This window comes from Micropterus salmoides, unplaced genomic scaffold (assembly GCF_014851395.1).
Source record: "Micropterus salmoides isolate LMB-PRFRI ecotype aquatic unplaced genomic scaffold, ASM1485139v1 Ms_hic_scaffold_10, whole genome shotgun sequence".
NCBI classification, from domain to species: Eukaryota; Metazoa; Chordata; class Actinopteri; order Centrarchiformes; family Centrarchidae; genus Micropterus; species Micropterus salmoides.
Window position 1 is genome coordinate 8,021,585 of NW_024040041.1, and position 58,568 is coordinate 8,080,152.

Consider the following 58,568-nt stretch of genomic DNA (forward strand, 5'->3'; position numbering starts at 1 on the left):
TTTTTACAGGTGACATTGGGAAATTCTAAAAGATTTCATGTTTGCCATAAATATGAATGAATATATATATGCGTTTGAATATTTGCTGTTTCATTGAGTAAAGGATTATGGAATAATCGGTCACGACCAAACAAGCATATCCACATGAATGTTGAATTACCATTACAATTAATTATATACTGCATCTATGAGTTTTTAAAGTATCTAGATAGTTTAATAAAATTTCATCAAAATTATTATTTTTTCACTTGCAGCTAAGAACTAATACAAGCCAGAATAAATTGTTTATAAAAAGTTGTTTACATATAATATTTAAATTCCTTAGGTGGAAACGGGCCTGTAGGTTTAAATTGTTTATGTTTTACTGTGACATGATGACTGAGTAAAGTTGTGAGAGGTTCAAGGCCCTATAGACCAATATCCACCCTGCCAGTGTGTTCAAGTGTTCTTGGGCCAGACACAAAATCTGCATCAGCTCCATTGGCTGATGCTCACCTCCTTATGGAGCGGAGGAGCATGGATACATAAAGTGCAGTACTATTAATATACACCTATGAATGTATCATCTTCATTCCAATATGAGACAAACGCATACAGTTTCAAGAAGGTTAAAATATTGCCAATTGTTTATGTTACACACAAATGAATACTCCTTTGTCTGTGGAGGGAAAGTTAACACAACATTAAGTGATATGAGTAGCAGTATAGAATAACTCAGACAGGTCTGTGTGAGTGATATGTCTGATATTTGGCAGCCTAACCGCAGACATTGTATCAAACAGCTGGAGCCATCGCCGCTACTTGTTTTTTTTTTTTTTTTTAAAGCAGTCAGTGGTCAGACTAGACCGTGTTGACACACGAGGGAGACCCTGGGTGATGCAGTGCATCCTGAGAGTGAGTGACTGGTACTTATATGGTCATAAAAATCCTTAGTATGCACATACCTTTCTCATTAAACACAGCTTTATCTGCACCCTCTCCCTCCTTTCTCTCAACCCTTTCAAGTTCAGTTTTTTCTGAGCATGCTGCCGTGCTCAGTGGCTGTCACCCCTCCAGTTATGCGCGCCTTTAGGATAACATGATTGGTCCAAAGTATGCGGCTTATCAAAGCACGGATACCATTGGCCAGAGGGGCGGTACATACGGACTGGACCCGCCTCGTCCTGGACCGCACCCCGGCTGGCTACGTAACGTTACTGAGTGAAAATACTCGAACCAGTAAGCAGCCAGTGGAGGAGGGAGGGCAGAAGAAAAAAAAAAAAAAATACAGAAAGAGTGAGTGCACTAGAGAAAGAGAGGGAGGAAGCGAGAACTGTAGTTGAGCCTGAACTCTGCGGAGCTGCTGTCGACAGGAAAAGAAGTTTGACTCTCGGCGACGCTGACTGACCACCCGGTTGTTGTTAGCCACCCTCTGAAAGGCGTCCTGCACCCGAAAAGCAGGTAATATTTCGAAGCTTTTACCAATCTTGTCTTTTTGCCATGCTCTCTCTCTCTGTACCCTTTTAATAACTCATTCAATCTTGCCCGTCACTCCAGCAAGTGCATTGAACCAGGAAGCACGGTTGCTAAGTTCACCGCTGCAACTTCAGCAGCCTCGCAGGGTGGAGCGGGGGCTACGTAACACATTTTAAACCGAGTTTTCGTTTACTTTGCAGCACACGTTCCGAAAACTTGAATACATCTTACACGTGTGCTATGTGCGAGACGGAGGTGGTCTAGTAACGGTATTGTGGCAGTTGGCGATAAGCTAAAAAGCCCTAACGGTAGAGACAGGAAGTGATTCGCTTGAATGAGTTGCAGAAAAGGCCGGTGAAGAAAAGTTTGAGAGGGATGGAAAGGAAGGAAAAGTGAGTTCAGACTGGAACGGCTCTGTTTGGGACACCGAGAAGCGTGTGATTAACGTGTGGTTGGGTTGAACTTGTCGGTTTGTAGCGGTCATGAACAGACGCCGTGTGTGGCCACTAATATGTCGGGCTGGCGGCATGACGTCACTGGTTCACCGGTGGACCGGAAAAAAACGGCGCTGTGCTCTCCGACCAGCTCGACCTCGCGGAACCATGTCATCCGCATGTCTGTGCACTCCCTGCCTTCCTGTCTTTATTCTCCTGCTGATATCATACCGGGGTCCTTGAGGGGCCAACGAGGAATAGAGTTGACTGTGATTTAGTTCACATTACATAGTTTTTGTAGATGGGCCTCATTGTTGGAGCGTTATGGATATTTCAGAATTTCAATATTTATCTGTAATTGTAATATGGGATTTTATAAAAATGATGCATCATTCATTTATTTATTTACATAACTTGTATTTAACCATGAAGTCTCTTGAGGCACATTTTCTGTTTTTAAAAGAGACGTGGCCAAAATTACAACGCAGAGTAAATTAGAGTCACATACAAAGTTACATATAGCACAATATAGGACCTGAGAGAAATTGGAAATTCTTCATAAAACAAATTTTGGATGTGGCATTTGATTGCCTCATATGAAGGCATTGTTTCCAAATAAAGTTTGGCTCGTATGTAGCTCCAAGCCCAGAGTGCATAGTATGAAAGTACGGTTTTGATGAGCTCAGAACAGAATCTGGGGACCCATCGAAGATCTGATAACTGAAACAGGAGAAAGCCTTGCACAGAAATAAATGGGCATTAGTTGCATCAGTTGGCTTGATTTTATGCCCGAAGGATTCCTGAAATACACAGGAATGCCAGCTGAAAATGACCAGGTTTGTCTTCTAATTACAGTGCAGGACCACTGTGATGAAGAACAGCTAGGCAGCATAAGTTTTCCGTGGCTATTTTATGGGATATATATCAAGCAAGTTCAGACAGTTTTAGTTATATAGCCCAAAGTCTCAAATCACAAATTTGCCTCAGAGTTCCTCACAAGCTGTAAAACGGGACACCTTTTGAATCTTACACTCTTGATTCAGACCAATGGAGGGGAAAAGGGAAGAAACATCAAGAAGAGATCCTTCTTTCAGGATGGACAGATGTAAATTAAAACTAAAGTTGACAGAGTAGACTAAAGCAGCAATTTTTCAATTACCATATGGAGAAGGAGATTGATAATAGGTAAGTGGAAACATAAAAAGGAAATGTTGAGTTTAGTTAAGAGTTTCAGACCAAAGGTTTTTGAAGTGAAGAATATGGATCAGAAAGACTTGCACCAACTTCTAGGTAGAATAATATTGCCTTTTGATTATTGTAATATTATTCCCATGTTTCACTAGCCCCTATAAAAGTCAGTTCAGTTTGCAGCCAGTGCATGAACGATTCATTCATTTAGCTACATGTTAAAGCAACACACTTTCATTCCACAGGCCAATCTCACATGGAGGTTTTTACAGGCTCAGGCTTTCATCAGATCTATAAAGTGTCACATTCTCGTCACGCCTACCTACGCTGTGTCATTGTGCATCGATTTAATAATGTGCTCAATCAGTACAATTTGTTGTGATTGCTCTGTTCAATGGCACGCCATTGTGTTTAACGGTCTGGGAAGCAACCTGACTCAAATGCTTGCACACCCTACTGGTTTTGAGTATGGTAAGTTGTGAGGCTGAGTATTTGCAAAAAAAAGTTATGCATGAAGTCTACCTCAAGTCAGACCAGGCATCGAAGCCCTCCCATGTCTGTCGTTCCTTCACCTAAACCTGCTTCTTATTGTATGAAGTGTTAGTGGTCTCAGAGGGTGAGAGCAGCACCCCTTGTAGTAATCAGAACCACACACTTGTTTTCTGCTGATGTTTTCTGCCAAGAAGCTATTAAACCACAGTGTGAGCTTAGCTCATTAATAATTTGCTCAAGCATATAAATGATTGTGCAAATGATGGTTCATGCGGAAGTAATTGCAACAACTGAAAAACAGTTTTATGTGTGTGTCTAGTCAAATGTCGCTTGATTTACTGAAGTCATGTCGCGTGGTGATATTTCTCCGGATGATACACCTACACTCTTTCATAGAGCAGTCATAGTTTCATGTTGCTTGAGAATGACAGCACCTTACCTTAAAGGGTCACATTGGGTGACATCTAATATGTCATATCCTGTTGTTGCATTTGAGTCATGAATTAAGTTCTGGCAATGCATTGTGCAATAGCTTCTCTGGGGGCCAGTTCTTCTCACTTATTGCCAGTTTCGTTGCTGTTATTGAGCCCCCTGCAGAGATCGTTACATTCCATCATTCGTGTGTCAGCAATGTCCAATCTTGCAGCTCGGGGAGAGACGCGTACTGCGGGCTGGATAAACTTAACACACAGGAATCTTGACATGTGTACAGGGAGCTGATGTGCGAGGCTGTTCAAGCTTCTCAAAACAATACCGTCTGAGTGAATGTGCTCGTGGATGTTTAGATTTATTCGAAGGATGGTTGTCCTGGCTGAGCAGTTTAATTGCATCAGCCTTGCTATTTTGTCTCCTTTTTTATTTATTTATTTTTTGCAAATGAGAATGCAGCATTGGGAGGGCAGTGTGACACAGTTTGGCACACTGCAATCTTCTGGTATGAAGTCTGATGGTTCCTTTTAACAAAGTGTATTTCTAATCTTTTATCGTGTGCGCGTGACCTAAGTGCATTCATAGGTTAAACTCAGATTGTCAGGCTGAGAGAAGCATGATAAAACAGGCTGAAAAGTTTTAAACACTACTGTATTTTGAGCTAGAGCTGAAACAATTAGTCAAACAGTTAAAATAAAGAAGTAACTGGCTATTCTTATAATGGATTAATTATTGAACAAAATTGCTAAACATTCACAGACTCCAGGTTCTGGAGAAATTGGGGATATTTTTTATATTTGTGACATTTTATTAACTTTACAAGGATTATTTTAATAAAGACATTTAGAAGACTAATCAACAACGAAAAATGTCAGTAGATGCATCCTTAGCCTTGATTACAGTTGATGAAGAGGCCAATTGTTTTTTAATGACATTACATGTGTTTTCTAGTAATACTTTAGCCTAGTAAGGGATGTTGTTGTTTGGTAGTTGTCAGTAAAGTGTTGTGCATATCCTAGTTTCCTACACAGTCAGCCGAGATTAATTAATGTAGGCAGAACATTACAGTCAAATTCTCTATTAAACATGGCAGAGCTTGTCATGCCATTTCTCAGCATGTAGTTATAGTGTTGCTCAGTCAGCACTGGGTAAAATTCACCTTGGTTTTCAAAAATAGACATACTGTCTTTTATTTCAGTAAGATTGCGATGCAAACAGTATCAAACACAACAGACTTCAGCTTGCACACACACTATATGTGCTGTCTGGACATTGTGTCATATGTCTCCAATGGTAGCTCAGCTTTTTCAGATTTTTTTTCTTGAATGTCTCGTCTATTTTTGTTCTACCCAAACATATTTCTTATGGGTGACATGAACAGCATAATTAAGTTGCCTCGGTCAGAATAGTTGAACAGACTGGGCTCAGCAGTAGTGCTCTACTGTGGGTTTTCTGTTTCCTTTAACTTTATTTGTTAGATTTCCTCGTTGTCTTTCTCTCTGTTCCCAGTCCATTTTCTCCTTCATTTTCCCTCCCCCAACTCTTTTCCTGTGCTTGTGTTTTTTTTTGCCACCGCCCCATCCTCTCCTCATCCTCCCCCACACAGTATGCACCTGTAAGGTTTCAATTGAACCAAACAATACCAGGAAATGGTTGTGCTCTGACTTGGACTAGACTAGATTTCTGAGCTTGACAGACGAACCATGTGTTTTACGATGATTACAGGTGGCCCAGATAATACTGCTTTCTGTTTTGTGGCATAAATGATGAGGTAATGCTCAATCAATGGAGTGCCAGTTTAATGATTTTGGTAATCGAGAGCCCCTGGTTTTCCAATTCCCTAAACAACTTCCTTGTATAAAAGCATTTTTGAAGGGTTATTCTAGGTGACAGTCATTTTTGTGATTATTCAAAACATACACAATGCATTGTGAAGTAAAGCTCTGCAAATATTCAGACGCTGGGAGAAACTTCTTGATAACCCTAAAACAGAAAAGAGATCAGTGGTGATTGTGGTAAAGCACAGTTATATTACTGAACATGTCAGGAAATAGACTTTGTCCCTGGTTGGGTGTGTGCGTGTGAGCTGCACACCTGGTGTGGGACTGCATAAAGAAGTGGTTAGTACTCTGGAGATTGCGCAACTCATTCACCACAGACACTTCCAACTTCCTTTCTCACTGTTAACTTTGAAACATGCTGCTTAATTGACCTCTTCTATGTCCCATTGGACAATTTATTCTCATGGTGGATTGTAATGTCCAGGTTTGGCAAACTAGCATGTGGCTCTCAGGCCTATGAATGCATTCTTCCATGAGATAATTTTTTCAACGAGAGAGAGTTGTATTGTCTGTCTCAAAGGGAGTGCCCTAGGTAGAGATAACAAGTGATGCAGCTAAAGAGCCACGCGATGACCCAACAGGGTGAAGTAAGTACTGCAGAGTTGTCTGGTGATAGGATGAACGGTATGAGAACATAGGAGCATAAGTGAAGTAGTAAAAACTGGTTTTCTTGACTGGGTATGTCTGAAATAAAATACATAGTGTGCCAACGCAGCAATCCGCAGGGGGGAAAAAAAGTGTGATGACAAACTGAAATGTGTATCTTTACTCCCCTCTGCATTCTTTCACCCTCTGCTAACAGGCTTACGTAACCATCTATCTGTTTATCTGCAGGTCAATACTGTCGGAGTGTTTTAGTGAAAGGGCAAACTGGTGCAGTATCTGCTTTTGTCAAATAACCAGTCAGTTGTCCACTCGATAGTGTAATCAGATAGCTGTTTGATAAATGAGGAATCTGTTCTATGACCCTGAAAATAATGTGCTAATCAGAACACCCTATTTCCAAGTAATTGTCCTCCCCTGTTGTTTAACAGTGGGTCTCCCTTCTTAGGCCCATGGGACAAATGGTTAATATAGGTAAAACAGACATTATACAGAATGTTTAGGACAGTGACAACCAGGGGTATCTTACACCAGTGGGTATGTGGAAAGACGGTGAAATAGCTCAGGTAATTTGATAAAACAGAAATTATGGTGTGAGACAATATGTTCACATATTGAATCAGCTGTAACGCCTGAATACTGTTGTGACCTAGTTGAAGTAAAGTCTACACCCCTGACTCAATGGGATACATTAACATGCATGGTTTCCTGTCTTGCACATTGCAAATATTCTGAAGTCATACTGTAAACATTTGCACATTCCTGGTCAATGTTTTGCACAAAGCTGTACAGCTTTCATTTAATTAAGTCATATTGTGAATGTTTATTTTTCACATTTAATTGAACATTTTGTATTTCATATTTATGCTTCTTGACATGCAGATCTGGCTTTATCTATCTTTTCTACTTGCTATGTTATGCACTGATTAGAGTGATCAAAATTACGGTTATTAATATTATCTCAGTTAATTAAATGTACTGAAAAGTTCTGATATGCACACTGAAATCTTTTCACCTAGTTTGGTATTGAAAACCATAAATAGAATTTCCAGAACTACGAACATTGTTTGCATAAATATTAAATTAACAGCCAATACCTTAGTATATGCAATGACCCTATAGTGATAGTATAATTGCCATGAGCCCTACAATTGGCATAAATACAGAGGACTGCAGCGTTTCTCCTGTTAAAACCCTTTTACAACAAATTAATTTAAATATATTGGTTGGGTGACTAAACTATGCGATGTGTGATCATGTGCAATGGATGAATAGTCTGCAGGCACATGACTGAAATTGTCAGTGTTATCTACTCTTGTAAAAACACTACATGTTCAGTCTACAAGCTATAAGCAAGTTAGACTGACAATCACATTTTCTCCCAGTCTGAAGTCCACACATCATACAAGATTTTGTATGCAAATATTGCCCGCTTTCACAGCGTTTTCTTTGTTTTCCCCCAAAACTCCTATAAAAACCAAAATCATCCCCACACATAAAAATTTTAATGGTAATACTACCCTGGAATTTTACCTTGGCTTATCATTAAGCCGGTAACCTTTCAATCCCCAGAACCAACATAGCGAGGCAAATGTTTAGTATGTGACGGTAAACTTCATTCAAATTTTAGCAGGTTTAAACAGTGAGCTAAAAGTAATGGGTCAATGGTTAAAATAGATGTGAGATACATTTTTGATAGTTAGCTAAAAGTAATGGATAGTTGAAATGGCTAAAAAGCTAAATGTCCAACTTCTGCCACACCAAGAGGTCATAACTTGACAAAACAAACCGTAACTTGAATGTTTAACAGTATGAAAGTGGACATCTTTTAATCACATCAAAGTGAAATAATAGCCTGTTTTTAAAATTAGCTAAAATGAACACATTTTTAACATGCCTGCTGGTGTCAATTAAGGGGGTACATCAGGGCTGTGGCGGTACATCAGAAATTCACCTACACCAGTGGTTCCCAGCCTTTTTTGCTGCAAGGCCCCTGCTAGATTTGGTAAGACCTAGTAAGGGCCTCTTGTTGTAAATGGTAGATGGCATTGGCCAGCTTACAGTTGAAAGTGAAATTTGATCTTAGTTGGGGCAGGAATGTGAAAAGTAATGTGGAAAGTGATGTAGATCTGTCATGCAGTGCGGTTATTTTCCAGCAAGGGCTTAATTTACATTTCGGCCCACAGAGCCACTCAGCATGTGCTCAGGAAAACACCACCTTCCCTCCTCCTTGAAAGACTCGCACACAACAAGCTCCACAAATGGCAAAATAGTTTTCTCAGTTTGTCATTTCCTCTTTCCTCCCCTCTCTTCTCCTTGCCCCACCCTTCCCACTTTCAGAGGAGGAGGGCAGTGGAGAGGGCGCCGACGTGTGAGCCTTGAATGAATGAATTTTGACTGACTCACTACCTTTCCAGTCGCTGCCTGGCACCCGCTGTCACCTCCGTGAGAGCGAACCCAGTCACTAGATCACTGGACTGTGAGGAGGATGAGAGTGGGAAAGTCCAGACACAGGAGGGACTGACACTAGAACCAGAGAGTTGGGTATTTTTTGCAAAATGAGAATATAAACAGTTGAAGCCAAACAGATGAGGCTGACGACAGTACAAAAAGTTATCAACAGCACAAGGAGGACAGCTGAGGACGCGCAGATTTGGCTTGGCTTAAGCTAGCTGGGATGTTGAGGGGATGCAGTTGTTGGGAGTACAGTGTCATTGACTTTGCTGTCGTTGTGTTGATATTCCTGCCAACAGAGCAGTCAACACAGCACAGCTTGTTCATAGGTTCCCTTTAGCCGGGGCAGGAGGGTTTGACTGTAGATGGTCATGCTGTGGTAGTGTTTTTGACGTCTCCTGTGTTTTTGGGTTTTTTTTGTTTTTTTTAACGGTAACTCTGAAAGAGTCATTGAGGTGGAAAGGAATGAGAGGGAGTCTGACTGATGGATGGATTGCCTCAGTTTTAAAGACCAGGGTTGACCTGCTTTCTAAACGGGACAACCGGGGCTAAAAAGGACGCTCTGTATCTCTTTCCTTTTTCCCTTCCTCTTCTCGTTTTTCCTCCACCTCTTTCTTGAAGACTTGGCTACTTCCTCTTTGTAACCACATTCTGGTCTCTGTGATGAGGCCGGTTTCTAAAACTGGCTTCCATTCCCCTCCTTGTGTTGTTTATTTTATGGTCGCGCTTCCTCTTTCAAGTAGGCTGTTGCTATGGCAGGACACTGCTAACTCTGTTTTGGGGCATTTTTTAGAATATAATAATTTTTAATGACATCTCAGCAGGTTTCATACAGTTCAAGGATTATTTTTTTTTTTTTTACCAAGGGTTGGTTTCAGGATGACTATCTTGTACATACTGGTAATAATTGGTAATCCTTTTTATAAGGATCTATACCAACTAATCTCATTGTAAAGGGGCCTCAACTGAATAGATGGCGAATGCTGTCACAGCCAAGCAGTGTCGCAGAGTGACGAAGAATCGGGGAAACCTTGATTCTCACAGGATTATGCAGGATTTGGCAGGACGGTAGTAGTAACCTGAGCCATGAAACTCAAGTTGAGGGGATTGTTAATGCACACTGTTTTATCTTAAAGTCAACGTCCATGTCTTACAATAACTGTCTAAAATTGTCTGACTTTTTTTTTTAAATTCTTCCTTCTTTCCACTTTCAATATAGAACAGCGCTTGTCAAACTAGAATAGCTGTTGGGAGTAATTTTAGTCCTCATGGCACTCTCTGGAGACATAGTTTGAAGTGTGTCATTGAGTTATCTGTGGCAAGCATATGAGCCGGACTGAGGCAGACATCAACAGACTTGACTATAAATAATGTCCAAATTAAAGCTGAAATGCTTAGCTGATCATTAGAAAATCAATGAGCAACTATTTCGATTAAAATGTAAGTCAATTTTCATGTAAAAATACCAAACATTCCCTGATTTCAGCTTCTAAATTGAGATTTTGCTGATTTTCTTAGTTTTATGGGCTTTTTTTTTTTTCTTGTTCTGACTTTTTGTAGACTCTGATTAATCTAGAAAATGATTGGCAGATCAATTTATAATGAAAATCATTGTTAGTTGCAGCCCTAGTCCAAATGTGTCTGCAGCTCACAGTAATGGATAAATGACTAAAATAGATGTGAGAGATACATTTTTGAAAGAGTTAGCTAAAAGTAATGGATAGTTGAAATAGCTAAAAAGCTTAACGTCAAACTTCTGGCACACCAAGTGGTCATAACTTTACTAAACAAACCGTGATGTCCACTTATTAATTAATTAATTAATTAATTAATTAATTAATTAATTAATTAATTAATTAATGTTAATCACATAAGTGAAATATTTACCTGTTTAAAATGAGCTCAAATCAACACATTTGTAATATGCCTCCTGGTGTCCATTAAGGGGGTACATCTGAAATTCACCTACACCAGTGGTTCCCTGCCTATTTTGCAGCGATCTAGTAAGGTATGATCAGACTGTTTCTGTATTGAAACGTTAAATATCTGTAGTCTCTTGTGAATGGTCTTTCACAATACTGATTTTAATGACTTTGTAGGTCTTTTGTTTTTAAGAGCTAACTGCCATTTGACTGCAGCAACGCACAGCGTTTCTGTGTTCATTAGAAGTGCTTGAGATGTTTTTTAAATGGTGGCCAACACATATCCCTGGATCTTGGTTATAATGGCACGCTAAAGCAACACCAGAGCTTTGGGCGGGTTCAGCCTGTTCAATTTCACTTCTTGTTTCTGCCAAACAACAAAACTACAGGGATTATAATGAGTCATGGCTCAAATTCAACTCTGCACGGGGCAAACTCAGCCAAATATATTGGAGTGAGTTATAGTCTAGTGAATTTTAAAGGAGCATGGGAACATACTACGACGCATGCACAAAGGGACTGAGCGTGGTCTGGTCTATAACTATGTATGTGCTGTCAGTGTGAGGTGATACTGATCTCTCCTGAGTGATAAAACCCCTAAAGGCACACATGACCTGCTGATGTGATGGGAATAAGTGGAGGGCAAAACACAGGAAGGAAAGCCAGAGAATATGTCTGAGAGAGATGTAAGGGGGGAGTATAGAGGACAGAAATTTGTGGAATGCCTTTGCTCGCTGTCTCTCCCTGAGTGACTATGGGAGGAATGTGACCCTGAAAACACTGGATAAACAGGAGGAGGGGTGTTAGGATTCTGGAGAGGCAGAGGAGGGTGACTGAAAGGTGGGAGCGTGGAGCTAGCTGAGACGTATAGCTAGACTAATTTGCCCCACGTTCTGTTGCAGGATGGGGTCTGTACAGATGAGATGAGTTTGGAGTCGGGTTGAGCTGTGATGGACGTCAGCTGTAGCATAGCCTGACAGAGTGTTGATAGAGGATGGAGGGAGACATGGGGTCATGAGGAGAATGGCTCTCCCTCTGCTTTCTTTCTCACAGATCAGGGTTAATGTGCTGAAACACACGGAACGGACATGACACTGTTAAACGAAGCAACCTCTATGCTTCTTTCTTTACAAAGATTCTCAAGCGTCTTTGACCCTTTTCACTGCAGTTGAGGAATGCTGGGTTTTTTTTATTTTTTTTATTGCATTTTGAGAGCGCAAAGTTGACTGTATTTTGCAGTGATTTTTGAAGAACTACTATCAGAAGTAGAGCTAGACTGATGAATCGGACCAGGGTTATATAGTAGCCGATCCTCACAGATTCTGTTATATGTACAACAAGTTAATATGACGCCAGATAACAATAAATTGCTGCTTAGATATGCCAAACTAGGTTTGTGGTCATTTGAAAACGTTGTCATTATTACATAGTTTGTCTATCAGAGAGCACTGAAAGTTAGATTTTTCAACTGTAAAATATCTTGCTCAGTATGTAGGGAGTTAATAAGTCAATAAATTTAGGAGTTCTGGACAGACTGTTTGAGCTATGAAGTCTGAAAGAGTTTTATGGACATATGAAACACTTGCAGTTAATGTAGTATTTCAGACATGCCTTCAGACAAGACTGTGCTGAGGCAGACCTCTGCTGTGATTTTTGTCGGATTTGCATATGGCCAGCACAGAGGTGAAGTTGCATTGCGAGAGGCTAACAACCCTGTTGGTGCTGGGAAAACGTTGTCATGCTCCTGCTGTGTTGGAATGATAATTGAGATGGTAAAGTCTGGGGCCCCGATGTCAGTGAAAGGACATCATGTTCAGTTAATTTCCCAGAGTTTCTCTATGCTTGCTTTAGTTGGGCGGGTTGGCTCAAAGACAATGTCTTTGAATACTGGTAAAAGTTGTCTAGCCACTTTCTATATGGGTTACACCGCAGCACTCCTTGTCAACAAGATGATGTTGATGAGCTTTCAGAGATGTATTAAAGCAACAACAGCTTGTGCAGAGCTTGCATTTAAAGTCGACCATTTGTTTTGGTTCACTGCAGATTGTATGGGACGCTTGTATCTAGTTTGATAATTAACCTGAACACCTCAGTCTGCTTATTGCTACTTAACAACTAACTTCTATCTTGAGCCTGCAAAATATGTGGCTCATGTTGTACGACTTCTTCTCACCTGACTGCAATGAGTCATTAACTGGTCAAACACAAACTTCCACTGCTACTCGTTGATTGATAGTATCAATGTTAGGACTGGCGATAGGAATACCAACGCCATACCAAAGTCTTGAAAAGAGAAGAACGTAAATAGAGTTGATTGACTATAGAGAAGGGAGTGACCAAGACAAGGAAAACTTGAACTTTAATTGTTTCAATCCTAAATCAGAAGAATAACTAAGTAACACTTGACAGATCATCACTACTTTAAGAAAGCTAGAAACGGGAAATTACAAACACATGATGACTCTTTGGTGCTCACATACAAAAACATTTTCTCAAACAAAACCTGCTTGTTACACTCTAATCTTTACAGTTCATCTGAAGCAGAATGCAAACAAGAATCTACAAAAGGGACTTTTGTTTCCTGATTTTGGTTTTAGTCCCTGGAACAATTTGGTTGGTAAAGGTCATGCAGAGGTTTACTGTATTCCACCAAGATCAACCACGGTCAACTCACCCCCACCCCAACACATACGAACGACAACCCGCTCCCTCACAGGTGACCCACCAGCAAATGCACACTGGAGGCCAAAATGGAGGCACCTCTGCTTGGAGGTGAACTTAAATCAGTGATCCTGGGCAAATGTTTCTCCTGTCACCCAGATGGTCCAGCAGCTGGAAATTTGATCAAGTATTCCCAGCAGTTAGCCAAGAAGTAATACAGAGCCTTGTTTGACATGGTTGTGTTTTATGTCGACCCAGCTTAACTTCAGCAGACATCTTCCTGTTGTACGTTCATCCACTGGTGACCTTTGCATTCCTCAGAGATTGCATGTGAAGATATGGATGATAAACGAAACCTTTTTTACGCAACCACCCTGCCTTTTTCCTGCCAGATAGTATTGAAGAAGTGTAGCTGTTGAGATTTATAATTTGAATTTAGCGATGGATAAAAAACAATTTAAATGATCATTTGGATTAATCTGTTTATATTTTTTGTTCGATGTCTGGGTTTCTGACCTGTCAATGATTTCCCATATTTCCCAGCACTAACCACATCGTCTTCATCTCCCCCTCTGAAACAGCTACGATGTCAGCCGCGGACAAGTTCCTGTACGTGGACCGTAATATGGTCAACAACCCGCTAGCACAGGCTGACTGGGCCACCAAGAAGCTGGTATGGGTGCCCTCAGAGCGCCTGGGCTTCGAGGCCGGCTCTGTGAAGGAGGAGCGCGGCGACGAGTGTGTGGTCGAGCTGGCAGACTCTGGGAAGAAGATCCGGGTTAACAAGGATGACATCCAGAAGATGAACCCACCCAAATTCAGCAAGGTGGAGGACATGGCCGAGCTCACCTGCCTGAACGAGGCCTCGGTGCTGCACAACCTAAAGGAGAGATACTACTCTGGTCTCATATATGTGAGTATGATGTCATTTAAAATGCCTTGAACAAAGCAGTGATCCATACATGAGTCTAAACATGGTTTTTTTCCGGTTTGAGTCCTGTGTGAGTCTTAATTACAATTAAAATGTTGGATTTTTAAAAATAAAATGTTGGCACTATTTTCCTGATGTGCTTGTCTACCAAACAGTTTTCATGGTAACTTGGTCCCACTGGCTTTGTTTAAAGCGTTTTCCTTTATAATTGTTATGGAATCTCTACTGGCTTTAAGAAAACAATGTGACATGACCAGTTTCCAAACCAATTTATCTTCCTGCCCAACCTCCCAATTATCTCATTAAGCCCCATTGTTTAAGACAACCCATTGTATGTAAATTATCACTGCAAAAAGAGTGTGCAATGTATTACCATAGTCATGGTATACAAGCATCCTTTTCCTACACTCTCGTCACGTCTGTCTCTCTATTCCCTCTAGTACCATCTTGTTTGCTCGCTTCCTTCTCCCTGTGTGTAGAGTTATCTTGTAAACAGGAAGCCGCAGAGAACAATGCAGTCGGGAGCATGGGAGATGTGAAGAAAGCGTTGGGGAAGAAAGGATTGGCTTTAGAGTCGAGCTTTTGCAGAGATGGACATGGAATGTAAATTGTCTTGTAACAGCTATTACTGCCCTGTAATGTTATTTATCCCCATGTGCTGGGCTGGGAGTGATTTGCTCTCTGACTCTGGTATGACCCGGTCATATCAACACAGTCTGTTGTCCCCTCCCTCGCTCTCTCCAGAGATCCAGGCCATGGTTGGTTAGAGTGGCTCCAGGCTCTGTAGTCTTTAGACTCTCAGGGGAAAGCGGGTGTACAACAGAGGGGGGGGGGGCTTCTTCTTCTTCTAAAATCTCTTCTTCTTCTTCAGCACAGGAATGCAGCAAATAGGGGGGAAAAAAATCTGAAGTTATGGTGGGAGGAGAAATGAGATGCACAAAATAAGATTTAGTGGAGTTTATAGAAAGGAATGAGGAGGAGTCTTAATGTTGGCCTCATAGCAGAAAAGATCATTCTACCATGTAGATCTCAGATATGACTTGGCTAACCTGTCAAGTAGCTGTAGTTATGCAGTGCCAAGGTCAGTCATCAGTTTAAACTTGCTGTAGGGTGGGGTTGAGATCATATAATATAAAAGGCTAACAAATCAGAGCTATGTGAAACATGATGTTGATGGGGGATGGGAAGGATTAATTATTGAATCAGTGCAACTTCGATTTTATAGAGAAGCACATTTTGGGGGATGTATTTGTACTTTCACATTAACATATGAACAAGTATCCCAGTCCATGATCCTGATTCTGCTCTGCACACATTAAATGGAGACATGCAAATCTCCTTTATGGTATTTTCACATTTGATGTGGCCTACAATCATTGTATCTATCCCAATTAACACAAAAACCCTCCTTCTCCACTGCAGACATACTCTGGTCTCTTCTGTGTTGTCATAAACCCCTACAAGAACCTGCCCATCTACTCAGAGGAGATTGTTGACATGTACAAGGGCAAGAAGAGGCATGAAATGCCGCCTCATATCTACGCCATCACTGACACAGCTTACAGAAGCATGATGCAGGGTAAGTCACAGTCTACGCTGTAAAACTGATAGCTAAGTATGAATGAATATAAATAAAGTGAAATTTTAGTCTGCTGGCCTTTTGGCTTTGATTCAAACTTATTATTTTATCATTCCTAAACTTGTAAGATTTCATTGTCAATGAAGCTTCTTTGTTCTGAGTGGTACCACACAAAGCTATAAACTGCAAGGCTCCTAAGAGACAAGGTTGTACACATACATACTGTAATATTGGTGTATTTGTATCCGTACCCTCTAAAACATTTAATGAGGTGCATGAGAGCAGCTTGTCTATAAGGAGTTTGGGCCTTCAAATGGAAGACGGTGGAAAGGAATTTCTACAGAATATTTCATTTGATGCATGCGGACTCTTTTATATGATTTAGCTGACCACACTGGCCAGAAAATACCAGATGCTCTCAATTCTAGCTAAGAATGGTTGAATTTAAAAGTTAAAAAAGAATTATATGTGCGTCCTGTAGTGCTCGTTGTCACATTTTTGGAAGGATATACAGGTGATGTTAGATTTTATTATGCTCATGATCTCTGTTGGTTCTTGAGACGGATACAGCTCTTAACTAATTTTAGACTATAGCTTACAGTGAATTTTACAGTGTTTTGTGACATGAACCTACAGTTCATGAATATTACAAGCACCTAATTGGCATTTCCTGCATGGTATTGCAATGTGATTCTTTAGTTCACCTCCTGTATGTACTCTTAACGTGCTGAGCTATGTTATCTGTCATGCACACCACACAAACAACTCCCCTCTGCCCCATTGTTGCTCTTTTGCTCCATGTTTGCCTCCAGAAAAGTATTCAGACCCCATTATGGGAGGCACAGGGTAATTAGCCAGTTTGTCAGAAACCCGGCAGCACCTCTTTCCAGTCACAAGAAGCCGGATATGGATTTCCTGTCTGTGGTCAATGTACTTCCGGTTGTACAGACAAAAACTGCATGCACTGTGGCGATAACATATGCTCACTTAGAGTATGCATCATTATTCTGCATAATAAACATTTACACATCTTTTTTGCAGATCGTGAAGACCAGTCCATTCTTTGCACGTGAGTACACATAGACATCACTTATTAAACAAGCAATACTTAAAGTGGTGTATTAACACTATATTTATTCTTTTATCAACTCTAAACTTTCTCTTTTGTCAACTCTGTGTTTTTAGACCACCCTTTTCTAAATTCTTTGACTATGTATTTTTTTTCTTTTTATCTCAGAGGAGAGTCTGGTGCCGGTAAGACGGAGAACACCAAGAAAGTCATCCAGTATCTGGCTCATGTGGCCTCCTCCCACAAGACCAAGAAAGATCAGGTCAGTCCTGCCTCTCTCTCGTCCACACAGTTCATCCTTCAACCCTTCCTCCCATTACTCTTTTACACCCTCAGTCATTTTATCTTTCCCTATGTGTTTTTTTTTGTTTTTTTTCTCCATTTGATTCATTTTCAAATGAGGCACAATCCCCAATTCCTCTGGTGCTTTTGTCTTACCAGAACAACATCTCTTAACACGCTTGATCAACCACGTACATGCTTGTTAATCTGTCATCACACTGTTGAAGCAGCTGATTTTATAGTAGGCAGAAGTTCTTCTGTCGCACAGTTGCTGCTGAGAAGCGTTGCTATCGAAGACAAAAGGGGCGGCAGTCACGAGAATACCCCTGGAGGCTCAGAAAAAACAAAACTACAGATTGAAAGACTTCTGGTGCTCTGACATGTTACATAAACCTGCTCCTACTATTATCAGCGATATGATCGATGCGACATAGCGGGGTTTGATGAAATCCACATCTATCGTCCCTTTTTTTTGAGGTTGTTGTATTTCTCTCTTCCCATCAACAGAACAGCTCGGTCCTGTCACATGTGAGTTGAATCCCTCCCTCCATTCACTCTTCCTCCCCACCTGCTTCTGTCATCACCTTCCTCCTCCACTCCAACCCCTCATCCTCCCCTTTCCTCTCGCTGGAGCAGCACAATTTGTGGGAGTCACTTTGTATTGAGGGCAGAGGTGACGTGTCCTGCCAGCCAATAGGAAGTGAGGAGGAAGTTTGTTTGCAGATCAGTGGCAGCCGTATGTGTTCCTGTGAAAAATTCAGCCAGACAATAGTAGGATAAGGGGGGGGGGGTCTTTCCTTAAAAAAACAGCAATTTTTTATCTGAAAGATGTATTTATACATTTGTCTGGTTGAATTTTTCATCATTTATATTGCTACTCTGTGCGTGCACCTGAGTCCAACGTTTGACTGTGCTTTTCTCTTTTGGCATAAAAATTGTTGGTGTGTGTGTGTGTGTGTGTGTGTTCTACAATTTCTAGCATCATATTTAATACACTTTGGACAGACGCACTGCTATCTCATTTAGCGTACGTACACTTAACATACACCTAAGGGATTGGTTATCAATCCAGGGCTATATCACTTTAAAAGCTTGATAAATGACACAAAGATGGCTTACAGACTTGACATTTGTACAATGGAGTGTCATTGCTTTGAATTCTTATGCCTTCTTTAATTTCTACACGTAATATGTGCTTTACATATGAATCAGTGCATCGATAGCTTTTGGAATTTAGCTGATGCCATTCCATGTTTTTGCTGGATGGATATGAGTGATCATCAGCAAAATGGTTGAAAAACGCCTTGTGTGAAAAGCCAGGTAGCTGTGGCAAGACCTTGCTTGGAAAGCGCAAATACTTAACAAACTTTTTGGGAGGAAATAAATGGGTAAAAACAGGCAACTTCTTCAGATGCAGAAACTTCACTGAAAGTACAGCTTGTAGGAAGACGTTTAAAATTCTGTTGAAGCTGAAAGGATTGTTTGTGCTCTGGCTAACAGGTGATGGGTTGCTGATGAGGGTCACTGGGTGTTCGCAGATTTGGGCACTAACATGACGAGATGTGTGTGGGGGGGAAATGCTTGGGTGCGATGTGTGTTTGTTTTTTGCTGGTGTGTGTGTATGGCGTCCCTCCTTATCACCTTTTTTGTTTAAATGTTTTGTACATTCCATTTTCTCTCTTCTATTCAGAAGTAAGTATGTCATTGGTAAATTAACACATACCACTATATTAATAAATTTAATTAAATTGAATCAACTTGTCAGTTTCTTAAAATGAAGTAACATTGAAGTAAATAAATAGCAAATCATACATTATACATGAGTAATAAGGTCTTGTTAGATCTGAATCCATAGCAGAGAACTGACCTGATTTATTTGTGGTATGGGTGGAAATAGTTTACTTTATATGTTGTATTGCTGTTCTCTTAATTTCCACCAGGGGGAGCTGGAGAAGCAACTGCTGCAGGCCAACCCCATCCTAGAAGCCTTTGGAAATGCCAAAACAGTCAAAAATGACAACTCTTCCCGATTCGTAAGACAGTGCTACATCCTGTGATTCAGACTGCTTATTTAACCACCTGTTTTCCAACTGGACTGTTCTTAAATGTTTTTTTTTTTTTTCCCTCCTCCCAGGGAAAATTCATCAGGATCAACTTTGATGTCAATGGTTACATTGTCGGTGCCAATATTGAAACTTGTATCCTTCATACTGTCATGGCTTCTCTTTTAGTTTTGAAGATATCACAGTGCTTGTTGTTAGCATTGTGTTTAATGGAAAGTGTCTCACTACAATACACAAACTGATTTGGAAATGTTAGTATCAGAAAACTTGTCCTTGACAGATTTACCGCTAGACTTGTTGGAGAAATCCCGTGCCATTCGCCAGGCCAAAGATGAGAGGACCTTTCATATCTTCTACTACCTGCTCACAGGAGCCGGAGATAAATTGCGCAGTAAGCAATTTATTACATATCTTTAAAGACAGTGAGGATTTCTCAAGGATTTGCAGAGTAGTAATTTGTGTTTTTATCTGAAGGGAACAGACAAAGGTCCTTCCTGTAAAGCTTTTTAACTTCTTATTTGCCATTTTTCTCACTCCTACCATCCTTTTCCCTCAGATGAACTCCTGCTTGAAAATTACAACAACTACCGTTTCCTTTCCAACGGGAATGTTACAATTCCTGGGCAGCAGGACAAGGACCTGTTTACAGAGACCTTGGAGGCCATGAAGATCATGGGTATCCCAGAGGATGAGCAGATAGGTAAGGAAAATTACACTGAAACAACTTATTTTATTCTTTGAATTAGACTTTACTTACTAGTGCCAGTGCAACATAAAACCATCGTTCTTTGTTCTTTTTGCACAGGCATGTTGAAGGTGGTGGCCTCAGTACTGCAGCTTGGGAACATGACCTTCAAGAAGGAGCGCCACACAGACCAGGCCTCGATGCCGGACAACACCGGTAAGTAATCTAAAATGGTTGGCTATGTCCTGCTGCAAAACTTTCATCTTGTAGAGTTGTCTGCACCAAGAACCTTAACAAGCTACTCACGGTCTTCTTCCCGTTTCCTCTGCAACAGCTGCCCAGAAGGTGAGCCACCTCATGGGCATGAATGTCACAGACTTCACCAGGGCCATCCTGTCACCAAGGATCAAGGTGGGCAGAGACTACGTCCAGAAGGCCCAGACCCAGGAGCAAGCAGAGTTTGCTGTGGAGGCCCTGGCCAAGGCCACATATGAGAGGATGTTCCGCTGGCTTGTCATGAGGATCAACAAAGCCCTGGACAAGACCAAGAGACAGGGAGCCTCCTTCATTGGCATCCTAGATATCGCTGGCTTTGAGATCTTTGAGGTGAATGACATACAGTGCATGACTTGACAGTGTAGACTATATAGTATAAATTATCTGTATGTACAAATATATGAATTAAAAATGTACATCCATGTTTTTAAATTTTGCTGCTTATCAACTGTGTTAAGCTTTTTTTCTTCTGTGTCCCCCAGCTGAACTCATTTGAGCAGATGTGTATCAACTACACCAATGAGAAGCTGCAGCAGCTCTTCAACCACACCATGTTCATCCTGGAGCAGGAGGAGTACCAGAGGGAGGGCATCGAGTGGAGCTTCATCGACTTCGGCCTGGACCTGCAGCCCTGCATCGACCTCATTGAGAAACCTGTGAGTTAGGAAAATCTTACTTGGCCAAACATTAAGTCTGTTTATTTCTAATTACATGTCTTTTTTTTTTGTACCCCTTCAGTGCTTCAGGGCCTTTCTATTTCATGCAGTAACATCTGCCCTCTCTTATGTGCACAGGCCAGTCCCCCTGGTATCCTCGCTCTGCTTGATGAGGAGTGCTGGTTTCCCAAAGCCACTGACAAGAGCTTTGTGGAAAAGGTTCTCCAGGAGCAGGGCACTCACCCCAAGTTCTTTAAGCCCAAGAAACTGAAGGATGAAGCAGACTTCTCCATCATCCATTATGCTGGCAAGGTAAACATGCAGACTTCATTACGATCCGTTCTCATTAAATCTTATTTGACATGTACTTGCTTTTTCTACCATGAATTTGTCCAGCTCTCAAACCTTTTTGTTATGTCCTCAAGGTATGTGAGTCTAGAAAATAACTCCTGCCTAACGTTGCTCCTCAGGTGGACTACAAGGCAGATGAGTGGCTGATGAAGAACATGGACCCCTTGAATGACAACGTGGCTACACTGCTCAACCAGTCCACTGACAAGTTTGTCTCTGAGCTCTGGAGGGACGGTGAGTTGAGGCAGATGTTAACTTGTCGTGGTAGCCCAGGATCCACTGCGTCTCTGGGGACAGTGCTTGTTGTAGGAATACATTTCAATTTGACTTTCTATTCCTGTTTTACATTTCATAGTGCTTTCTTTCTCTTCTATTGTCTGGTGTGTGGACCTTTGTTTTTACCTTTTCAAATCCTACTTGTTTCCATCCATTTCTTCCTCTGTATGGCCCAATTTTGTCTGTCATTTGTTTCCTTTTACTGGGTCTCAGAGGTACAGAATTGTCAGAGAGCCTATTTTTATCAGCGTTTTCCTATTCTACACTCAGACTCAGGTGACAACGAGGTTTCTTTTTCATGTATTTAGTCTTTCCCTCTTTCTCCTGCTGTCTGTTTAAACATGCTTATTTCCACCATGACTCTCCCCCTGCTGTCCATCCCATTTCTCCAAACTTGTGTTTTTGGGCCTAAACATTCAAGAGGTTAAGATTTTATGAGTTGTTTCTGTGTCTTTTAACAAGGTGAGGTGTGCAGTAACAAAACCTTCTGGTCTTCTTTACCACTTGATGCTGTCATTGAACTTTCCTTTTCTCCCTCTGTGAAATAGTGTTGTTTGGGGACTCCTGGTGTTGGTCATGGGTACTGCAGCGATGGGTATATACTGCATGGGTTTGGTTTGGTTTTTTTAATCACCACATAAATACATGCCCACTGCAACCAGCAAAGTTTGTCACCTTCCTGACACACAGACACATATTTAATTGAACCATCACACACATTTTCTACTTGGAGAACTACAACCGGGCAGTTTACAACAGTTGACCAGCCCCTTCCACTCACTGCACTGAATTCCCCCCACCCCCCCATTATGGTGTGTAATCTCTCCATGCTTCACTGGCTTTTCGTGAGTCCACTCTGTCATCCTACTCCTGTTACCCGTTTCCCTCCGCATTCACTCAGTGTTTGTGTGGTGTTTCACTGGTCCTGGCATTATGAACTGCCTCTACTCTCTCCTGGTGTATGTTTACCAAGAGGAAGTGGAGAGACAATAGTCATATTCATTCTTTCTTGTGACATGCATTTGGTTTGAGTTTGCCTGGTTAAATATTCAAATTATTTAAAGAAAACCCACTGGCTTCTTACATGATGTCTCTCTATTGTTTCCTCTTTTAGTGGACCGCATTGTGGGCCTGGATAAGGTGTCTGGCATGTCTGAGATGCCCGGTGCCTTTAAGACTCGCAAGGGCATGTTCCGCACAGTGGGCCAGCTGTACAAAGAGCAGCTGTCCAAGCTCATGGCCACTTTGAGGAACACAAACCCCAACTTTGTTCGATGCATCATTCCCAACCACGAGAAAAAGGTATCAGAGAAATGCCGGCCTCTATTGGGGAATTTCAACCACAAGAACTTTCCCATAGGACAAAGAACCTTTTGAGGAACTGAGCTGCGTTGTGATTGAAGGAACCAGGGACTAAATTTAATTCATGTATAATGGTTTCAAATGTAAAGTAAATAAATTGTTACAGTAACATTAGTGCTTTTACAGTAACAGTAGGGGCAGAGTTTTCCAAAAAGAAGGCCTTAAAAGTATTAAATTTCATTACTAAAGTATGAAATTTCGTTTACCAAGGTCTTAAATTGGTTCTTGTCCTTTCGTAGGATTTAATTAATGCCGTAATGTCATAAATAAACACTTGTGTGTGTGACTTTATAATTTACTCCGTTTGGTGTGACTCTGTTATACTGCAGTACAGGTAACGTTACTGTTTACGTCCGTGTTTAGCTTTACACTCTGGACTGTGAAATGTTCGGTGCACAAGCTCTGGCATCCAAGCTCTGGGCGAATCAGTTAGGAAAGAAAACAAAACGACTCTAGCTTGTCGCCTGAGAATGGGAAAGTGTCTGAAATTCAGAAAGCCAGAGACACGGACAAATGGCGGTTGAGGCCGAGGACAGTGGCGCTCACACTATGGCGAGCACTAATGAAAGAGCGGAGCTGGAAGACCCGCTGCAGGTTCCTTGTCGGTGAAAGTTGCAACAGAGAGACCGTTGTGTATGAGGACCGTGTCTCTGTGTCAGTGTGGTGCCGCTGTTGTAGTGTAACGTTATGTGAATGGAAACATCCGACATGCTAACGCACATTAAACTTGGATCACCCAGATGCGCAGATCACCGGGACGAGGAAAAAGCAAACCGTAGCCCAACTTCTTATCCCTGCTGCTTTCAAGCCAATACTATATAAAACTACATTTCAAATAGCCTTAAGATGGAAAAACCAAACAGGATGAATAATCACATTAAATTACATTACCTTACCTAGCCAAGGTGTAACTAATTGTAACAACTCATACTGCACAATTTGTTTGTATTTTTGATTTCACCCCTTAAGAGTGCACAAATATTGGATTCATTTCATAGGTGTAATTCACGCTGGGGATACTGGGGACATGTTCTGAAAAATGGCTTGAAACAAATGTTAAAAAAAAAAATACTTGAAAGGTTTATTTGCACAAAAAGAGAACATGCAATTCCATTAAAATATAGAATAAACAAATGTGCATTGTCTAAAAAAATTTCTTAAGCTAAAAAAAACAAGCTGCTGAGTACTGCATTATAATTGTCATCTGAATCACTTTCTATAAATAAAGACAATCCTACCATAAATTGGTGCAGAAAATTTCTCCAGAATGCAGGAAATTAAGTGTTTAGTGCTCAAAATTTTCTAGTGGACCCCCCATTTATATATTTCAGCTTTGAATATTTAATCAAAATAGTGTTAAAATATCATCATATCTTGTTCTCGTGAACCCAATATTGCATGTGAGCTAAGTGTATCGTCACACCCAAATTGCCTCTGGTGGCTGTTCCGCCAGTGTATGAATGTGTGTGAATGTTAGTTTCTGTTTGAGCACTTAGGCTCAATGAATGTGTGTGAATGGTGAATGCAGATGTAGTGTAAAAGCGCTTCGAGTGGTCCAAGACTAGAAAGGCGCTATACAAGTACAGAGCATTTACATTTGCAAGCTAAAGAGAGAATTGGAGTGGGAGTGAAGGAGAGAAATAAAACTTAGTTTGTTAGTTTCATAGCAGTTATATTCAAAACCAGAAATGGCATCAAACACTCAGCACTCTGGTTCCATAGTTCCTTTCAAAATGTGCAATGAGCTGTCTGTCTTTCTGTTTTGCAACAGTACTGATCAGCAAATATTCCTCTTTCTCAGGCTGGTAAACTTGACCCTCACCTGGTTCTGGACCAGCTGAGGTGCAATGGTGTGCTGGAGGGGATCCGTATTTGCAGACAGGGCTTCCCCAACCGCATCGTTTTCCAGGAGTTTAGACAGAGGTAACAGAGTAATAACACTGTTCACTTTAAGTCTTGTAGGACAGGTATGTGTAAGAAAAAATAAAATCCTATCTCACTCCCCTCTCAAGGTATGAAATCCTCACTCCCAATGCCATTCCCAAAGGCTTCATGGATGGAAAGCAGGCCTGTGTGATCATGGTAAGGAGTCTATAAAATTCTAGCTAATCTCCACAGTAAGTAGTCCCTGGGCAGTGCGATTTATCAGTGCGTTTCTTGTCCTGTCAGATCAAAAGTCTGGAGCTGGATCCCAACCTGTACCGGATCGGCCAGAGTAAGGTGTTCTTCAGAGCAGGAGTCCTCGCTCACCTGGAGGAGGAGAGGGACATGAAGATCACAGACATCATCATCAGTTTCCAGGCCTGGTGCAGAGGCTATGTGGCCCGCAAGTAAGAAGAGCCAGTTGCCCTTTTTAATGTTATCAGAATCCTGTTTTAGCAGATTCAGAAAAAATTATTTGGAGCACAACTGACTTACAAAATTTAAGGTCTCTCAGCAGGCTTTAACCTTGACATGGAACTTGAACAAGACTTTCTCTGCACCTCAGCAGTGTCCTTATAAGGAACTGACTTCACAATAATGAAACTAAATGACTTATTTATTGATTTATACAGTAAATAAGAATATTATTGTTTTTAAGTTTGTTGCATTGAACTGCATGGTAATGCGAAGTATGATTATTTGAGTCTCTGTCCTGATATTGCTTTGTAGATCTTTTGCTAAGCGACAGCAGCAACTGACTGCAATGAAGGTGATCCAGAGGAACTGTGCCGCTTATCTTAAACTCAGGAACTGGCAGTGGTGGAGGCTCTTCACTAAGGTGAAACTCCATCTCCTGCAACATCTTAACCAATGTTTTGGTTGCATACTTGTCACAACCTTGCCTTTTCCTCTTTTTGCCTGTGCTTCTGTTTTGTCTTTTCTAACTCCGCTTATTTCCACCATTTTGTCCTCAGGTGAAGCCTCTACTGCAAGTCAGCAGACAGGAGGAGGAGATGCTGGCCAAGGATGAAGAGCTGATGAAAGTGAAGGAGAAGCATTTGTATGCTGAGCAGCAGCTCCGGGACATGGAGGAAAAACAGCAGCAGGTAAACTTTTAGAAACAACAAGTCTCGGGCTTATTTTCTGTTCCACATCAGGACATGATATGTAGAACAAACACCCTGCCCTTCCATATCATAATAACTGACGGATGATGGAAGAGGATGCTTTGTTTGGAAGAACTGGTTATCCTTGATTTAGTTAACTGTGCAATTTCTTAATGTCATCTTTTTGCTCTTGCTTGCAGCTAAGTGCTGAGAAGGTGGCCTTGCAGGAGCAGCTTCAGGCAGAAACAGAACTATGTGCCGAGGCTGAGGAGATGAGAGCCCGTCTGGCTGCCAAGAAGCAGGAGCTGGAGGAGATCCTCCATGACCTGGAGGCCCGTGTGGAGGAGGAGGAAGAGCGTGCCTCCCAGCTCTTGTCAGAGAAAAAGAAGATGCAGCAAAATATTGCAGTAAGTAATAAAAGTTCACTCATCCTATACACCCACCAATTTAAATATGCATGCACTGTATACAAAGAATACTTAGTTTGATTTGCCTTGATAACCCTCCCGTCATTTATCTGCACACAGGACTTAGAGCAGCAGCTGGATGAGGAGGAAGCGGCCAGACAGAAGCTCCAGCTGGAGAAGGTCACCTTTGAGGCCAAGCTGAAGAAGATCGAAGAGGATGTTATGGTTCTTGATGACCAGAACAACAAACTAAACAAGGTTAGGATGCAAAGAACTTAAAAACAGTCATTGAGATTAGTCAGTTTGGAGTAGTGTACTGAGACAATTGTGATGGAGCTAGTGGCTACCACTGTGCTCGATTTAAACTCTTTCTACTAACTCTGAAAGTGACAAATGTAATAAATGAACTTGTGCTGTCTCTGGAGATGCTTACTGTTTACGCTGCTTGTGAATACAGGAGAAGAAGTTGCTGGAGGAGAGGATTTCTGAGTTCACCACCAACTTGGCGGAGGAAGAGGAGAAATCCAAGAGCCTGCAGAAACTCAAGACCAAACATGAGGCTATGATCACAGACCTGGAGGGTAGGAAGAAAACACAAGTCACTTACGTGATAATACATACCACCAATATAGACCACAATGGTCCTAAACAGCACAGTGTTATTACAGTTTCCGACTTTCAGCATCTTCTTTTCCCCTCCATATAATCTTGTACTTGTTCTTTTTGTCTGTCAGACCGCCTGCGCAGGGAGGAGAAGCTGCGCCAGGAACTGGAAAAGAACCGACGCAAGCTGGATGGTGACTTCAATGAGATACACGACCAAATTGCTGAGCTGCAGGCCCAGATTGCTGAACTCCGTGCCCAACTAGCCAAGAAGGAGGAAGAGCTCCAGGCAGCTCTGGCCAGGTCTGTACAGGACTCTACATGTCATAGTTTTCAGTTATTGTTTGCCATTGTTGCACTATACTCATCAGTCATTAGTAGTAGTGTTTGTTTTAATCAGATTGACTGACTACAGCGGGATGATGGTTAGATACAGATTCCCCAACCCTCTGCTCAATTTACTCATTTTTGCTGACCTATTCTTCCTTTAAGGATTGAGGAAGAGGCAGCACAGAAGAACCTGGCCCAGAAAAAGATCCGTGAGTTGGAGGCTCAGCTCTCTGAACTGCAGGAGGATTTGGATCTGGAGAGGCAGGCCCGCGCCAAGGCAGAGAAACACCGCAGGGACCTGGGAGAAGAGCTGGAGGCCCTCAAAACTGAGCTAGAGGACACTCTTGACTCCACTGCCGCTCAACAAGAACTAAGGTAGAGACATTTGTTTAGGGACGGTTACAATGGGTTAAACCAAGACTGTCATTACTTTGTGCATCTTGACGCAAGCAGATTAACCCCTGCTCTCCCTGCTCAGGTCAAAGCGTGAGACAGAGGTGGCTCAGCTTAAAAAGACTCTGGATGAAGAAGCCAAAGTCCATGAACAGCAGCTGGTTGAGATGAGACAGAAACACGGCCAGGCCTTTGACGAACTCAATGAGCAGCTGGAGCAGGCTAAGAGGGTAATTTTGTAAATCCTATCCAACTTGTTTGATTTCTCCTTAATGCACATTTGTTTTTTGACTGCACACACCATTAATGTTTGTCCTTCCCTTCAGAACAAAGTGTCCATGGAGAAGGCCAAGCAGGCTCTGGAGTCGGAGAGGAACGAGCTAACCATTGAGCTGCAGACGCTGATGCAGGGTAAGGGAGAGTCCGAACATCGCAGGAAGAAGGCTGAAGCCCAGGTCCAGGAGCTGCAGCTCAAACATTCAGAGAGTGAGCGCCAAAGGCTGGAGCTGGCTGAGAAACTGGCAAAAGTGCAGGTACAACGCTTTGAAACACTTTGTCATTAATATGACAGAACTTTTGTTGGCTGTTTGCAGCTACAACTATTACATTGATACTGCTTTCTGTTTGTGCTCCTAATCTGTGGTCCGTACATGATGACTTATATGCGATAACATTGCTAAATGCAAAAGCTTAGTCTTTATTAACTGACTCTGCACATACAAAATAAACAGTAAGTAGATGATGTGTTGTTTCTGTTCAGTGGTTCACTTGTTGCCCTTTGTCCACAGGCTGAACTGGATAATGTAAGCACCATGCTGACCGAAGTGGAGAGCAAGTCCATCAAGGCAACAAAAGACTGCTCTGCTGTGGAGTCCCAGCTGCAGGATGTTCAGGTACGCAGACTTCCTGTATGCTCAGAGATGACCCTAATGTGGTGTAAAACTAAACAAAACTTTCCATCCCTTCAGAAGTGTTCAGCACATACAGGGCATGTCCACTTGAACCAGAGATATGAAGGATTAATTAAAATCAATTTGTCCTTGCTAAGATCTGATCAAAAATGCTTAAACTGACTAATAATAAGCCAAACTGAAACTTTGCTGAAACTGTATCTGGGCATCCTTGAAACCAATTTCCACTTCCATACATTTGAGGGCTACTGTACCCCACTTTGATCAGTCGTGGTCAAAGGACGCATCCCCTGTCTGCAGCGCTTCAATGGCAATCAAAAACAAAGCATAACTAATGGATTGCAGCCTAAAAAATGGTTAAAGTTAGATGAGGCCTCATCTGTGTCCTCAAAGATTCATGTAAGGTGCACTGTATTATCTGCTTGAGTCTTGTCAAATTTTACTGGGCTATTTATGGTATAACAGTCGGATGAGAGGAATTAATTAACTTTTCTTTAATTTATAATTCAAATCAGTCCTGTGAAAATATCCCATGCTAGTCGTTAAATGCTCTTATCGATGAAAAACTAATTAGACAGTTGTTCAGTTTTTTATGCAGTGGCGGTTTCCCCATCACACTTGTGTAATTTGAATATTAGACCACCATTGGTATCCAAAGTTATCACAAAATCCTGCTCACGTGTACACGATTTAAGGTGAGCACAGAGACACTTTCCCCTTTTTCAGCAGACAAAATAATCTGGTGTCAAAGTCTGCACGTACATCACACTGCACAGTGAAGTTTTAAAAATGTTTTTAGATCAGTAATTCCGAATGCTTTAGATTTTCAAATATTTGATTATATAAAATGATCAATTGGTCTGCTACATGTAATTCAGCTTTACATGTTTACAACAGGAACTACTCCAGGAAGAGACACGCCAGAAATTGTCACACAGCACACGTCTGCGGCAGCTGGAGGACGAACACAACAGCCTGAGGGAACAGCTGGAGGAAGAAGAAGAAGCCAAGAGAAATGTAGAGAAGCAGCTTCAAACAGTACAGGCTCAGGTAAGAAAAAAAACACACAAACCTGTCCCTCAGACAGGGTTCAGACAGTTTTGTTACGTTTACGTTACCTGCAGACGTTCACGTCTGGCTGTGTCGGCAGTCGTGGTTGCAAGATGGTAAGATGTGAGTTTTAATGGATTAAAAAAAATATCTAAAACTACAGACTGTAATAACTTCCTTTTGACAGTGATTTGTTTACTTTCATGGATTATCCATGTTTACCAGTCAGCGGTGCACCTGTAACAGCTAGGCCGGAAAGTGAATGTTAAGTCCTGCCTGGCATCGCTTCCTTGCTACCTTTCTTTATAATGTTACTCATTTCTTTTATTTTAGTAGTTTATATTGTTCTGTCCTATCAAAGAAATTGTTTTGACACTTTCAGGGTCTTAAATTATATCTGTTGTCTTAAAGCATTGAATTTGACTGCAAGAACCCTGTCAGACCGCCTGATAACTTTCAGACGAGTAGCTGAGAACTGTCTGCAACTATTGACATTTTCTGTTGAACAAATAACTGATTCACTTAACATTTGAAATATCACCATCTGGGATATTTTATGAAGGACACATCTTCCTCACCGCGTTGAATGTTTGAGTCACACCGCCTCTTTTCTTATAGCTTCTTGAAATGAAGAAGAAGGTCGAGCAGGATGCAGGTTGTCTGGAGTCTGCTGAAGAGGGAAAGAAGAGACTTCAAAGGGACCTGGAGGCATCAAGCCAGCGCCTGGAAGAGAAATGTGCTGCCTTTGACAAGTTGGACAAAACCAAGACGCGTCTCCAGCAGGAGTTGGACGACCTGCTGGTAGACCAGGACCACCTCCGACAGATCGTCTCCAACCTGGAGAAGAAGCAGAAGAAGTTTGACCAGGTGAGAGTGTGTGTGTGTGTGTGTGTGTGTGTGTGTGTGTGTGTGTGAGTAAATGCTATAGGTCAAAGATGGAAGGAATCACCTTTTTATAAACTTGAAATTTTAGCATTAAGATTTGACGCCATCATCTTGATTTTCTCTAGATGCTGGCAGAGGAGAAGACCATATCTGCCCGCTATGCGGAGGAACGGGACCGAGCTGAAGCTGAGGCCCGTGAGAAGGAGACCCGGGCACTGGCTTTAACCCGTGAGCTGGACACTCTGATGGACATCAAGGAAGAACTGGACCGCAACAACAAACTGCTGCGAGCTGAAATGGAGGACCTTGTATCCTCTAAGGATGATGTTGGCAAGAATGTAAGTGTGGACGATTTGTGTTCAGAGGTACATTTGTGCCTGCGTGGTCTGTTCATACAGTTCTCATCACAAAATCCTCTTCCCTGCTCCCATCAGGTCCACGAGCTGGAGAAGGCTAAACGTGCGATGGAGCAGCAGCTGGAGGAGATGAAGACTCAGCTGGAGGAGCTGGAGGACGAGCTGCAGGCCACAGAGGACGCCAAGCTGCGTCTGGAGGTCAACATGCAGGCCATGAAGGCCCAGTATGAGAGAGACCTGGCAGGACGTGATGAAATGGGCGAGGAGAAGAAGAGGTCACTGGTCAAACAGGTACTAATGTATATAGACTAAACCAACATTTTATGTGTATGTTAACTTAGAGATAGACATAAGTCACTGCCTGTTTTCCATGTTAACAGTCGTTAGAAAATGGACGGGCTGCTGCCATATTCCTAAATAAAATAAGAAACATCTTACACAGTGGTGCTTCTTAAATATCTGCAGCAGTAGACCTGATGTAGGTAGATTTCACTTACTAATTTGAACTCCAATGATAACTTTACTATCTTTAATTAAAATAATTATTGTTTCAAAGGGCATGGACATTAATACTGCTTTGTTGGTGTAAGCATGCAGGTGCGGTTTCTTGGTTCTGGTTAGTGAGACGTTTGAAATGGGACGAATTTGCATCCTTTAGGTGCGGGAGATGGAGATGGAGCTGGAGGATGAGCGGAAGCAGCGTTCTGCAGCCGTGGCTGGGCGCAAGAAGCTGGAGCTGGACCTGAAGGAGCTGGAGGCAGGTATCGACTTGGCCAACAAGAACCGAGACGAGGCCCTGAAACAGCTGAAGAAGCTTCAAGTGAGTTGCTTTTTGAAATCTCGCCAATACAACAAAAAATGCCACGTCCACATCAACTCAACTCAAATTTCAAACCATGGAAGGGTTTGTTTTTTTTCCTAGTTTCCTCTGACTCAGTTTGACTCCTCTGACTCTGCAGGCCCAGATGAAAGATCTTATCCGCGAGCTGGATGATACTCGCATGTCCAGAGAGGAGATCCTCGCTCAGAGCAAGGAGTCAGAGAAGAAGCTGAAGGGCATGGAGGCTGACATGCTCCAGATGCAGGAGGTCGGCATGCACGCCTCCGTAAACTTTGTTTTTTTCCCTCCTGCCTCTGCCTCACACTTATTGCTCTTTCCTCATTCATCCCTGTGCAGGAGTTGGCAGCAGCAGAGCGAGTAAAGAGACAGGCCCAGCAGGAGAGAGACGAACTGCAGGATGAGATTAACAGCCAGGCCAGCAAGAAGTAAGGCATCTTTCAAACTGCAGTAATATTGTTTTGTAGGTCATCTGGTTTTGACCTCTTCTGTATTTCTTTGTCTTTTTTTTTTTTTTTTTGTTGTTGTTCCCTTAAATCTCTCATCCGTTTCTTATCATCAATCTTTCTCTCAGTGCTCAGGTTGCAGAGGAGAGGAGACGGCTGGAGGCTCGTATTGCTCAGCTGGAGGAAGAGCTGGAGGAGGAGCAGTGCAACACGGAGCTGGTCAACGACAGGCTGAAGAAAGCAATGCTGCAGGTCAGTGGAGATAAGAGCAGCTCATTATAGTGTTAACATGCCTGTTGAGAGTTGTTAGCCCATATATGTCAGTACAAGTTCAAGTGATTCAAGACTTTTTGAATACCCAGCAGTGTAATTCCAGCTGAGACATTGATTCATTTCCATTAGTGGTATAAAAATGGTTTGATTTTAAGTTATTAAATGTAGTGCAACTTTTTAAAATGAATGAATTGTTTTTTAGACTGACCAGATGAATGTGGAGCTGACAGCAGAGCGCAGTAGCTCTCAGCGTGTGGAAGGGGCTCGTGCCCAGATGGAGCGTCAGAACAAGGAGCTGAAACTGAAGCTGCAGGAGCTGGAGGGCACAGTCAAGTCCAAGTACAAGGCCAACATGGCCGCCCTGGAGGCAAAGATTGCTCAGCTGGAGGAACAGCTGGACATAGAGACCAGGTAAAAGCCTCAACCACAGAAATGAGACAACTGAATCAAGACTGCACATTTACACAACATTATATCCACACTTGTGTAGAAGCGTTGGTTCTCATAGATACTGAGTTCTATTAATGTCCAAATAAGTCTTTGTTGCAGTGCTTTGTAATGGAGAATTTTTATCTTCCAGTATTGCTACTTTTACTTAAGAAGACCTAAATACTTCCAGGTTACACCAGCCAACGGTATGTGACATTGTTTTTGGTCTGACTGATGGTGTGCTCTTGACTCAGGGAGAGGCAGGGTGCCACCAAGCTTGTGAGACGCACAGAGAAGAAACTGAAGGAAGTCATCCTGCAGGTGGAAGACGAGAGACGCAACACAGAGCAGCACAAGGACCAGGTCAGAGGTTTTCCATCACCATTGTCAAGCTGATCGTCACAGGAGCTTTACATTTGTTGTTTCGGTCGCCCTGTTCTGGCGTTCCCGAGTACGATCAACGTAATGTTAACTTCATTTGTCAAATTATAGGCCGACAAGTTGAACTCTCGCATGAAGCAGCTGAAGCGTCAGCTGGAGGAGGCTGAGGAAGAGGCTCAGAGAGCCAACGCCAACCGAAGAAAACTGCAGAGGGAGCTGGAAGATGCCACCGAGTCGGCAGACGCCATGAACCGTGAAGTCACCACCCTCAAGAACAAGCTCAGGTGAGGGAAAGGGACTGTAGAGTCCCAGAAGCTTTCATTTTGATCACTTGTTCTACACACATGACGGTAGCAGACGGTAAATGACTGTTCATTTGAAATGGGTGTTATTTATTCAGGAAGGTGACTGAGGTGAATCCTTGTAAACTGAGAAACTGTATGCAAGAATCTAAATGCAGATCATATAGTTTGACACACACAAAACTTGTTCTGTGGTTTGAGTTTGAATTGCTTTGCATCATTCATTTGGGCAACAGAAGTTTTATAAAATGATATGATCATAATACCAATTAGAATTATCGCCCACTCCTGCTGCATATAAATGTAGGTAGAAATTATTGATCAGTTATTTTTTTCTCTTTTAGGCGTGGTGACCTCCCCTTCACCGTGCGCCGCGCTGTTTCCCGCGCTGGCATCGAAAGCGACGAGGAGAATGAGCCCAAGAGTGAGACCTCTGAGCCCAAGCCTGAATGAACAGCCACAGTTCCACTCGACTCCTTAGAACTGCATCATTGATAGACAGACCCACATTCACATATGAGCACACATTACTGTACCTACTGACCGGAGAGGAACACAAACATAAGAATGTTATCGAAACTAGCGGCAGGGATTTAGCCGATTCCTCCAAGTTTAGCCCTGCGACCGTCTGATCTCCAACACTGACAATCTATGCATTCTTAACACACTTTCTTACACACACACACACAGACGCCGGTAAAATCAGACAATCACCATGCTGACAAACACACACACACGTTATGTTTGGGCCAAATTTTTGTTTTGCTTAATTTTTCATTCTCTGGGAAAAATTAAAGAGAAAATGATATTTTTTATAAGGAAACATTCCAATTATAATAGTCCTGGTTTAGGATCTATTTTTCTAATTGAAGTAAAGAGAAAACAAAAAAAAGTATACATAAATGAAGACCGATTACTGGAAGGGGACCAAAGTAATATCTCAATCTATAGAATTGTATTTTATGCAGAAGTTTTTATAATGGTTAAGAATGAAAGTGCTTCATGTTTATTATGCTCTCGCATCAGTTTATTATGAAGGTTTATATGCTGAAATGTATTCTCTCGATTTAGCTGCAGTTAGTACTCGTGATTCCGCTTTTTGGCTTAATAATTTGATACCCACACATTTCATGTGGAAACAAAATTGGAGGCAGATTTAAAGTAACACCATTGGAGACTCATTGACGCATACTGAAGGCATTTGATTGTGACTGTGCTGAAATTTCTTAATTTTGCACTGAGGTGAAAAACAACACTTTAGCCTAGACATTATAAACCACTGCATTTGTGTGTTTCATTGAAACACTGATGTGACGCTGACGCTTGGAAATTTTGGAAAGACCGTGCTCATGCTCATTTAGTAAGTGCACAGACTGCCAATACACACTAAGGCCTTAAATGCATCTGAATTCTACTGGGCAGGGTGGTTGGCTTCTTCTTTCTGGACATGCATTGATTTTTACATTTATAACTATCAGTGTTTATGTTAATATTCAAGATAAAGTTTAAATGAGGTGGTGGGGTAGTTTATTACTCACAGCACACACTGTATTCTGAGAGCACAGCTTGCTGAGTGAGGAGTTGCTGAGGTTGTTACAAACCAAAGGCAGATTCAGGAGGTAGGGAGGTACCTCACTGTAACATATGTACACTGTACTCTGGCTGATTGGGCTTCATATAGACATGTGGCGTTAATATGTGGCCATGTATTGAGTAGATGTATCAAATGATCAGTTCTATAGAGATGCAAGCTCTCTGTGTCAGGATGATATAAACCCCTCACAGGCTGTGCTCAGGGGTGGCTTTTGGCTCACACTGCTGGGAAGTGAGAGGAACGTGTTGTTATTACTTAAGAATAACAGCTCAAAATTAAAAGGATCACTCTTTCGCATGAAAAAAGAAAAAAAAAACTGCATCTCCAACAATTCTTCTGCAACGTTTGTCTGTCTGCACCTCTGGAATGGAAATCATGTTGTGAAATGTTGGTATTCTTGCAATTAAAGACGCTCTCTAAACTGCCATTTGTCGACTTCTGTTTTATAATGATCTGATGTTGCCGTTTTATTTTCAGAGGTTTTAAAGCTCAGTCATTTGAGAGAACGGGGTTAAGGTTGGAGTAACATCAGGTTTGAAGTCCAGAACTTCACCTCCTCTGAGGCCTCAAGGACCTGGTCTAGTGAAATGGAAATGATCTAGGTTGACGTGTGTAAAGTATCAAGGATGTTCGTTTACGCTCAGCTGCCAATTCCACACCTGTGCAGTGTATACCACAGGCGCGCTCGCGCATCAGTGGTACGTAACGTGTTGGGCAGTAATAGGCCTACTGCAAAATTACTTTTCCCAGTAAAGAGTAATGTAACGGATTACTATTTCGAAAACAGTTGTATTATTACAGTTACTAATCCAAGTAACGGTGCGCTACTGAACGCACCATCCCTGACGTGGCGCATCAGCTCAGCGGCACCGGACTTTGTTGTTGAAGTCAGCTGTTAAACAGCCAAGAAGCTAAAGGACAGCTGGAGAACAGGGAGAGAGGTATTTTCGATAGCTGTTGGCATTTATTGCCATTTCTGTGTCACAGTCTAAGATGCAAAGAACATTGTCGTCTGTTGTAAACTTTGTGTGACCAGCAAAAAGTCTTCAACCGCCAACAGTTTTACATTTATACTTAGGCTAATTGAAGCATCAGCTAAAGCAACACAGCAACGTGAAACTCAGAGAGAAACTCCTGCCGCTGCTGCCAGTGATGCTTGGACTCATCGGGAGAGAGTGGCGTTATAATAGGCCATCGCCCAGCAGTGGGCCTAAGTGGAGTAGCTAATATTACTTTTTTAAGGAGTAGGTCTATAGCCTATGCTAAGTAACTAGTAGGTAATATTATTTCCGAGGAACTTGCCCAACACTGAGTTGACAATAAGGATCAGATTAATTGGGAATGTTTGATTATTGCTTGTTAGAGGCTATGTCTAATCTTTACTTTGACTTGTCTATTGATCACTCATGTAGCCTAAATATACACTTTGCTGTGTGGATGGTTGCTTTTTAAGTCCTTATGTTAAAGGTTTTGGTACGTTATTAATTAAGTTCTTGTGAATGGTTGTGACAAGGTTTAGGCTATATAAGGCCTTTTCACAGGGGTCGCTCCGCGCTCCTCATCAACAGACAGGCAAACAAGCGCTCCGCGAGGTAACCATGGCAACGGCTTCTGTGTGACTGGCGCGATCCTGTTAAACTGTCGCGGTCGTTCTCGTGTCACGCACACGCCCGCCCGCTGCCAGAGCTGACATGTCAAACTTTTTCCAACAGTGTATCAACAGATAGAGACTGATCAGCTGTTTGAGTTTCTTTAACAGTCAGGCCACCAGGTCTTAAACAGGCAACAACCTTTGCTGCTGTCTCTTATTCAATAAAAATCATCTAACTTCAACTGAACTAATTTGAAAGTTAGTAGTTGCATTACTTAGTTATAGACTCAATTATATCATGTTGCACATTTATCTGTTGAAGTTTGGTAAAAATGAATACAAAATAATTATTATAGAGAGGCTGCGATGGCGCAGTGGATTAGACCCTTGTCCTTTGATTCCCACTGCAACACATCCATTAAATATTGTCATGGATCCTGCTTTACCTTCCATGTTAGAGCTGCCGCCAGTTTAATCGGGGTGTTGGGTGTTCTCAGTATTTTTTCCTGCTTTTTTGCCCTTTGCCAATCCCATGCCTGGTAACTTTACTTTTACAACGTAATTCAAGTCTATCAGTGTAACAGCACGTTTTTAAAAATCAAATATAACCTAAGCTATTGTTTATAGTGTAATGGGTTCTGACATTTGTGATTTTATAGGAAACCCATTTTTGCCGATGAAATTTGTGTTTGGTAGGCCTATGTCTAACATTGTTTAGTGGAGCCTATCATTAACATGATTTACGGCTGGGTTGCATTTTAAACAAAGAAATTGCATATATACTTACTCTCTACCAACCAATCCAGTCCTTTTTACCACGTGAAATACATTTTAATGGCCAATACGAGCCATAAAATTCAGTTTTCTACTTACAAAAAGTGATTGCAGCTCCAGCCTTATTACTGAAAGATTGCTTATGACTTTATACTATTTAAATGTCAAAGGCAAGGCATTGAAAATTTGAATATTACTTAAGACCAATACAAAAAAAAGGATTTTTAGAAATGATACCATGGTCCTTAAACCAGGTACTGTTGCTTTGGCACTGTGTGCAGGTGCCAAGTCCTGTTGGAAAATGAAATCTGCATCTCCATAAAGTTGGTCAGCAGCAGGAAGCATGAAGTGCTTTAAAACTTCCTGGTAGACGGCTGCATTGACCTTTGACCTCAGAAAACACAGTGGACCAACACCAGCAGATGACATGGCACCCCAAACCATCACTGACTGTGGAAACTTTACACTGGACTTCAAGCAACATGGTTTTTGTGCCTCTCCTCTCTTCCTCCAGACTCTAGGACCTTGATTTCCAAAGGAAAATGCAAAATTTACTTTCATCAAAGAACAGAACTTAGGACCACCACCACTCAGCAGCAGTCCAGTCCTTTTTGTCTTTAGCCCAGGCGAGACGCTTCTGACGCTGTGTCTTGTTCAAGAGTAGCTTGACACAAGGAATGCGACAGCTGAAACCCATGTCTTGCATACGTCTGTGCGTGGTGGTTCTTGAAGCACTGACTCCAGCTGCAGTCCACTCTTTGTGAATCTCCCCCACATTTTTGAATGGGTTGTGTTTCACAATCCTCTCCAGGGTGCGGTTATCCCTATTGCTTGTACACTTTTTTCTACCACATCTTTTCCTTCCCTTCACCTCTCTATTAATGTGCTTGGACACAGAGCTCTGTGAACAGCCAGCCTCTTTAGCAATAACCTTTTGTGTCTTACCCTCCTTGTGCAAGATGTCAATGGTCGTCTTTTGGACAGCTGTCAAGTCAGCAGTCTTCCCCATAATTGTGTAGCCTACAGAACTAGACAGAGACCATTTAAAGGCCTTTGTAGGTGTTTTGAGTTAATTAGCTGATTAGAGTGTGGCACCAGGTGTCTTCAATATTGAACCTTTTCAAAATATTCTAATTTTCTGAGATACTGATTTTGGGGTTTTCATTAGTTGTCAGTTATAATCATCAAAATTAAAAGGAATGAACACTTGAAATATATCAGTTTCACTTTTTGAATGGAATTACTGAAATAAATCAACTTTTTGATGATATTCTAATTATATGACCAGCACCTGCATCTACACACACACACACACACACACACACACACACACACACACACACACACACACACACACACACACACACACACACACACACACACAGATCACACACAGTTACTTGTGGTTTTCCACTTGCCAGTGGCTCCTACCATATTACTGTTGGTTATGTCTCAAAATGACATGATCTAAAATTTAAAGACAAATCCTAACCAACCATCAAACCAACTTACCTCTTCATAACCATATAGATAATAACACTGTATGGATGTGTGCTACATTGTTTCAGTGGTATGACCTGTAGAAAATCTTATTGTAACCTCTAAAATAAAGACTACTACTACTCCAAAATATGTGGTGCTTTATTTCTTATTTTCCATTGTGCCCTACGTTTAAAAAAAAAATACAGACAACAATATGGAGGATTCATTTTATTCAGTGACAGTGTGATAGAGGCTCTAAAGGTCAGGTTCTTCAATCGACGAGGAGGATATCTGCATTTCAGTTTTCTGCCTCGTCTGGGTCTTACTCGATGAAGCGAGGATGACAGACGTTTCAGTTTCCCGCATCGACGAATACGAGGATGATAGAGGCGTTTCCGTTTGCCCGCGTCGACGAATACGAGGATGATAGAGGCGTTTCCGTTTGCCCGCGTCGACGAATACGAGGATGATAGAGGCGTTTCCGTTTGCCCGCGTCGACGAATACGAGGATGATAGAGGCGTTTCCGTTTGCCCGCGTCGACGAATACGAGGATGATAGAGGCGTTTCCGTTTGCCCGCGTCGACGAATACGAGGATGATAGAGGCGTTTCCGTTTGCCCGCGTCGACGAATACGAGGATGATAGAGGCGTTTCAGTTTTCCCGCGTCGACGAATACGAGGATGATAGAGGCGTTTCCGTTTTCCCGCATCGACGAATACGACGATGATAGAGGCGTTTCAGTTATATATATATATATATGAAAATATGAAAAAATGAACACTATGAATGAGTGGTGGATTTTTAAAAACAGTTCTTACTGTAGTCTGCTCCTCTCCTTTTTGGTGGCAGATCTCCCCCACTCACCATTTTAAACAGCCGTGTCTGCGGTGGAATCCTTCAGGTTTCTGGGATCCACTATATCCGAGGGATATGAGGATGACAGATTTCGTTTCTAAAGTCCCTCTATCACGTGTCCTGGTCCGACGAATGAGAGTATTACAGATGCTTCCAAAGTCCCGCTATCACGTGTCCTGGTCCGACGAATGAGAGTATTACAGATGCTTCCAAAGTCCCGCTATCACGTGTCCTGGTCCGACGAATGAGAGTATTACAGATGCTTCCAAAGTCCCGCTATCACGTGTCCTGGTCCGACGAATGAGAGTATTACAGATGCTTCAAAAGTCCCGCTATCACGTGTCATGGGCTGACGAATGAGAGTATTACAGATGCTTCAAAAGTCCCGCTATCACGTGTCATGGGCTGACGAATGAGAGTATGACCGATTCGTTTCAAATTTCCCGCTCGTCTGTTTCCTGGTCTGAGAATATGAGAATGCTAGATGTTTCCAGCTGCTTGATTCCTAAATCGACGAATATGGCCATGATGCAGTTATTTTAATTTTCCACCTCGTTTGATTATTGGTCGTATTTGTTAGTGTGACGGCGTTTATCTCAGCGCCATCAGCACAATTGCACGGCAACACGTGTTAGCGCCAATACTTACCGGAGAGTAGCCTATACATCAGAGATGTCGCCGTGATCGCGTCCTGCTACTCCGCTCCGTTGATCTTGAATAGGCCTATCTGTTATCAGCACCATCGGCAGTCTAAAGATCGGAATCGTAGCTTTCCTCTGCCGGTCAAAATAAATGATAACAACCAGCGAGCGAGGTTCCTCATAGCCCAGCTGCACAGAAAACCGAGAGACGAAGTTTAGGACAGCAGACAGTGTCTGCTGTAGGGCAACAGTGACGCTTCCACTGTCTCGATCCATCTTTGGTGTTGAAATCAGCCGCACCAAGTATCAGTGGTCAGATTGCAGGGGTTCACCTAAGATACCGAGTCTACTTGGATCTGGTTTTAGAATGAAGGCACAGTGCAGTCTCCTGATTTATATAGACTGCATGCAGTGGGAGGAGTTTTGGGAGAAGAGTAATCTAGGACAAAGTCAGCTGTTACAAATGCTACATCCTGACAGGAAATCGCGTCTCTCAGCCTCTTTGCATTGACTTTGTATGTGATAGCGCCGCCCCCAGAACAGTGAAAGACTCTTGTCCAACATGTAACACAATGCTCTGCACTGAACCAGTAACATGTAGCCTAATTTCTCACTTGGCAAACTGATTGCAGCTCTTAACTTATCACTTTTGTTTATGCCTCAAAATGACTTGAAGTTTCAAAGACAAGATATCATCAAACCGACTTAGCTCATAACCATGAAGACAGACAAAAACCTGCTTTTTAAAGACTAATACAGGTGTCCTAGATTACAAAGTGACTACAAAGGAATTTTTGTTTTGGCACAAAGAACATTAATAGATGTGGTAGGCTATGTCTCCTCTTGATAATATCTAAGAGACTCATATTGAATCATTAAGTCACGTGTAGGCCATTCCACTTTCTGTTGCCATGCGTCTGCATTAAGTCTGGGTTTTAACCAGCAGTCAGTGACCGACATTCAGCAAAGGGATGGCTGGAGCAGTATTCTGCTGTTAAGAAGGAGCTAGGCCTAAACTGTGGCCTATTTAGAGAAAATGTATACCTTAAAGTTTCAGTAAGTAATCTGTCTTCATAATGTTTCTGACTGTTTGACTGTTTTAACTTTTCATTATTATATGTAGCCATTTTGCTGACATTAGACTATGCTTTACACAACAGATTCGGCTGTGACCTTTCTTTGCTCCGTAAGAGGGAAGAATTTAGAAAGTTGCGTGGCGCTGCGGACAGCCCCCAGCTGCAGTAGTGCATGGATGATGTGTAATTTTCATCCAGCCAGAGGGAACGATCCCGAACTCTTCACAGCCTGTCGGTACCGGAGAGGGAATGGGGCCGACATTGACAGGAGATCGTGGAGTGACTGGAACAAGAATCACAGCCTTCAAAGTCTCTCTATAAAAAAGAAAAGATCAGACACCACCAGGAAGTGCACTGCAGGTATGGAAGATCAGAGAGGAACACCATCACCACGCAAAACAAACCAAGACTACTACTATTATTAATGTTCCTAATATTGTTATGTTTTGTAAATGGACCTGGTCTGAGTAACAAAGCTGCTGAATTTAAAAGTATGATTTATAATTGCTTTCCCACACAAATTGTGTGTGTGTATACTGAAACCCTAAATGGAAAAAAGGAAGCTGCTCAAATGAATTGACTTAAATTAGAGATCAGCAGCCATGTCATGTATCAAAATAAACTACCGTATTACTAAAAATACTTTCCCAAGGTACCATAAAATCACTTTGTGAACCTATCTATCAATCGGCCTATTTGACTTCACCAGTACACTAAGTATACTCAGTTAATTAAAAGCAGCTTTTCTCTGCCTAATGAGTCATGTGATAAATCTAATATATGCAACCAGTTAACAGATACAATATTGAAATATCCCTGTGATCACCCAGATGAAATTTTAGAACCAGTAACAGTTTGCTTATGACACAGACTGTATCCTAATTTAGTTACTTTGTGTTTGGTAATGGGCATTATAAAATAATATAGCCTATACAACAGTGCCAATGATGTCTGCTTTTGGCTGCTGAGCTTGGTAAAAGCAGCTAACTGGAGAAGGAGGCTTGTGGACACGCGACAGTGTATTCCAGAAAAACGAGAACTGTGGTCTGTCTGAATTTAGCACTGGGTGGAGAACGAAGTGCGAGTTTGTTGGTTGGTGAGTCGATTAAGAGGTGGTGTGGGATAGCATCGGCCGACGGCCTGTATAGGTCCGGTAGCGGTGCTATTTCACAGCTTCTGGTTGCTCATTAAACCAATAATCTGGATAGGGATGGCAGGGAGACAGGTGGATGGTATGGATTACAGTGAGGCAGAGGGAAATGGTAGTGATGAGAGGAGGGAAAGTGATTGGGAGGAAGTAGGGAGAAGGCATAGGGATAAGAAGGAGGCTAGTCGTAAAAGAAAGAAAAAAGGTTGTGTTAGTTCAAATGGGACGGAAAGTGAAGAAGATGAAGGGAAGGAACATAAAATAAGATTGCTTAATGTAGTGGTACGATTTGAGGGAGAAGGAGGAGTAAAAAAAAATGGATCCACTTAAGTTAACTAAAATAATAAGAGAAAAGGTAGGAGAAGTATGCAAGAATTTTGGGAGATGGAAACCTACTGGTAGGATGTAATAATGAAGTACAGATGGAAAAAGCAAAGAAGATGAGTTGTGTTGGAATAATAAAAATAGTAAAAGTAGTAAGAGTGGGGGAGAAAATAAATGGCGGAAGTAAGGGAATGATATATGGAATTCCACTTACTGTAAAATATGGAAGAGTTGGTGGAGAACTTGAGAATGAAGAATAGGTCAGTTAAAATTGCAATAAGAATGACACGGGGAGTGGAGAAAGTAGAAACAGAATCTGTATTGGTTGAGTTTGAAACAAAGGAGGTACCAAAAGAGGTATATTATGGATTTATGAGATACAGCATAAGAGAGTATGTACCTAAGCCAATGAGATGTTATAATTGCCAGGAATTTGGACATATGGCTAAGGTATGGAAAGGAAAGAGGAGGTGTGCTAGGTGTAGTGGTGATCATGAATATGGAAAGTGTGGGGAAGAAGTAAGACCAAAGTGTTGTAACTGTGGAGGGAATCATAGTGTGGCATTTTGGGGATGCGAAGTGATGAAAAAAGAAGTTAAAGTACAACAGATAAAATTAAAAGAAAACATTTCTTATGTTGAGGCTGTTAAGAGAACAGAGCAGGAAAAGAAGAATCAGAGTGGAGAAAGTACAAAAAGGGTGAGCAGGGAAGATCACCAAGAAAAGAAGGAAAAATGGGAAGAGAAGAAGAAAATAGTGACATAGCAGGGGTGATAAATGCTACAGCTGAAGTCAGGTCTAAAACTGAAAGAATCCATATTATTGTTAAAGCAGCAATACACCATTTAGATATGGCAGGATTAAAGTGGGAAGAAGTGAGGGATGAACTCAGTGTACAGTCGAGTCAAGAGACAACATGTATAGGTTAATAATTTTTGTAATGCTAATCCCTCAATGGAATGCAAGAAGCTTGATCGCAAATGGGCAGGATTTCAAGCAATTTATAAGGAGTAGAAGAGAAAAGCCAGATGTTATATGCATTTAGGAATCCTGGTTAAAGCCTAATTTGGACTTTATAATATATGGATATGTATCAGTTAGACAAGATAGGGAAAATGGTGGTGGAGGGGGATGTATAACATTTATAAGACAAGGCATTCCGCATAGGGTGTTAGGTATAGGAAAGGAGCAAGAATATGTAGTGGTAGAAACATGGGGTGAAAGGAAAAGAATTGTAGTTATAAATTATTACAATCCGTGTAGAAAATTAGATATAAATAATCTTGAGGAAATAGAGGGGCAAGACCATAATAATATTGTATGGTGTGGGGATTTCAATGCGCATAATGCATTGTGGGGTAGTGAGAAGATGGATAGTAATGGACAAGTAATTGAAGAGTTATTGGATGAGGAAAACTTAGTATGTTTAAATGATGGAAGTAAAACAAGGATAGAGGTTAGTACGGGGAAGGAATCTGTACTTGACCTTACACTGGTGTCTAGTAGTATGGCAGCGATATGTAATTGGAGTGTATATAAGGATGGGACAATAGGAAGTGATCATTATCCAGTATTATGTAAAATTAATATTTCATTATCTCAAAGTATAGAAGAAAGAGGAGGAAGATGGGTATTTGAGAAGGCTAATTGGGAACATTTTCAGAGAGAAAGTGATAGATGTTTGAGCCAGATTGAGTAGAATGATGATATAGAGACACTGGAAAATAAAATAAAGAAAGGTATAATAACAGCGGCAATGGAGTCTATTCCAAAAAGTAAAGGTAAGGTAAAGAGGAAAATCGTACCATGGTGGGATGAGGAATGTAAAGAAGCAGTCAGAAATAGGAACAAAGCATTTAAAATAATGAAAAGAACTCATAACTTCAGGCACATGATTCAATATAATATGCTCAGGCAATAGTAAGGAAAACAATTAGGCAGGCAAAAAGAACATATTGGAGGAACTATTGTAGCTCAATTGGGAATACAACTCAGATTGGAGAGGTGTGGAGAATGATTAAAAAGATGGGTGGTGAAAGGAGAGAATGGAGTTATCCAGTTTTGAGTAGTGGAAATGAAATTGCAGTGACTAATAAGGAAAAGGCTGAAATGTTAGCAAATACATTTGTCAATGTGCATAGCTCTAATAACTTATCTGAAGAAGGGAAGAGAGGCAGAGAGAAGACTAAATCTGAAAATGTAGAGATATTTATGAAGACTGGGAAAGTGGAGGATGAACAAAATGTACTATTTAACATGGGAGAATTAAAGAGAGCAATGGCCAAAACTGGGAAGACTGCACCAGGAAAAGATTACATTTGTTATAGCATGTTGAAACAGTTAAGTGAGGAGGGGAAGAATAAGTTGTTGATGCTGTACAATAAAGTGTGGGAGGAAGGGAAACTTCCAAAGAGCTGGAAGGAGGCAATTATTATGCCGATAAGGAAACCTGGGAAAGAAGCTTGTAAACCTACAAGTTATAGACCTATTGCTCTGACATCTCATGTCTGTAAATTAATGGAAAGAATGATAAATGAGAGGTTAATGTATATTATGGAAAAAAGAGGTATGGTGGCTGAATGTCAAAGTGGGTTTAGAAGAGGTAGGAATACTATGGATGCAGTATTGTGTTTGGAAGATAACATAAGAAAAGCACAAGTAAATAAAGAGACAGCAGTGGCAGTATTTTTCGATGTAGAAAAGGCATATGATATGCTATGGAGAGAGGGACTAATGATTAAATTGTATAATATGGGAATTAGAGGAAATTTTCTTAACTGGATCAAGGATTTCCTGGAAGGAAGAACAATTCAGGTTAAAATAGGGGCAGTCCTATCAAGTGAACATGTTATAGAAAACGGAAATCCTCAGGGGAGTGTTGTAAGTCCCACATTATTTTCAGTAATGATTAATGATATATATGTGAATATACCAATAGGTATGGGAAGATCACTTTTTGCGGATGATGGGGCAATATGGAAAAAAGGAAGAAATATAGAACATGTAGTTAAAAAAATACAAGAAGGGATACAGCATGTTGAGAAGTGGGGAATAAAGTGGGGTGTTAAATTTTCTATAGAGAAAACTAAAGTAATGTTTTTCACAGGGAAGAAAATCATGGAAAATATTAATATAAAACTATATGGAAGTAACTTAGAGAGAGTTAAAGCATTCTGTTTTTTAGGAGTATACTTTGACACAAGATTAACATGGGTAGAACATATTAGAAATGTAGAAGACAAATGTAAAAAAGTAATAAATTTAATGAGATGTTTAACAGGACTAGAATGGGGAACAGATTATAAATCACTGAAATATATATATGTAAGTCTAATAAGATCAAGGATGGATTATGGAAGTGTGGCATATGGATCAGCAGCCAAATCTGTACTTAGGAGGCTTGATGTAATACAGGCTAAAGCACTGAGATTATGTCTAGGGGCAGTTAAAACATCACCAGTGTGTGCTCTACAGGTGGAAGCGGGAGAAATGCCATTGAACATCCGACGTAAACAATTGCTTGTAAATTATTGGGTAAATCTAAAAGGGCATGGAGATAGTCATCCAACTAAAATAATATTACAAGATAATTGGGAAAGGGAGAGAGCACAAAAGTTCAGTTTTGGGTGGGTCGGAGATGAGGCGGCTAGAGAACTGGGAGTGTATGAAAAGGAATTCTGCCCAACTATAATATGGCCTGATACACCGGTATGGAAGCTAGAAACCATGGAAGTTGATTTTAAATTACTTCGAGTTAAAACAGTAAGTAATAGCACAGATCTGGTAGCGGAATTTTATAGACATATAGATTTTAAATATAAAGAGTATATTCAGATTTATACAGACGGATCCAGAAACAGGAAAGACTGGATCTGCAGTTTACATTTTCAACCAAAGAGGTGAGATAAGCAGACGAACCACAAATGATCTGAGTGTGTATGCAGTTGAATTATATGCTATTAAGATGGCACTAGAATGGATTGAGGAAAACAAAATCAAAAAAGCTTTAATTGGAAGTGATTCAGTGTCGGCTTTATACAGTCTCATGACTGGTATATCTAATAGTCATCAGGATTTACTGTATTCAATATTGATAATATACACAAGAATAAGGGAAAAATGCTATTAGATTCAATTGACTTGGATTCCTGCTCATATTGGCATTGTGGGTAATGAGAGAGTGGACAAGTTAGCCGAACAAGCTGTTAAAAAAGAGAGTATTGAAGAAAATATTAAGTTGTCAAAGTCTGAAAGAAAGAGTATAATATGGAAAGAAGCCATTAGAGAATGGCGACATCAGTGGGATGTGGAAACTAAAGGGAGACATTTATATGCTATACAAAGTAAAGTTGGGGCGGTGAAGAATAGGGGAGGGAATAGAAAAGAAGAAATAATTATGACCAGATTAAGGATAGGTCACAGTAATTTGAATAGCACATTACACATTACACATTATAGGGAAGCACCCAACTGGTTTTTCTGGTTGTGGTCAGGTTGCAGAAACTATAGAGCATGTGTTTTTGAGTTGCAGATAATATGAAGAACAGAGGAAAAATATGATGGAAGAGTTAGGAATAGTTGGAACAATAGGGACAGGAATGAAGGAAATACTGGAAAGTGGGGAGAATGAACAAAGCAGAGGAAATATTTTCTTATTTTTATCAAGAATAGGTATGATGAGAAGAATATGATGTAACTGGACATGACAGGAAATAAAGCCGGAAGATGGCGGTAGTGCAACGATAATGGATGCAAGCTGCCGATAAACTCTAAAGAAGAAGAAGAAGAAGAACAGTGCCAAAACGTTATATTCTTCTTTTTTTTTTTACGTGTGCAAAAGTTTACATTGGCTGACGGTAGATAGATAACGTTACATGTGAGGGCTGCTTGTCAAGTCAAATAATTAGCATTAAATTGGTATATGATTTAGCCAGTGCTACTAAAACGAACACCAAAGCTTAACAGCTTGCTTTAGTTCCCTCCACAACCCCGGTGAACGGCTGAATATGAGGAAAGCTGGAGTTAATGTAACAGTAGAGCTTTTTCCATGATCACCGGAGCCAGCAGATGACCCAGGAATGAAAGCTGCTGCTGGCAGAGTCCCATGTTGGTTTGAACATGAGGAGCCCAGCCTGGAGGGCAGTGTCTGTGGGGGAAAACACTGATAAGAAGGAAAAACACTCCCATGCGGCTACTCATTAAACTTTGAAAGTTGCAAATTATATGATAATAAATACTGATAATGCATTACTTTCAAGTAATAAGAAACAAAGAAGAAGAAATATAGAAACTTTACACTGTAATGAAATCCAACACTACTGTTTGTGACGTTTATTACTTTTATTTGTGTATTATAATAATAATAATAATAATAATATAATAATCTTTATTTGTAGAGCACTTTTCAAAAACAAGTTACAAAGTGCTTTAAAAAAGGGTAAAGACAATAATACCCAAAAGACAATAATACTTAAACAATACAAGATAAAAACAAGAAAACATTGAAAAGACTAAAATACATATTTAAGATAAATATAAAATTAGTAAAATAGAATAAAATAAAAGGGATAAAATAAAGTCAAATAAGATCGGGAAAGGCTCTCCTATAAAAGTATGTTTTAAGAAGGGACTTAAAAGAGTTCACTGACTCAGCCGACCTGATTTCCTCGGGCAGGCTCTTCCAGAGCCTCGGGGCCCTGACAGTAAACGCTCTGTCCCCTTTAGTTTTCAGTCGAGACTCTGGAACAGACAACAGACCTCTGCCCGAGGATCTCAAGGTACGTGCTGGTGTGTATGGGACTAAAAGGTCAGAAATATAACAAGGCGAGAGGCCATGAAGAGCTTTAAAAGTGATCAATAGAAAGAAAGTCAATTCTAAAACACACTGGGAGCCAGTGTAATGAAGCTAAAATAGAAGTAATATGGTCATATTTCTTTGTTCTGGTTAAAAGCCTACTTTGCAAAAGGGATGGTCAGGAAGGTGTGCCAGAGTACAGTCAATCATGGAGATTGTGATCATCCCAGCTGTTGATCTGCATGAGTATCACACACACACACACACACACAAACAAGGTATATGCCATCACCATTCTGAAGAAACGAGAAGGTAGATTTATTTAGATATATTTCATATTTTTGAGTGTATTAAGACAATAACAAAACAAAACAAAAACAGAGTGTTTGCTTTCTTCTAATGTCATACACATCTGGGATGGGGGCTTAAGAAGACTTTTCAGGACACATCATACACATTGCATGCTATTATTGTAGAGTTAACACCTAGGATGTAGGCTGACGCAAGTCTGATAATGATTTTAATCTCTAGTGAAACATTTAGTTATGTGCTGATAGCAATTTGAGCTGCCAGAGACAACTGTTTCTCTGTAGATTGAGACCTGGAAAATGCAGCTGTTTGGCAAAGTTGATAAATAAACAATCCTTGGATGAGTTAGGTCATTTTGACGTGAATGATCTAGCAATGACCCTTTGGCAAAGAACACATTCCAGTCTTTGTGCCAACTTTTGTCTGTGGGACAGTACTTTTTTGAGATCTCACACCGAAGATTTCCTGTTTAAATCATTAATAGTTAAGTACTGTTTAACAACCTAAGGCCTGTGGATGTGAAGGAACTTGTATTTCTGCACTGAAGGCCTCACTGAGTAGAAAGGTTGAGTAGATTTCTATTTTATTTCACTTTACCCAGGTACAATCAATGCAGAGCACTGCCTTTCCCTGATGGTTCATCACACAGGATTAAACCCAAGAAATGCAGATTTGCCCTGCAGAGAAGAAGCTTTTTTATAATCATAATAATAATTATAATAATAATGAATCAATGAACTTCTTTGTTGATTGTACATATAAAAGTGACACCTCCAGCAAGAGATTCCCAACTACAAATACCATCAAAAGGATAAAAACACAATAAAGTCAGACGGCTTATTTCCATTGTGGTCCTTTTGGGAAGGCAAAGGGATAGGAGGGTGGTAATGCTCACCAGGTTTCACATAGGTTAGCCTACATAACAATGATGACAACAAGCTGATTGTAAAACACCTAATCTAATTAACTTAATACTAGGCTATATATTACACTGGCGAATGTCTTAAAATTGCAAAGAGTAGGCTATACAACTCAGATTTGTGTTTTATTTTGAAACAGAAGGGCTAACAGTAGACTGCGGAAGCTGAGAGTGGTTTTAACAGTGATAGTGCCATTAAAAGAGTAGCTAGATGGCAGGATAAATTCTGCACACCCTATGGCAGGGGTATTCAATTAGATTTCAAAGAGGTCTAGTTAGAGAAAATTTCCTGAAGCAAAGGTCCGGAACATCAAAACGACGAACTTGCGTTATCATTCAGTACTATAACCTATAGTTGTATCAACACATGTTTTTAGTCAACAACGGACTGTCAAATCAAATAATATTTCAGTCAGTTTTCACATCAAACTGGAAGGATAATAAATAACAACTATTCAAATAATAACTTCTAAATTTAAGTAAACTAAATTAAAGTGCCTAATTTTTAGAAAAAATGTAATAAAAAGTGTAGCTTGAAGTGATGAAGTGTAGTCTTAACCAATTTTATAATAAACACTCATAACAAATGAACAGCTGTAATGCCTCCTCTTCTCTTTCATTTCCTCTTACAGAGCTACCACTTTCCTACTTTCTGTTGTTCAGTGAGAAACGTGAGCTCCAGCTAGCATATTGGAGATCTATGAGATATTCTGGTTTTGAACTGCCCGTGGGAGGAATGTACATGTAAAAATCTGTACATTCTTGAAAAAGTCATGTGAAATCTCATAATCTTTCGTCCCCTCAATTCGCGTGTGTTTCCAAAACGTCTCTGGTGAATCTCGCGGACTCGACTCGCAAGCATCGGAATGCACAGATTTGATTGGCTGAGCAGCGTCACATGAGACGATTGGAGCACATGCGATTGGTCTGTGAGTTTCCTGGTCCTCTAAACCAGTACAGTAAATGCTAGAAAAGCTGCGCGGGTTAAAATAGAAACGCTCCGTCACGAGGTAGTAAGTCTCAATAATAAATGTGCTGTAGGTCGGCGGTCCGGAGAGGACGGCGGCTGGGTCCGGATCCGGACCGCGGTCCGCCTATTAGTGACCTCTGCCCTATGGCTTCAAAATCAGTGAACAGCTTCCTGTGGTAGCAGTGCTACTCTTTGATATATACGCAGAACCTCTGGGCGCCTCAGCAGAGAGTGGGTAGAGTGACCTCTGCTGGTTGAGCTTCCACATAGCGACCATGAATAAATGTTTCAAAAGTAAAATATAAATTAAATAATAATAACTACAATATATAGGCCTAATTGCTATCCTAAGCTTCCTATCACACCAGTTCATATTATCTTAATCTGAAGTTGCAGGTCACCAATATGGTCTTAAATACGTTCCGTTGACAGATAGGATTGTGATTGTTATTATTTTTGGTTACTTGTTATTTTTATTTCAGTTATCTAAAATGTTTTTATTCCACACCCAGTTTTAGTTTAGTTTTACTAAAATACGTTATTTTAGTTAGCATAAGTGTAAACTATAAATCACATTGCTAACAACAGATGTAGGCTACATGGGCCTACTTTTATTTTGAATGTTTTACCCGTTACTCCCAGTTCTTTAAAAAGGACTAGGCTATGCATTTGTGTTTTTTATAAACACTGACGGAGAAGCTTGGAAGTTTTGGAAAGACCGTGTTCATGCTCATAAGTGCACAGACTGCCAACACACACGAAGGCCTTAAATGCATCTGAATTCTACTGGGCAGGGTGGTTGGGATGCCCTCTCCCAGGGGCGCGATTATGAGCTTCATAGGGTCTGGTCGGGTCAGCAGTAAATATTGTGCTAGTACTAGTATTGAACTACAAGAAGCCAGCCACTTGCAAGCCTTTAATTAGAGTTATGTAAAGCTTTTGATGGGACAGTTAAGTCCTAGAGAAGTGGTGACAACAGCTGCGCAGAGGGGGTCCAATTTGAGTTTTTTGTCATAGGGCCCAAAATTCCTGGCGGCCCTCCTGGATGGTGTTCACTCACCCAATGGTGAAGCGTTTCCAGCGGACCTGAAGTTTCTTTCGGCCAAGGTTGCCTTGCTCTTGGCTCTGATGTCGGCCAAGAGGGTCAGCGACCTGGCTGCCCTCTCTGTGGCCCCTTCGTGTCTCAGGATCCAGGGGTTCTGCGCCCTAACTGCCTTAATGCCTAAGAGCATCACGAGCCCTGCACGGCGGCTTCCTGGTCGTCCCTGTGCTCTTTAGTCCATTTCTACTCGCAGGATTGTACTCGTCAGGATGATGTAAACCTCTCACAGGCTGTGCTCAGGGGGCTTTTGGCTCACACTGCTGGGAAGTGAGAGGAACGTGTTGTTACTTAAGAATAGGAGCTCAGATTAGGATCACTCTTTTGAAAAAAACAACTGCATCTCCAACAATTCTTCTGCAACGTTTATGTCTGCATTTCTGGAATGGAAATCATGTTGTGAAATTTTGGTATTATTGCAATTAAAGAGGCTTTCTTAGAAACTAGGGTACATGTCGACTTCCTGTGGGTTTTTAAAAAATAATTGTTTTATACTGTCGTTTTATTTACAGGTGGTTTTAAGCTCAATCATTTGAGGGGTGGAGTAACATCAGGTTTGAAGTCCAGAACTTGACCTTCTAGACCTAAGTTTATTCAACGATGTGTCACCAGCAGAGGGCAGTCGGGGTTTTCAAAAAGGGACACGACAAGCACAATCCGGCCAGGACCGGTTTCACTGTGGAGTAGTAGTAAAATAAAGTAAACAAGGATGGGAAATGTGGGTGAGAAGTCTTGTTCGTAGTATTTTGTTTCTTGCATGTTTGTGTTATAAGACAGCCTTCACTTTAACCATGATGCCTTGATACAGCGTTTTTATTGTTTATAAAATATTTGTTCTGTTACTAGAACAGCTTTAAATATGGTAAGTATTTTCTGCTTACTTTAATAATTATTTAATAGTTCTACTACCCTGGATCTCGGGAGAAAGTCGTAGGCTACTTTTTACACCTACATTTAGCCTAATTGACACCTAGCTGCTATTTCAATATTAAATATAAATATTTATTTTTCACTTGAAAACCACACACATGTAGTGTGTATATAATGCTAATACAATAGTATGATAGTTATAGCTCTAAGTGCTGCTTTATGAGTTTTTTAAAAAACTTTTTTAATTTTAGTACATTTACATTTCGCTTATAACGATTATTTTACTTAAGTAAAATGTTGTCTTTTACTTATAATACAGTCATTTTGGTGGTAGTGTTTACATTACCTCGGGTACAGAATTGAAATAGTTTCTTCACTTCTGAATATCAAGCTATTTGGGATATTTACAGTTATCTATCAGTCTCATCCTCACTTTGTGGGTGAAGTTTTGTAATCGACTAAACACACATTTGTTCTGCCTAAATTGAGTTTTTGAGAAAGAGTAACCAAGTTTCATAATCACGTCCCGGTCAGCTGGTTGACCTATCAGGAGCCAGCAGCTCCGGGGCTGTGGCGTCACGCCGCGTCGTCAAACAGGACCCGGCCGGTTAACTTTTCAGTGAGACGCCCACTGGACCATCCTTCACGTTGCAGCATAAAGCTCCTGTGACGGCCGAGGTCCTGGTGTGTCGCTCAGAAGAACTCGCGTTCATTAACGTGGCTGCTGCTGTTTCTCGGACCCTCGACGGAGAGGAAACTTGACTGCGACAGAACAGTAAGGTGCGGAGCCGCTGCCCTGCCACAAGAAGAAGACTGCACCTTTTAATAACAACCCTCACCGTGTCCTTTTGGTTTATTGGACCCTTTTGACAATTACTCAGTTATCCTAGTAGCTGACCAACGGCTTCAGACTCGTGATGTCAGTCTCCCCATAAGATTTGAGGAGGCAGGTTAGAGAGGGTAAGGACGTTATATAACTTACTAATAATATAAATAATAATAATATATCATGCTGTGTAACATTTCAACAGCAGAACAAGAATAATCATATTGTGATGACAAGACCGCACACCTGGTCTTTGACTGATTTCTGTCTGTCTGTAGCCTGTGAATGTATTAAATGATATTGGTGTTGTTAGGCAATGTCTGCCAGCCACTTCACACCTTTCATTTCCTTTTATCTTCTATTCTTCATGGAGTCTTACTGAAGTATAAACCAAAAGTGCAGGTGTGGGATTAAACCCCACAAACATCTGTCTGGAGACAACAAACCAAGACATTGTTCAGACAAGAGAACCCCCCCACCCTGTGCTGAATCCATCCTTAGCCAGATAACTCCAGTGCTCATGCTTTCTACACACACACACACACACACACACACACACACACACACTACATTAGTTCATTGTGTGTTCAAATTCACTCAAAACAGGCACCAGGACATCCTAATATGCAGCACAGTGATCTTTGGTTAGTTAATGAATAGCTGTGTGTTGGGTGGTCACAAATAGGGGACACAGTGTCCGTCAGGTGACAAGTAATATTTAGCCTGCTGTGTGTGTGTGTGTGTGTGTGTGTGTGTAATCATTGCAGCCTGACCCAGACAGCAGGACTGTGCACATGCTCCATCATCAGCGAGAAACCCCATCACTGAGAGGCCACTTCTCATTGTGCCTCTTTTTTTTTCATTTCAGCACTACAGGAGTGAAAGACTGACAAAGGAGGAAAAACAGAAGAGTTTTTGGGTTGGGCAAAAAAAAGTAGACATCGTGCTGAAGAGCTATGGAGCTCTCACTGGTGAGTTTTTCAGCCGGAACAATTATGTACACTTTTGTGAACCTGATATTTAAGTGATGAGGTTTAAACATAAGGGTCATCCTTGTTGTTGAGCCTTTTCTCGAGATCAGGGCACACTGTCTGTCCGATAAAACTGTTCTGACATACTGATGACTAACTTTAGCCTCCTTTTTCTGACCGCCGGGAGTCCAGATGTGGTTGTAGAGCTGCAGATTAAGTGATTTGGGAGGGGGGACTGAGTGTGAATAACAAAGCAACATGGAGTTAAAATTTCAGTGTCAAGCACAATGTAATCTAGATTTAAAAGGTTATTTTAACCTGTGTTGTAAATATTTTTATATAATATTCTGATTGTAAAAATATGCTTGCATCACAGCTACATGGGTCATTTTTGGCCTGACATAATTTATAGGAACCAGCAGACCAAAAAAACAACAGTGGTGTAACACCCTCAAAGAACCAATACTTTAGTAATTTTTGTAATTTTAGGACACAAACATTTATTTGGAAAACAGATACTTGACTCACTGATGGTATCACTACTACAGCATGTAATTGTAGCACAATTTTAGCACACAGTGCTAATGCTGTAAATCAAGTGATTATTAGCTACCTCCTGTCAAGCTTTCATTAAATCCTCCCTCTCTTTCACTTCTCACCCCCTCCTCCCCTCAGGCTCACCCAGCTATCAAAGCCTTCATGTGCGGCTCCCTCAGTGGGACCTGCTCCACACTGCTTTTCCAACCTCTCGACCTGGTCAAGACCCGTCTGCAGACTTTGCAGAGTGGCAAGCAGCCTGGGTGAGTCTGTACACACACACACACACACACACACACACACACACACACACACACACACAGAGTTATCAGTATCACTAGCTGCCTTGTGACCCCTGACTGCAATATTGACTGGATGAACACAAAAGAAAGGTTTGCCTCAGCTAAATCTTGCATCACACATGAACGCAGTATTGATTATTTACCATCGACGACCTTTTCAGTTCGGGCAGAGTGGGGATGGTGGCTGTGCTCCAGAGCGTGGTGCGGACGGAGAGGCTTCTTGGACTGTGGAAAGGAATTTCACCGGTTAGAACCTCTTAATTCTGTCTCTCCCTTCTTTGTGTATCCAAAAAAGTGAACAAATTCACCAGCTTCAGAGTTCCCCTTTTCTCATTCTGCTCTCTCGTCCATCTGCTCCTCTAGTCCTTTGTCCGGACCATCCCAGGAGTGGGGATCTACTTCAGCACCTACTACTCTTTAAAGCAACACTTCTTCCAGGACCGCAGGCCGGGGGCCATGGAGGCCGTGTTGCTGGGAGGCGGGGCCCGGACTGTGGCAGGGGTCTTCATGCTGCCGGTCACTGTCATCAAGACACGCTTTGAAGTAAGCACAGGCAGACCTGTGCGTGCGTATGTGTGTGTTGTTATCACAGTTCATGAGAAATAGATTTTCCCTGAATGCTGCAATACCACAACTTCAACTAGTGGTTCTCAACCTTTTTGTCACCAGCATGTCTTACAGTATTTTTTTCATTCAATTGAAACATTTGATTGGGAGTTTGAGATGGTTATTGAATTATCAATATTATACAGATACTTTCGCCAATGCAAACAGCAGTCTGTATTTAAAGAAGATGCTACAATGCACAAAATGTTTTTAGTTTTGTGTGTTGTCTGTATTTGAACAAATGTGTTATGTGCGTATTAAACTAAACTAAATGTGTGTTTTGTGATTCAGTGCGGCAGGTACAGCTATGGGAGTGTGATCGGGGCTCTGCGCAGTGTGTGTCAGGCTGAAGGTCCTGCAGCTCTGTTCTCTGGCCTGATGGCCACCCTCCTCAGAGATGTTCCTTTCTCTGGTATCTACGTCATGTTCTACAGCCAGACCAAGGCCTCGTTGCCAAAAGGTACACACAAGAGGCCCTTCAGGAATAACCAGCAGCATGTTATAATTGACACAAAAAAACAGTAGCTGTTGGTCTCGTTTTAAGCTGTATTTTTTCTTTACATTTAAAAGCCTGAAACTAAATAGTAATTGTTTTTAATATCTATTACAATTAAATACCTAATGTCCATCTTCCCTCAAGAAATCAGCACGTCTGCTTCCGCCCCCCTGGCTAACTTTAGCTGTGGGATCCTGGCGGGTGTATTGGCCTCCCTGATCACGCAGCCTGCTGATGTGGTTAAAACACACGTCCAAGTCAATCCACAGCTGAGGACAGCGGAGGCTGTCAGATACATCTATACGGTAACTAGCTCACTCCTCTTTTACATAGTCGGGTCAAAATATGTGTTATTCTTTATTATCTTGCTCTTCAGGATTTCATGACCAGCATCAGTTGCATTTGGGGAAATCCAGTTGAACAGACCAACTGTGCAATACTATTAATGATTAAATGTGGCGCCTGTCTTTATTCTTCCACCTTGTCCTCTCTCGCTCAGGAACATGGACTCCAGGGGTTCTTAAGAGGGGCAGTTCCACGGGCACTGAGGAGGACCATGATGGCCGCCATGGCATGGACGGTGTACGAGCAGATGATGGCCCGTTTCGGATTAAAGTCTTGAAGGGGGTTGATGAAAAACTTGCAAGAGATAAAAGTCAAGTCACAGTGTGAAGACGGTAACGAGCATGAAAGGAAAGGCTACAGTAGAGATTCACCTAATCTTGTTTTGCTCATAAGTGTCAAAGGCTTTCAGTGGCTTTACATATGTCACTGCAACAAGAGATGAAGACTGGAGAGCAAAGAAAGCATCCACATGTTGTCTAAATGACTAACACATATTACAAGAGTGGTGTGGAGAATGTGCTTTCCTGGGTTATGGCTGAAGTTCAGGAACCAGATTTTTGGCCTGTGTTTAGTAACTCTGAAGAAAATATTTCATATAGGTATGCTGTGATGTTCTGTATTGCACTACAAGTTGTTAAAAAAATCTGATCCTTAATGAGTATTTGGAACCCGTCAATCATTGAGATTTTCTACGTTTTCAAAATGCCTCAGTGGGAATTCCTGCCTCTCCTGCAGTGGTGCAATCCTTAATTACTCAAGACAGTGTCCCAGATACAGCTCGGACTTCTGTAATGCACTTTAACCCCATCAGTTCTGTCAAGACACGCTTTGAAAGCTGTAGAGGCATATATAATATATTGCTATATTATTTGTAAAACGAAATAATATATGCATGCAATTTTTACTTGGTATATTCATCTGCCTTTAAAATGTAACATTTTTTTAAATATTTGTTGTTTACCATTGTAACTTAAATATGCTACCTTCTTAAGGATGTTTAAGAAAATAAAGCACTGTACAATATACTCATGTGAAAGATTAATTTTTGTGTACCCATATTTTTACTGTCAATTGATTCAACGGGAAGTGACAGCCTCACATTGGTGCCTGAATCCTGGCTAACCTCAGTAATATTGTAGTGCAAATATGAATATGAATTCTTGGCCCCCGGCAGACTTAACAAGCTTATTTCAACACTGCGTTTCACATGCGTCCTCCTTGCGTGCAGAAGCAGAAATAGGCAGCCAGAGACACAATATTGATATTTTTGGTTATCTTTGCTTATTTAGTTAGCAGTGGTGGAAAGGACCAATAGCAGAATTGATAACTACTTTTGGTGCATGTTTCTGACTTAAAAACTCAAGTTCAGGTACCCAAACTGCACTATATGAACTTTG

At 41.2% G+C, this 58,568-nt stretch overlaps 2 protein-coding genes and 1 long non-coding RNA gene across 4 annotated transcripts; all 3 read left to right on the top strand.

The window, feature by feature from the left end:
- The first annotated feature begins 1,219 nt into the window (after window positions 1-1,219).
- On the top strand, window positions 1,220-35,663 carry LOC119883289 (myosin-9-like). 2 transcript variants are annotated; one of them, XM_038693869.1, is made up of 41 exons: window positions 1,220-1,440; window positions 14,061-14,392; window positions 15,833-15,989; window positions 17,031-17,058; window positions 17,227-17,320; window positions 17,848-17,868; window positions 19,281-19,373; window positions 19,475-19,538; window positions 19,696-19,794; window positions 19,960-20,103; window positions 20,209-20,304; window positions 20,423-20,694; window positions 20,847-21,020; window positions 21,159-21,332; window positions 21,491-21,605; window positions 22,762-22,949; window positions 24,811-24,932; window positions 25,022-25,091; window positions 25,179-25,339; window positions 25,662-25,770; window positions 25,907-26,038; window positions 26,239-26,445; window positions 26,566-26,703; window positions 26,903-27,026; window positions 27,180-27,351; window positions 27,541-27,753; window positions 27,857-28,001; window positions 28,098-28,304; window positions 28,560-28,664; window positions 29,580-29,732; window positions 30,351-30,599; window positions 30,743-30,955; window positions 31,052-31,264; window positions 31,632-31,793; window positions 31,933-32,061; window positions 32,151-32,239; window positions 32,386-32,509; window positions 32,733-32,941; window positions 33,214-33,322; window positions 33,452-33,624; window positions 33,987-35,663. In XM_038693869.1, exons 2-41 carry the CDS (start codon window positions 14,066-14,068, stop codon window positions 34,093-34,095), a joined length of 5,883 nt encoding a protein of 1,960 aa, XP_038549797.1. In that variant the 5' UTR covers window positions 1,220-1,440; window positions 14,061-14,065; the 3' UTR covers window positions 34,096-35,663. The 2 variants fall into 2 exon arrangements, with proteins under 2 accessions (XP_038549797.1, XP_038549806.1); XM_038693878.1 differs by lacking the exon at window positions 17,848-17,868.
- Window positions 35,664-40,820: 5,157 nt separating this feature from the next.
- LOC119883303 lies at window positions 40,821-42,960 on the top strand. Its single transcript, XR_005440615.1, has 2 exons — window positions 40,821-41,636; window positions 41,741-42,960. It is a non-coding gene; the product is annotated as an uncharacterized LOC119883303 (long non-coding RNA).
- Window positions 42,961-53,658: 10,698 nt separating this feature from the next.
- Window positions 53,659-58,196, top strand: LOC119883343 (mitochondrial glycine transporter A-like). The gene is made up of 8 exons (XM_038693948.1): window positions 53,659-54,048; window positions 54,783-54,885; window positions 55,561-55,685; window positions 55,886-55,970; window positions 56,088-56,267; window positions 56,622-56,790; window positions 56,971-57,131; window positions 57,326-58,196. Exons 2-8 carry the CDS (start codon window positions 54,871-54,873, stop codon window positions 57,446-57,448), a joined length of 858 nt encoding a protein of 285 aa, XP_038549876.1. The 5' UTR covers window positions 53,659-54,048; window positions 54,783-54,870; the 3' UTR covers window positions 57,449-58,196.
- The last annotated feature ends 372 nt before the right edge of the window (window positions 58,197-58,568 follow it).

Excerpts from the sequence above, each read along its gene's own strand:
- LOC119883289 (XM_038693869.1), top strand. The coding sequence starts at position 14,066 with ATGTCAGCCGCGGACAAGTTCCTGTACGTGGACCGTAATATGGTCAAC. Across the intron at positions 26,039-26,238 it reads TGGAGGAAAAACAGCAGCAG|CTAAGTGCTGAGAAGGTGGC; the intron begins GTAAACTTTTAG and ends TCTTGCTTGCAG. Across the intron at positions 27,352-27,540 it reads CTCCAGGCAGCTCTGGCCAG|GATTGAGGAAGAGGCAGCAC; the intron begins GTCTGTACAGGA and ends TCTTCCTTTAAG.
- LOC119883343 (XM_038693948.1), top strand. Across the intron at positions 55,971-56,087 it reads TGTGGAAAGGAATTTCACCG|TCCTTTGTCCGGACCATCCC; the intron begins GTTAGAACCTCT and ends CTGCTCCTCTAG. Across the intron at positions 57,132-57,325 it reads CTGTCAGATACATCTATACG|GAACATGGACTCCAGGGGTT; the intron begins GTAACTAGCTCA and ends TCTCTCGCTCAG.